The 70,600-nt window shown below is 47.4% G+C and overlaps 3 protein-coding genes across 3 annotated transcripts; 1 reads left to right on the plus strand and 2 right to left on the minus strand.

Moving 5' to 3' along the window:
• Positions 1-13,166: 13,166 nt before the first annotated feature.
• On the minus strand, positions 13,167-15,863 carry Zcchc3 (zinc finger CCHC-type containing 3). The gene has a single exon (XM_038330907.1). The coding sequence runs from the start codon at positions 15,653-15,655 to the stop codon at positions 14,459-14,461; it is 1,197 nt and encodes a 398-aa protein (XP_038186835.1). The 5' UTR covers positions 15,656-15,863; the 3' UTR covers positions 13,167-14,458.
• Positions 15,864-20,802: 4,939 nt separating this feature from the next.
• Positions 20,803-38,206, plus strand: C5H20orf96 (chromosome 5 C20orf96 homolog). The gene is made up of 12 exons (XM_042055126.1): positions 20,803-21,047; positions 23,353-23,499; positions 23,791-23,917; positions 24,077-24,176; positions 28,906-29,021; positions 32,104-32,262; positions 34,250-34,349; positions 35,378-35,535; positions 35,615-35,716; positions 35,823-35,909; positions 36,493-36,611; positions 38,146-38,206. Exons 1-12 carry the CDS (start codon positions 20,803-20,805, stop codon positions 38,204-38,206), a joined length of 1,521 nt encoding a protein of 506 aa, XP_041911060.1.
• Positions 38,207-56,567: 18,361 nt separating this feature from the next.
• On the minus strand, positions 56,568-60,528 carry Defb129 (defensin beta 129). The gene is made up of 2 exons (XM_038329300.1): positions 60,471-60,528; positions 56,568-57,007 (listed from the first exon to the last, which is right to left on the minus strand). Exons 1-2 carry the CDS (start codon positions 60,526-60,528, stop codon positions 56,568-56,570), a joined length of 498 nt encoding a protein of 165 aa, XP_038185228.1.
• Between the last annotated feature and the right edge of the window lie 10,072 nt (positions 60,529-70,600).

Genomic DNA, 70,600 nt, shown 5'->3' on the forward strand with positions numbered 1-70,600 from the left:
CGGTTTCTTTTCTTAGGATGGGGGTTGGAGTGAAGGTGGGGGGACTTGGAGCACTTCCCATCTGGCCCTCAAAGCTTTTCTTTCTCCGCCTTGCTTTTGCACGTTTAGATTACTCAGTAACACCTGCAGCCAGGTAGGACTCTCCTCCTTGTTTCTTTCTGGGACACAGATGGACTGTCACAGAGCAGCGTTGATGGGGGTAGGGGACTGAGACTCAGCAAAGCTTTTAGGGGACAGACTCACCTTGTCTTGGATAGATCCCCTCCCTGCTACACACGGTCCAGCCACAAACAGGTTTAACAAATGCTTTTGAGCCAAATAATGGTTTTTATTTTTATCCTTTGGGGAGCTAAAGGGATCCCCAAGGGACTAGAACGCCCGCTTTCCAAAGACAAGCCGCAGGATGCGCGGTGCCACTAGAGTCTGTCTGGAGGTCCCAGCGCGCTCCCTAGCGCACCAAGGGGCAGGGCCACCCTGCACCCGGAGCCGAGCGACCTCGTGCGTTTCCTTCACCCCGGGCGCGTCCTGGATCTCGCCCAGCTCGCGCTGCCAGTCCACGCGGGGCGGGTGTGCGCCTCGCCCTGCCCAGGGCGGAGCCTTCCTGGGGGCGTGACCGAACGGGCTGCAGGCGGCGCGTGGCGGGGAGGGGCCGCGCTCTCCGGGCTCACCACGTGTGAGCCAGTTGTAGCACCACCCGGCGCGTGCAGCCCTAAGGGGAGGTCACCTTCATGGCGCTTGTGCCCGGGCGATTGGAGGGGGCGCTGAGGCCTCGCCCCTGTGTGCCCGAACTGGGCGGGGTCGGGTCCGTGACTCGAAAGTGACATTTTCTGTAGGGGAATGGGCATGGTTCAGGGTTGGCAGCAAGTAGTAGACCTCTCTCAACTCTGGGCGCCGAGAAAACTGCGTGCGGGGTTGAGTGAGCTTCGGCAGAGGTTCGAGGAGCCGGGTGTTGCTCTGGGAGGCAGGCGAGCGGGTCGATGGACCGTCCCTAGAGGGAGGGGGCAACTCTAAAAGGCACAGATGCTGGGAAGGTTTTCACTCTGCTCCCGCCCAGGGCCCCTCTTCGCCTCATTGGAAGCTAGAAATCACTGGATTTTAATCTTCCCAACTGCAGCCTGGGCGGTTCTTTGTTCAATAGAGTCAGACTTCTAGCGTTCACTTCCCAGCCCCTCCTTTTGCTTATCTTGAAGTGCAGATAATGCTGTTTCTCCTTGGCTCAGTGGCCTTATGGATTAAGTGGGACAATCTGTGTAAACACGGTCTTGACGCCTAGCAGAAAGTACAAGTTATCTGGAATTAGATTTCCTAGTAGTTAACACAGGTCACCAGCAGTGCACAGAAACCAACTTCATGAGAAAAACATTTGGCGGGATTGGCATGAACTTAACCTTTCAAAAAAAAAAAAAAAAGGTATCAAAACAGTGTATCAAAACAGAGGTATCAAAACAGAGCATAGTGTGTTCATGTAAATTCCGGAGGCAGCGCCCAGCTCAATCTCTCATGCTTATAACCCCAGAAGCAGTCAGTATGAGGCAGAAGGATTACTCTTATATTTGAGGCTAGCCATGGCTAATATTCAAGACCTTTTAAAAAATAGTACTTTTGCAATTTACTAGTCAATGTAAAGCGACATATGGGGAGCCAGCAGTTAATGTCACTTGCTACCAAGCCTGACAGCTTGAGTTAACATCCAACCCCACGAGGTGGAAGTAGAAAACTGACCCCCACAAGCTGCCCAGTAACAGGTCATTCTCATTGGTTCTCTGCTTCTCTGCCTGTCTCTCCTCTACACAGACACAACGTAGGTAAGTACATCTTTTAAGGTGTCATAAAGATTGCCAGCAGAGCTTCCTTTCATTGCTTAGAACCTCTCTACAGGCATATTTTTTTTTTAACCCTGTAGTACCAACTACCTTTAGGCTAGTGTCTTAGTCTTTCCCAGCCATGCCCTTGGTCAGATTTACTTGATCCAGTTGCTTCATTGTTCTCAGGAGAAAAAAAAAAATACATCAATTATTCCACCGCCTTTCCCTTCCGTCTTCCACACATGTGCTCGTCTTCCAGTTATTAATATCACTCCATAGCTAAGTCCTCTGATGGGGGCTGCAAGGTTATAGATGACCTGGCAGAGTCTGGTCTTCTGGGGGGATATCCTGCCTTCCCTAATACAGGTGTCAAGGACAGAGAGAAATGTCATCGCTCGTTTTTTTCTCCCTCCTCAAGAGACATTTACGCAGGCAGACAGACTTTCTAAGGTCCCCCTAAAGGAGAGGACATTAAACATGCCAGGCGTTGGATCTGAAGCCAGGGCTACCGAGGTGCAGAAATGACTAAAACAGAGCCCCCCCTGTACTGTGTTCATTTCGGGGCTGAGGGGTGGCCACAGAGGGTATCTGGAGACCCAAGAACAGCTGATGGCAATCATTTCTCTCTTCCCATCATGTGCGTCTTGGGGATTCTCACCTTTACCAGCTGAGTCATCTCATTTGCTGGAGGCCTTGAGGAGCAACTGGAGGAACTGAAACAGAAGGAAGCTAGAAGCACAAGTGCCTAGCACAGAAAGGATGAGAGCAGAGGTGTTCCTACTGGTGATTAGGGAAGGGTGGCTTGTGGAGTCTGCCTTGATTTCAGTGGCTCACGGTGCTGCTCAGGCTCCCTTTAAACCTCTCGGCTCCACTGACCCTTTTCCGCCACAGCCTCCCGAGGTCCTAGAGTAACGCCACCCTACCCAAGGGGGATAGCTTGTAAGACCCTTGCCATGATGCTTTGAAGTTGTGACTAGCACCCAGGTTTGCGTATACCTTTTCCCCAGTGCCCATGGGTTTGACAGCTTTCCCATGGTAACGAAGCACACGGCTCATTGTGCTGATAGCTTCTGGAATTGGAGGCTCAACAGCAAAACTAGTATGCGGTTTTTTTCTCTCAGTTTCCATTTTTTTAAAGATTCACTTGTGTGACCGGTGTGTGCAGATAGATACGCAGCGGAGACCACAGGGTGGCTCAGTGGGTAGAGCTCTCGCAAACACTACAAGAAGCCCCGGAGTTTCAATTCCCATCCCCAGGACTACCCGGAACCAATTGTGGTGGTACACCCTTATCATGTCAGCACTCAGAAGGGGTAAGGCAGAGGGACCAGAAGTCAAAGGTCGTCATCTGCACACAAGCTGGAAGACAGCCGGGGCTGCGTGAGGTCTAGCTGGAATAACTGAGGAATGGATGAGTAAATCAATAGCGTGTTTCCCATAGTGGTGCTCTTAGAAGTTGGTGGAAGTTTCTTTAAGGGGTGCAGCCTTGGGGAAGGTCTTCAGGTCCTGGAAGAAGATATTTAAATGCCCATCCTGCTCTGTTTTCTTTGTTTTGTTGCCATACCCACCTACCATGCTGTGTTCTCTAGTTTTCTACAGCCAGTATCAATCAATCGTGAAAGGAAACCTCCCCATCTCTTCATAACTTGATTGTCTCAGGTAATTGTTACAGTGGCTGAAAGCTGACTGACTTCTCATTCACACTCCCTCCCATCTCCACCCCTGCCTGACTAACTTCTCATTCACACCCCCCCCATTCCCACCCCCGCCTGTTTCTTTAGGATAAGTTTACACAAAGAGACCCAGCTGTCTAAAGATGCATACATACATTTACTGGCGCTGGAGAGCTAGCTGCCTCAGTGCTTGAGACTGGGTACTGCTCTTCCAGAGGACCTGAGTTTGATTCCCAGAACCTTAACTGAGTGGCTACAACTACCCATTAAACTCCAGCTTCGGGGATCTTACACCTTTGGCCTCGGTGTGTGCACGTACCCATACATATAATTTAAAAGATAAACACACATTTAGGGTTGCATGTATAGCTCAGTGGTAGAGCATGCGCTTACATGTATGAGGCTCTGGGTTTAATCCCAGGCCCAAACCAAAGTAACAAAAGATACAGCTATATCATATGTTCCCTAAGCATGCAACCTTGGATTCTGGCTTGCTTTTACTTATGTATTCACTATTATACTTTATTTATTTATGTATATTATGTATATGTGTGTACACATGCATGTATTCCACGGCACGTAAAAGGTCAGAGGACAACCTCTCTTCTAGGTCTATATGAGTCCTAGGGTTTAAACTCTGGTCATTAGGTCTGGCAACAGTGTCTTAACCTGCTGAGCCATCCCGCCAAGCGCTTTATTTCTGTAGTGTACTCCGTTCATTGTCACCTGGGGCAGACGACTTGGAAACGCTTACTGTGTTCAAATGGACTTTTCAAGTAGCAGTCCTAAAATAGAATGAACAGTACTAATACAATAGTGGCCAGAAAAAATACAGAGAGTGACAATATCTCTGACTGAACTTTGTATGTAATTATTGCGGTCGAGGCAAATACTACATCCAAGCACAAGAAGTGGAACAGACGGCGGAAGAGATGGCTCTGGTGAAGGGCACTTGATGCTTCCAAAGGTCTAATTCCCAGCACCTACGTGGTGGCTACGATATCTGTAGCTCCAGTTTGAGGGACTCCAGCACTCATCTGGCCTCTGTAGACACCAGGCACACACGAGGTGCACAGGCATACATGCAGGCAAAATTCACACGTGCAGTAAGAAGAAAAGGTGGAGCTTAAGGCCAGCCTTGTCTCCCTGAGTGTCAGGCCAGTCAGGGCTACGTGTTGAGACCCTGTCTTAAAAAAACAAAATAGAGGGCTGGAGAGATGGCTCCATTGTTAAGAGCACTTGACAGCTCTTCCAGAGGTCCTGAGTTCAATTCCCAGCAACCACATGGTGGTTCACAACCATCTGCAATGGGATCAGATTCCTTATTCTGGTATTCATGAAGACAGAGCACTCATATACATAAAATACATGAATAAATAATTCTTAAAATAGAACAAAGAGCTAACTGGGACTGTGGCTCTGTAGTCTAGCATGTGCAGGTCCCGGCCTTGGCTTCCATCCCCAGCAGAAATAAACAAAAACTCAAATAAATTAAAAATAAGTACATGAAAGCCAATTTCAGTAACTGAATTAATTCAGTAACTAATTACAGAATTTATTAATATAAACAAATAATAGAATAATTAATTTAAATTAATTATTCAAACTGGATAAAATATTTTACTAAACAGTAAAAATAGAATTTTACTGATTTTTGTGTGAATGAATGTTTTGCCTGAATGTTTATATATGTGGCATTTGTCCATGCAAGTCAGAAAGTGTTTGCTTCCCTAGAACTGGATTTATAGATGGTTGTGAGCCCCCATGTAGATGCTGGATTGAACTCAGGTCCTCTCCAGGAGCCAACAGTGCTCTTAACCACTGAGCCATCTCTTCAGCCTGAGCTTTACTAAATTATAAGCTGTATAGTTACACTTTGAAGTTTATTTGCTTTTTGTTTGTTTGTTTTGTTTTGCTTTGCTTTTAGAGACAGGGTTTCTCTGTGTAGCCCTGGCTGCCCTGGAACTCAGTCTGCAGACCGAGCTGGCCTTAAATTCACAGAGATCGGCCTGCATTGAGGTGTCTTAAAATTTTAGGCAGGGGCCAGCAAGATGGCTCAGTGAGTGAAGGCCTTTGCCACCAAGTCTGAAGATCTGACTTCAGTCCCTGGGACCCACATGGTAGAAGGAGAGAACCAACTCCTACAGGTTGTCCTGTGACCTCCAGGTAGGCACAATGGCATGTACCACCTTCTTTTGGTTTGTTTTTTGTTTTTATCCAAGTCAGGGTTTCTCTGTTTAACAGCCAGGCTGTCCTGAAACTCGCTTTGTAGACCAGGCTGACCTCAAACTCACTGCCTCTGGAGTGCTACCATGGCCCAGCAGCATGTGCCTTCTTTCCTCTCCCAAAATAAATAAATGTAATAAAAAACTATTTTAAAAAATTAAAGTAAAATGTTAATGGCCACATGAAATTACAGGATGGGAATACCTTAAGCCCAGATTCTTCGGTCTTAGAGCCAGGGTGGTATCATTGTTTATCCTGAGTCTGCTGTGTAGATGCAGACTCATATAATAACGAAGGGAGACCTGTCTATACATGAATCAGATGTGTGCAGGGAGGAATTTTCCTCAAAACGAGTGCAGGCAGCTGCCTCTGGCTTCTGGGGGCAGGGATGACCGTGACTGGAGGTGCTTTGAATTAATTGGCTTGTAGAATGTTATCTGTCACAGGTGGGAAGCCATGTAGAGCTTACAGTTAAAACTCAAGCTGGAGCCAGGCGATGGTGGCGCACACTTGGGAGGCAAAGATAGGCAGAACTCTGTGAGTTCAAGGTCAGCCTGGTCTACAAGTGCTAGTTCCAGGACAGGCTCCAAAACTACAGAGAAACCCTATCTCGAAAAGCTAAACGAAACAAAACAAAACAAAAAACCCTCAAGTTGGACCATCAGTGTCACCTTGTAGGAGTGAGATTTTCTCTGGCATAGCTCAGAACTGAGGTGGCACTGTGTTAACAAAAGGCAGACTGCATTTTAACTTTTTTTTTTTTTAAGATTGATTTTTGTGTGTCTTGAATGTTTTGCATGCATATCTGTGTGCACACAACGTGTGTGCCTGATGCCCAAAGAGGCTTAAAGAACTGAAGGTAAAGACAGTTGTGAACACCATGTGGGTCCTCTGCCTCATCTGCATTTGCCTCCTGAGTGCTGGGATTGCAGGTGCGCAGGGAGCAGCCTGGTTTTCTTTTCATCTCTTTTGATGTGGTTACTGGAAACTTCCAAACCACACTGTGGCCTGCTGTGCATGTCTGCCAGGCTGCGCTGATGCAGAGAATGGAGGTTTTCCTTGTCTTTATTTGGAAAAATAAAATGCAGACAATCTCTTGCCTGTCCTGAAGTTTTAAACTGTGGGGACTTTTGGGGTGTGTGTTAACTAAAAACAAACAAACAAACAAACAAAAAACGACTTTGTGAAATTTCGAAGTATTAAAAACCCTAACAGTATAATGTGATAATCTCAGCACTTGGGAGGCTGACGAAGGAGGATTGCCTCAGATTTGAGGCTAGCCTGGGCTACAGAAGGAGATGCTATTTAAAATGATGAGGCCAAGCCTGGCAACCTGAGCTCAATCCCCAGAAGTCTGGGAAAGGCTGACCTATATGACCTCTGTACAATCACTGCTGTGTGGTATGCGTGTGCCCATATTCGCACACAGAGACACTAAATAAAATTTTTAAATGTACAGAGGCTGGAGCGATTGTTCAGTGGTTAAAGCGCCTACTGTACAAACAAGGACCGTATTCTAGATCTCCAGAGCCCACAGAAATAGAGTGGCATGGCGCCTGCCGGGGGATCCAGGGAGCAAGCTGCCCAGTGAGACTGGCATATCGGCTTGTTTTGGGTTTGATTGGGAGGCCCTGCTCCAAAGAGTAAGGTGGAAGAGCGGTAAAGGGAGATTCTTGATTGCAACCTTGGCTTCCCATACAAATGTGCACACACATGAAAAGAAAAAAAAAAACAAGTATCTAGGTTTTTAAGTGGAACTTGGTGAACTTTGTTCAGTGTCGTAAGTCTCTGGGGAGTTACTTCAGTTTGCTTCTGTTCCCTCACCTGAAAAATAAGGGCACATAATAAACACACCCCGGGATTTGTTGAGGGTTCAGTAAGTGCCGGCTACCACAACAGCAATGACAGAAATACTTGATTGTACATCTACTCTTTGTATCTATTTATTTAGTTTTGAGACCCTGCCATAAGAAACAAAACAAAAAGCACTAAGGTTAACATGGTGGCATAGACTAGCACTTACTTGAAAAGTGGAGGGACAATCAGGAGTTAAAGTCAAGTCTCTTACACGTGGATTTCAAAGCCAGCCTGAGTTACATGAGACCCTTTCTCAAAACAAAACAATCCCAATCCAAATGAAATAAAATGAAAAAGATACAGATATGGCAGTGCAGTGTTGGGGTAAGTGGTTTGAAATGAATGAATGATGGAATTTCTTTTAGGGTAGCAGGATATAAACTTCTGTGGGAGATGATCGTGGGTACGCAGCTGTGCATTAATTAGAATTCAACTTCACAGCATACAGAGTGAATCTGGAGGTAGGGAGCAGGGAGTGGATCTGGAAAGAGTTAGGAAGAGGAGTAGGAGTGAAAATGATCCAAATATATTGTATGAAATTCTCAAGAAATTAATAAAAGTGTTGAAAATGAAAGAAAAATTAGTTAATAATTTTGCAGCTAGCAAGACTGAAAAATCAAGCCGGTGTGGTGGAAACTGAACTTGGTGTCGGGCTATGTCTTTAGGTGTTAATGAGCATCTGTGAGTCATGTTCAGATCAGTGACTATAGAGGAAAAACTCTTCTTGAGTGAAGACAAATGCTTAGCAAGTATGTAGAGTCCACTCTTGGTGGAGATGAAGCCTGACTCCCCGCTGTCGTGCACAGTCGGCTGAGAATAGCGACTTCCTGCCAGAGTCCACAATGAAAGGGAGCGACCCTTCGGTCTTATTTGTGTGTGGGATGTGTGATGTGTGTGAGCCCATACCTGAGCAGAGGCCACAGAAGGATATCAGTGTCCTGCTCTATTTCCAACTTATTTCCTTTAAAATTCTCCCATTTACCCCAGGACTGGGCTGGTACATGCTGGCAGCCAGCAAACCCTAGCAATCATTGGCTCAGCACACCCCCAGCACGAGGACAGGAGGTGTGTGCGGTGATTGTGTAAGTTCTGGAGATTTGAACTCCGGTTCTCTTGCTTGCCCAGCAAGTGTTCTTCCTCACTGAGCCATCCTCCCAGCCTGAAAAGGGGTAGGGGAGGGATCATTTTATGTTGGAGAAACCTGGCAGGAACCATCTCAGCTAGGTGATCAAATTCAGCATTAACAGAGGTCAGTCACATAAGTGTCTGAGAAAATAAAATGTCATGGCCAGGAGGAGCCTAATGAGACAAGCTAAGGCCACATGGCATGCCCAGTGGATCTGGGAATAGGAAAGAACATTAGTGGCTGGGCCTGGTGGTATATGCCAGTTCCTCAGGCTGAGGCAGGAAGACCACAGGTTCAAAGGTACAGAGAGAATTCAAAGCCAGCCAGGGTATCTGAGCAAGACCCTGCCTCTTAAAAGTAAATGGGCTGGAAATGCAGCTCAGCTGTAGAGTGCTTTCCTAATATGTGTCCGGCCTGGATTCAGTAGCCAATACTGCTCTCCTTATATAAGCAAGTATCGGCTATATAAGCAAGTATCGGGCAACTACTTGAAACAAATATACCGAATTAATACATGGTGCTAATTACAGAGTTAACGGTGGGTGGTGTCGATAGGAACGTTTGTATGCACAATTTTCTTATTATTCTAAAACTGTTCCAAAAAGTTTTTCTTAAAGGTTCATTTTCCTTTTATGTGAGTGCTCTGCCTGCATGTATGTGTGCCCGCTATGTGCCTGTCCGGTGCCTGCAGAGGCCACAAGTTCGCATGACAGTCTTTTCGCCACCATGCCCAGCTTGCAATTTGTATTTAAAAAAATCAGCAAGGAAGAGGGACCAAGTGATGCTAAGCTGTAACGCAGAACTTGAGAGGCCAGGCTAAGGAGGCAGCGAATTCGTGGGCACCCTGAGCTGTATAGTGAGGTCCTGTCTCAACATGCCTAAATAAATAAACAAGAACAAAGACAGATGACTCACTTCTTCATCATTTATGAAAGAAACTGGCGTAGCCAGGGTACATAAAGCCCGTGGCCCATTATGTTCACTGCCTGAAATTACTTTAGTAGAGATCAGCATGTATTGTTTGATCTTCTAATACAGAATGAGAGCGAAGACCATTCGGGCTGCAGCTGGCAGAGGCCTGGCTCCAGTTTCTTCTAATTTGAAGAATTCTTTTTGAAAATAATAATAATAAAGTCCCGTTCCACAGAAGCCATAAGGATGTCAGTCTTGGTTCTCATTGGTGGCAGAAGGCGGGGCAGTCCGTCGGGGGAGCCTGCTTATTGGTTAGCTGCGTTACGGAGCTTGTTGTCCATTGGCCGGGTCCCTGGAGCGTGAGTTACGGACCACAGAGGCCCGCGCCGCCGTTCCCATGGCAACCAAGGCTTGGAAGAGCAACTCAGATAGGAGCCACCCCCAGCTCCTTGCGCAGGGGGCAGGGCGGCCTGTAGGGAGCACTGGGGCCCCGCGCAGGGGTTGAAGGGACACGCACCGCCACCTGGAGAGAAGCCGGACGAGCCACTCTCAAAACTTCCCGTAATTCCACCTCCTCCTGTTCTCCTCTGTCGATGGCCTTTTGAAACCAGAGCCTGGCACAGACTAGCCCCCAGTACGCTGTTTGAGAAAAAGAGGAAGGAAAGGGTGCCAGTGGACGAAGGCATGAGACCGGTACCTGCTCTCATGGAGTCCTAGAGCCAGGGTCATGATAACCTTGGACAATGCACACATCCTAAGTGTGGTACGCCACTGAGGAATGGACGATTTACTGAGGGAGTGTGAAAGTCTGAAAGTCACTGCTGTGTGGATCCTGTTTTATCTCTCAGGCTTAGAACTCTCCTGGGAGGTTGGTAGCATTCCTTCCGTTCCTGGCCACTGTAGGCTGCTTTGTCCATCCTGCCCTCTCCACCATGATGAACGGAAACTGAGCTCCAATAAATTCATTCCTTCCGTTTATGTCAGGAAGACTGTCACAGAATGCATGTTAGCTCCGGCAGTGTGCCCTCAAACTTCCTGTAGTGGCCTCCTGTTTCCCATGGGAATGGGCGGCTCAGCTCTGTAGGGATGTCAAGGCTACCACTCAGCTCAGGGCCCATCCATTTTTAATACCTACAGCGGTATGTACACACAGCAGGGCTGGAGCACTGGGGTTTCACTCAGTTTCTAGCATCTTCCCAGTGCTTATTTTAATTGCTTTTGCCTAGATCAGCACTCTTGCTTTCTCTCGATCATCTCCCTACCTTCTGGTCCATTCCGTCACTTAAGGGCTTTTTTGTTTTCTTTTGAAGACAGGGTCTCGCTGTGCAGTGCTGGCTTGTCCTGGAACTCACTATGTGTAGACCAGGCTAGCCTTTGCTTCCCCAAGTTGGGTTTAAAGGCATGGGCCACTGCACCCCGCCCACTTAAACTATTTTCTATGGGAAATTATCTGACCCCAGTCTGATCCAGCTTTCCCTGTTCAACAGGGTCTTACCCCGCCTGTGTCTATCAGTTTGTGTAACTAGGTAGCTGCTGAGTTCCAGATACTTTCAAAGGGGCTTTTAGGAACGTTTAAAAGGACAGAATGGAGGCCTGACTGGAAGCCCTGAAACGAAAAATTGACCTTAGATACAACCTACTAGCCCTGTCATCTCCAGGCCGTGTAGAGGGCCACATCTGCAGCCTTCGTTGGCCTGAATTCTGTCTGTACCTCAGGCATGGTAGGCAAGCAAGCACTCTGTCCCTGAGCTGTCCCCCGGTCCTGCGTGCTGTCTGCTCAGGCGGTGTCTGCTATTGGGTTTCTCTTCCCAAGCCCCCTGGTCTTTCTTCCTCGTGAGCGTGGGTCTCAGTCAAGACCCTGACTCATCTAGGGACATTTATTTGCTTCAGGAAGTTCTAGATAGATGGGTTTGCTTTGTTTGCCACAGCAAGTATCTTAAGATAGTGGATGTGACTTGTGAACTGAGGGCTGGGTTACCTGTCCCCATCTCCACTGTAGCCCTATCTGCTGGATGGCGGCTCAGTAGAGCGCCACGCTGGGCCTCTTTGCAGCAGGGACCGGCTCCGAAAAAATGCAAAGGCACTAGTTCGGCAGCCTCCCTGAGGAATTGCAGCTCCGGGGCTGTGCTCCAAAGGGGAGAGGAAGCTGGGGGAGGTTTTGTGTGTTCCGCCTGCAGAAGGCCCTGGCGTGCAGGCCGAGGGGGATGGGCAGGGAAGCAGTTTTTTCCTCGGGGTTCCAAAGGGTGGGGGAGGGGCGTTGAGCGAAGCCTCCTTCAAACACTGGCTCTAGGGCACACAGCCTGCTGGGAGGAAGGGGGTGGGGAGCGAGCTGAAAGCCCGCTTTCTCTTGGAGGCCGCAAGCACTGTCAAAGGGAGAAGATGGGGGGAGAAGAAGAAGGGGAGGGAGTCCTCCGGAGGGGTGAGTCTGAAGGCTTCTCTACCCCAGGAGAGGGGCTGAGCTGGTTAAGGACAATTTCCTCCTAGGTCCCAGCTTCAGATCTGTTCCCCAAATCCTCCTGTCGCCAACTCTGAGGGTCTGTAGCTGAGGACTTTATCTTGTGACCGTCAGACCTTCAGAACACTTCAAAGTTGAAAGCCCTTCACGGGGCAACAAAGTACTGGAACCAGAGATCTGGCCCCTTTCTCTCCCTCTTTTCTCTCATATGCACGCGCACGCACATGCACACATACACACAAAGAGTCCCCATAATCTCATCAAACTCGGGAGATCTAGTCAGGACTGAGAGTTCCAGGCCAGCTATAAGGTTGTCTTAGAAAACAAAATTTGGCCAGGCAGTGGTGGCACACACAATTAATCCCAGCAGAGGCAGAGATAGGCAGATCTCTGTGAGTTTGAGGCCAGCCTGGTCTACAAGAGCTAGTTCTAGGACAGGCTCCAAAGCTACAGACAAACCCTGTCTCAAAAAACCAAACCAAACTAAACCAAATCAAAAACACCTGCCAGGCATGGTGGCCTACGACCTTAATCCCAGCATTCAGGAGGTAGAGGAAGGTAGTTCAAGGCCAGCCTGGTCTACTCAGCAAATTCCAGGACAGCCAGAAACTCTGCCCCCAAAAACAAAACAACAAACTCCCCAAACCCGAAAAGCTCACACAAAATAGTCTTTGCAGTGAGCTGAGCAACCCCAATGCACTGGGCTTCAGTAAGGGCAAACTCCAGAAGGCCTGCAGGGAAGCAGGGTATACAACTTCATCTAAACAATTTGGGGGTAAAAACACACAGCTAGTAATACGAAAGATAAATATTTATTCAGAACAAATCTGAACAATTGGTTTTACATTCTAAGCCACAAGGAAATAACAAAACAGCAAAGAGAAGACAAAAACTGAAGAAAGCAGTTACTGTCTTTCACTTCGACTGGAGAACACTGAGTGGACCCAGGCCCTCCCTCTTGGCCTGTTTCCCCAAGAACACTTCGAGCTTATATCACACTCATGATTCCGGGTTAAAAACAGTTTTCTCCTGAGGGGCGAGGTCCAAGGTTTCAGATGCGCTCTCTGGCTTCTCAAGGGGTCCTAGCAGCTGAGGCAGAGGTGGGTGCAAGTGTAAACGTCTGGCAAGTTTCTTTACTGAGGGGAACCATTTCTCACTGAGGACAGTGGCAGGGGAAGGCCCTGGAACATGTAAGATGCGGTCCTCCAAGGATTGATGCATGCATGTCTGTTCGCTGGTTCTTTCCCTGCTTCCTAGTACTATGGGGTGGCAAGGCAAGCTTTCCCTTTCTGCTCTCTCAGGGGATGGCTTCTCAGCTTCTTGCTGGCACCACCCTGGAGGGAGCAGACTTCCTTGGCCCACCAGTGTCGAGGAGACTGTGGTCAGGTGTGAGAGGTAGTGGGGGATGAGCACCGGGCTGGGGGTCAGGGACTCTTACTCCGGACTGTCTGAGGCACCACACAGTTGTGTAGGTCGACACAGTCATTTAACGTCTCTGGGTTCATTTCATCTGCTGGAAAATCAAGGGGTTAGTTTTAAAACACCTTTCAGGGAGGTGGAGGTGAGAGGATCATTGTAAATCTGAAGCCAGGCTGGCCTACCAATGCAGCCAGTTCCAAGCCAGTCAGGGCTACACAGTGAGACCCCTTCTCACATCAAAGAACAAAACAAAAGCAACCTCCCCCAAAGAAAATCCAACGAAAACCACCGCTTGCTTCTTTCCCAGCAGGAATGCCTGGGCTCTGCGCTCCTGCAGAAATCGGCTTCTGAGCCACCGCAAGGAGCTGTCACAAAGTAGACACAAGAGGCCCGTGGCCACCATTCCGAGCTTACTCAGATTACACGTTTAAAACAACACTGTTTCCACGAATTCTCCTATCACAGAAGCAGCAAATGAAGAGCCCAGCGGAGAGCTGCGGAAGGTAGGCACTCTTAACCGAAGCCAGTCAACTTTTTCGAGTCTTGGTGGAGTGCCTACCTCGCGTTGGGCCCTGTACTGAGGGGCTGAGGGAGGCATAGAGATGAGCAAGGCAGCCCAAAGGGCAAAAATTTTTTAAGGAGGCAATGTATGAGGAGGGAGGTAGTAAAAAGTACAAAGGGGTCCAGGTGTTGGCAAAAGTACCAAAACAAATGCAAAACGGGAGGAAAAAGGTGGTGGTGGGGGGCAGGCGACGTATCTGAACGCTACAGTTCCTCATAGTCCTTATTGGTAAAATTCGCCGTTTCAAACAGGCTGAAAAGGAGCACACGTGATTTTAAAAAGGCATAGAGAGAATGTCTCTTTCAGGTTTTAAAAATATTTCCTTCCAAAACGATAAAAAGAAAGAAAAGGTCTTAAAAAAAAGTTTTGGCACTTAAGAAGGGTAAGCTGGCTGTGTGTTCGCCCCGGCGGGCAGACGCGCGTTCAGTGCCCCGCCACGCCGGTGAGCTGAGCTGCCACGGAATTGTGAACGGCTTTGGGACACTGGGCAAAGGCGTGTCCTCTCTTGCCACAGAGGTTGCACACGATGACTTTCCGGCAGTAAGGGCTCAGGTGCCCCTCTTCCCCGCACCGGAAACACCTGTCCTGCGTGCAGGTGCCGCTCATGTGGGTCCGGGAACCACATTTAAAGCACGTCTTGGGCTGCCCCTTGTACCAGCTGTAGCCCCTCTCCGCTCCCAAGAAGAAGGCCCCGGGCAGGTGCCTCACTCCCCCCTCCCCCTGGCGCAGCTCGACTTCGCACTTGTACTCCCCGGTCCAGATCCCAAACCTGTCGGTCACTTTCACTGGCACGGCCAGCACGTCGCAGTGGCGCTTGAGCCAGGTCACGATGTCCTCCACGTCCACGGTCTCGTTCCGGAAGAGGATGAAGAGGGTCTTCAAGCTGGACTTGGTCCGCCCCAGCACTACAAAGTTCTCCCAGCAGTCTTCCAGCTCCCGCTTTTCCTCGTAGACGCGGAGAAACAGGGCCAGCTTGTCCGCGGATCGGAAGCTCACGTCGAACTCGCGGCTGCCGGGGATCTGGATGACCGCGTAGATGTCGTCGGGGTCCATGCCGATGGAGCGCAGGATGAGCGCGCCCACCACGAAATCCCGGGTCGGACAGGCACTCTCGTCTCCCTGGAAACAGATGCGCACGAGGAAGCGGCCCTTACCCGGGCCAGCGGCCGGAGGCTCGTCCTGTAGCGGTCGCTCAGTTGCATCTTCGGTCGCCCCGGGCCTGGCGGGGGTCGCCATGGCCGCCGCCGCCACCTCGGGCTTCTTCCTTCGACTCGCGTCTCCCGTGCCCTTCTTCCTGCAGGCGTCTGCCGCCTCGCCCGCAGGGTCTCGACGGCGGCCCTTTGGGTCCCCGCGGCTGGCGGGTGGGAAGTCGCCGGGGTTCGGGGCGGCCGGGCCCGCGGGGCTGCAGAGCCCGCCACTCGCACCGCTGCCCGCGTCGTCGCGCCGCCGCGGCTCGCGGAAGTCGCCCTTCTTCTCCGCCAGGTTCTTAACTACCTGCGCCCAGCCCATCTTCTCGCGGACGCCCTCGGCTTCCTCGGCGCGGGCCGTGGGCCGCGCGGGCAGCGAGAGCTGCAGCCGGCCCCGCTGCAGATCCTCCTCCGCTCCGCCGCCGGTGGCCATGTTACCTCTTTCCCAGCATCCTCCACTCGCTCCCGCGGTCCGAGAAGCCCATGGCGCGCGCCTGCTCGGGATCAGGGCTGCGGGCGGCCGGCTGCGTGGGCGACTCCCCGCCCCGCTCTGAAATCCGACGCTTCAGGCTTCCGCCCTCCTGGAAGTCGGCTGTGCCCGAACCTCGTGCTGGCCGGAGACAGCCCTGGCCCACGCCAGCGTCCTCTCGGCGGAGGGCCGCGCCCGCCCTACCCTGGAGGCTGGGCCCGCGGCCTCGCTCTCGAGGTTTTGGCGTTTCGCAAGCAGGCCTCGATTGCATTCCAGGAGCACAGCTTTCCGTCCAGAGACCGGCGGAGTTCACCGTGACCTCGCTCGTCTTTGGAGTGCCTTCTGTGTTAAAAAGCAAAAGAAATGGCGGCCCCCAGAGCACAGCACATAATTTTTTTTCACCAGTTTTAGGTTATTCACACTTTCAAGTATATAGAAAAGTTGAAATATTTTAGTGAATACTTTACCATTAACTTTTTGATATTTTTTGAGGGCTGGAGAAAAGGGCTCACTCAGCATCAGGCGGCTTACAGCTGACTGTAACTCCAGCTTTTATGGGATCCGTGCACGAACACATATATACATGAAATTAAAAATAGAAATACATTTGTATGGTGGCACACACTTTTAATTCCAGCACTCAAAAGGTAAGAGTCAGGCAAATCTCTTGAGTTCCAGGCCCCCAGAGCTACATAATACTACTTAAAGTGTGTGTGTGTGTGTGTGTGCGCGCGCGCGCGCGCGCGCGCGCGTACAGCCATACCGAATTTCTCCAGCACCTGTATCCATTCGCTGGTGTTTATTTTATTCTGGTCCATTTGCAAGTACTGTGCATTACTTGTATTTTTCCAAACTTATATGGGTTGGGCACGATGGTGCATGTCTGTATTGAGAGGCAGAGGCAAGTTCAGCTAGATCTAGCTAGTGAGGGCTGGGCCAGTCTTAACAAGGGAAACAAAACAAGAGGATGAGAAGGCCTGGCAGATGTGTCAAGACCCTTACTGCCATGCCTGCCCTGGGTTCCATCCCTGGGACCTAAGTGGTGGGAGGAAATCACTGACTCCCCTGAAGCTGCCTCCCCTCCCAGGGGTGTGACACACACACAAAGAAGCGCTAAGAATGGAAAGATTGCTTACTAGGCTGAGGTGCTGCAAAAGCACACGCCTGGAGATCAGCGTTGGGTCCCTGGAACCTACTTGCAGGCAAAGAAATAACTACAAACTTGTCTCCTGACTTGGATTGCCATTTGAGTCCGCACATGCACAATAATAAACAATTAAAAACCATACACAGACCCTGCTCATGTGGGCAGTAATCATATGTAAAGTTTTTAAGTGCTCCATAGTGTAATAATCCCACTCTAGCCTTTATCACATAGAATCATCCTCCATAAAACCAATGCTGTAACCTCGTGTGTAGTTTATTTTCTTTATTTTTTTGTCTTTTTTTTGTTGGTGGTGTTTTGTTTTTTTTTTTTTTTTTTTTTTTTTTTTGTTTTTTTTCGAGATAGGGTTTCTCTGTGTAGTCCTGGCCATCCTCGAACTCCCATTGTAGCTCAGGCTGGCCCTGAACTCAGAGATTAGCCGTCTGTGCCTCCTGAGTGCTGGGGTTAAAAGCATGCAACGTAAAGGCATGTGACACCACCTGGCTAAAATTTTTTAAAGTTATTTTATGTGTATGTATGTGCACTACATGTATACAGGTGATCATGGAGGCAAGAAGTGGACAGCAGGTCCCCTGGAAACTCTAGTTATATAGATGGCTGTGAACCACCATGTGGGTACTGGAAATCAAACCCAGGTCCTCTGGAAGAACAGCCATCCTCTTAATCACTGAGCCATTTTTCCAGTTCCAGGACTGTATTCCGCAAAGGGTTTCCATAGTTCAGGATACAGCCCTTTATAGTGGGGAAGTCAAAGTAGCAGGATCTTGGAGCAGTCTACCACAGGGCATCCGAGAGCAGTCTACCACAGGGCATCCGCCTTCAGACAGAAGATAGAGGTGCATTCTTTTGTTCCGCTGTCTCTTGTCTAACAGTTAGGTCCCAGCCAGGGAATGCTTCTGCTCACCCTGGGTGGGCTTTCCTCAATTACCTAATCAACAAGGTAATTCCCTACAGACTACCCAGAGGCCAGTCTCAATTATCCTTCCTAGCGCTCACTAAATTGACAATTGAGTTTAACCACCCACCCATAGAAAAAACGGATCCCCAGGTGGTGTGGTGATTTAGGCCTTTAATCCCAGCACTCAGGAGGCAGAGGCAGAGGCAGAGGGATCCCTGAGTTAGAGGCCAGCTTGGTTTACAGATTGAGTTCAAGAGCAGTCAGGGCTACACAGAGAAACCCTGTCTCAAAAAAACAAACTAAAAACTAAGAAAAGAAAAGCTGGGATCAGGTAAGTTGGACCTGCTCAGATGGAAGGTACTGGGAAACTCAGTGTGTTTATTGTGCAGAGCAAAGGAGAGGAGGGGGTGTCTAATCTCTCTCTCTCTCTCTCTCTCTCTCTCTCTCTCTCTCTCTCTCTCTCTCTCTCTCTCTGTGTGTGTGTGTGTGTGTGTGTGTGTGTGTGTGTGCCTAGGCTGTAAATATCCTGGAGGACTGAGGCCAGCATGAGGAGTTGTCACTCCCCCAAGCATTACCCTGGGGAAGGCTTTGCTGTCGTGGGTCTGAGGCATGGGGTCCTAGACCTGACTGTGCTCATGTCAACACATATTCATTTGGGGCTTCCTCTTCATTTGGGGCTTCCTCTGCTCCCCACAATACAGCAATGTCTGTAGTCTTTGTTTTGTTTTTTTTTCATTTCTGTGATGCCAGGGGCTGAAACCAGGGCAGTGCTCTGCTAGTAAGCTACACCCCAGCTCTCTGCAGTGCCTTTTAAAATGTATTAATTACTTTTGGACTTTTTCTGATACAGAATCCATGAAAACCAGAGTGACCTCAAATTCACTATATAGGGCAATGAACTTCTAATCCTCTTTCCATGTTTTGGGATTATGGGCATATTCACCATGCCTGGCTATTTATTTTTATTTTATTTTTATATTTTTCAAGACAGAGGTTTCTCTGTGTAGCTTTGGCTGTCCTGGAACTTGATCTGTAGAATGGGCTGGCCTTGAACTCATAGAGATCCTTTTGTCTCTGCCCCCCCCCCCCCCCGAGTGCTGGGATTAAAGGCATGTGCCACCACTGCTGGGCTATTTTCATTTTTTGAGGCTGGCCTGAAACTCCATTCTTTTGCCTCGGCTTTCTTTTTTAAAGACATTTATTTTCATGTATATAGGTATTTTGTCTCAGTGTGTATATTTTACCATGTACATACCTAGTACTTCTGGGGATCAGAAGAGGGTATAGGATCCTCTGGAGTTACTGTGTGGATGATGGGAATCAAACCCAGGTCCTTTCCAAGAGGCATGGAGCCATCTCTCTTGTTCCCTGCATCATCTTTTATTTTTTCTTTCTTTAATTAATTTATTTATTTTAGAGACTAGAGTCTTATGTGGTCATGTAGCTTGGCTCTGTAGATGATGACCTTGAACTTCTTGATCCTCCTGCCATCTACAGAGTGCTGGGGTTGCAGGTGAGTGCCACCATGCCCTGCTAGCACCTATGGTTTTTAGAGGGCAGAAAAAGGAGCTTTTTTTTTGGTTAATTCTATATTAACATCCTGCTATTGAAATTTTGGAAATTTTAAGTCATTTGCTTTCTCAGTTGTTTTTAAATGGCAATGTTCTTATGATGGCTCCTTTTGGTTGTCAACTTGACCACATCTGAAATTAACTAAAATTAAAAAAAATGGAGGGCACACCAATGAGGTTTTTTTTTTTTTTTTAATTTGAAGTAGGAAGATCCCTTCCTTAATCTAGGCCACATCTTCTATTGGCAGCCTATATAAAGACATGGAAGAGGGAAGCTTTTGCTCTTTGCCTGCTTGCTCTGGCCTTGCTGACATTAGAACCTACTTTGGGATTCCGGTGTCTACTGAAGACCAGCTGAGACATCCAGTCCATGGACTCAGCAGCTTCTAGATTCACAGCCAACCTTTATTGCATTGTTGGATCAGTTGGGCCATAGCCCGTAAGTAATTCTAGTGAATCCCCATATTATATATATCCTATAAATTCTGTTAGAGAGCCCTAATATAGTTAGTCTTAACTATATGCTCTATTTAGCAAGCCTAGTGTGTGTAGAGAAATGAAGTAGGGCAAAGGTGGGGGTTGGCACTATAGTTCAGGGTCTTTTTGTTGTGTGTGTGTGGTTTTTTTTGTTTTCTTTTCTTTTCTTTCTTTCTTTCTTTTTTTTTTTTTTTTTTTTTTTTTTTTTTTTTTTTTTTTTTTTTTTTTTTGAGGAGGGTTTCTCTGTAGTTTTGAAGCCTGTCCTGGAACTAGCTGTTGTAGACCAGGCTGGCCTTGAACTCACAGAGATCCGCCTGCCTCTGCCTCTCAAGTGCTGGGATTAAAGGTGTATGTCACCAGCACCCGGCAATGGTTGTGAGCCACTCTGGGAGTGCTGGAAATTGAACCCGGGTCCTCTAGAAGAGCAGTCAGTGCTCTTAATCACTGAACCATCTCTCAAGCCTAGTTTAGGGTCTTGAATATGTGTGGATGTATGTGTATAGTTTGAGTGTTAAGTGATCCAGTTTTAGATGTCTTTTGAAGGTACTTCAGACATGACTTCTTGCTTTTTGTTGTTGTTTGTTTGTTCTATCTTTGAGACAGTGTTTCATGCTTCAAATTCTATGTAGTCAAAAATGTCCTTGAACTGTGAATTCTGCCTTTATACCCCGAGTGTTGGGATTATAAATGTGAGCCACCATTCCAGGTTTTGCTGATGGATTTGATGTGGGATAAGAGAAGTGATTGCTTTCATTGTTCTATTATTAAATAAAACTTGGGAGTCAGATTTTGGGGTACAAATCTGATAGATCCACAGAGTGATGGAGAAATGATCAGCTGACCCTGCCTCTCCGTGATTCCCAGATCAAAAAGGCCCTCAAATCTTTCTAAGCCCCTCCTTATTCCTTCCTGTGTCTCTCTGTCCTAATCTGGGTCCATCAAAAAATCTGCGGTTAGTTCTGTGCTGCTAATCACTAACTCCACCCCTGATTCAAGGTCAATGTCATTGGCAGTCTCGGGGTTCAGAGTGGGTTCAGAATATCTCACAAGAGATAAGAGAGAAGTCAAGGATGCCTTCGAGAAAGAAGATGCAGAGCTCAGGAAAAATGCTCCTGGGGAGAGTACAGGTTACAGACAGGTGCCTTTTAGACACCCAAGCTGCGACATTAACCTGGCAGTTGGGTGCATGCAGCTGGAATTCCGTGGGGGAGGCCTGGGCTGGAGAGAAAGCCAGGAGACTGAAGGGTAACCTTGATTGCTAGCTTGATGGGATTTAGAATTACCATGGAAACAGACTTCTGTGAGGATTTCCTACATGAGGTTAATTGAAGTAGGAAGAGAGCCCTAAATGTAGCGGCACCATCCCATGGGGGTGGGGATCCTGGACTGAATAAAAGGGAAAAAACCAACTGAGCAGTTTGCCTCATCTCTCCCCTTCCTCACAGTAGGACCTGCTGCCTCAGGATGCTGCCTTGATTGCCCTGCAGCAGAGAGACAAGGCATAGAGAGAGCTAAGGGTAAGAGTGGGCACAGAGAAGGTGAGGGCCTGACCAGAGCCTTGGGACACCCTAATAATGACAGACAGAAGAAGAAGAGCCAATGAAGGAGACTGAGGAGGAAGCAGAAAGCTGTTCAGAAGAGTAGCTTCCTTAAATCCAGGCAGTGATGGCACACACCTTTAATCCCAGCACTTGGGAAGCAGTGAGTTTGAGGCCAGCCTGGTCTACAGAGAGAGTTCCAGGATAGCCAAGACTACACAGAGAAACACTGTCTCCAAAAAAACAAAAACAAAACAAAACAACAACAACTAAGTAGCTTCCTTGCCAATGACTTAAGTAAATGCTTCAAGGCAGGAGGAGATTTGCTGTGTCCTGTGCTGGAAGAAAGCCCGATCAGGTGATGGTGAGAAGTGACTAAGGGGTTTATTAAAGGGGATGCTGATAAGGGCAGTCTTAGGGAAGAGGTAGAGTGAGAGCCTTACTGAAGTGGGGGAGGAAGGGGAAAGCTGCAGGCAGACCTCTCTGGAGTGATACCAAAGTAGGAGGAGGGACAGTGGGGAAGTGGTCACTTTTTGCACAGAAGAAATGCTGTCGAGGGCTGGAGAGATAGCTCAGAGGTTAAGAGCATTGCCTGCTCTTCCAAAGGTCCTGAGTTCAATTCCCAGCAACCACATGGTGGGTCACAACCATCTGTAATGATGTCTGGTGCCCTCTTCTGGCCTGCAGGCAGACACACAAACAGAATATTGTATACATAATAAATAAATAAATAAATATTTTAAAAAAAGAAATGCTGTTGGAAGGCTTCAAAGGAGAGGAAAGAAATGTAGGAGAAATGTGGGAGGGGACTGAGACATATAGGGAGAGCCTAGGTCAGTTGGGCATGGTGGCACTTGCCTTTAATCCAATACTTGGGAGGCAGAGGCAGGAGGATCTCCGTTAGTTCCAGGCCAGCCAAAGCTACACAGAAAAACCCTATCTTGAAAAACCAAGCTTCCCCCCAAAAAGCCTAGTTTCTCCCAGTTTATCCTTTGATAATTTTACTCGTGCATACAATATACTGAGATCATTTGCACTCCCCAGTATCCACTCCCAACCCCCCTCCCAACTTCATGTCCTCCTCCTCTTTCTTCCTTCACAACCCACTGAGTTCAGTGTGTGCTATCTGACTCTCACTCCCCTCGCAGCCATCAGCTGTCAGTAGCTCCTCTGCTAGGGATGGGGGACTCATGAACTCTTCCCCACCAATGCTGGAAAGTGGGCTGGTTCAATATCTTTGAGAAAATGGGGGCATATGAGATTTGGAGAGGAAGTGTTGGAACTGGTCTCGGATGGCGATTGACCCATGGATGCAGAACTCTCTCTCTCTCTCTCTCTCTCTCTCTCTCTCTCTCTCTCTCTCTCTCTCTCTCTCTCTCTCTCTCTCTCTCTCTGTGTGTGTGTGTGTGTGTTTGGGAGCAGGAATGTTATGCTTCCTAATCTCCACGATATTTTTATTTATTTTTTTAATGTATATAGTGCTCTGCCTGCAGGCCAGGCAGAGGGCACCATGTCTCATTACAGATGGTTGTGAGCCACCATGTGGTTGCTGGGAATTGAACTCAGGATCTTTGGAAGAGCAGTCAGTGAACTTAACTGCTGAGCCATCTCTCCAGCCCTCTCCACGATATTCTTGATGAAATAGGAAGCAAAGTCAGTAGTGAGGACGAGGAAGCAAGTTTGATGAAAGTTTGATGTTGAAGGAGGACGAAAAGGGAAAGAACCGGTTGGGAAGTGCCACCGTGCCACCGCGGTATTTTTTGTCTGACGAGGTTAGTCTCGCTCTGCTCTCCGTAGTTGCGTTTCCTTGGAGACCAGACGTTAGTGAAAGCGTCTGGTCTCCTTGGGATCCATTCTGAGACAAGAGGTGGCAGAGGCTTCCCTGGCTTCTGGAGACGATCTGAGCCTGGAGGATCTCTTCTTTTTTCCCCAATGGCAGAGAAGTAAGCAGAGCTTGGCGGGGTGGCGGAGCACGCATGCGTGAACTTTCTTCTGTAGCCTTTGCTCTCCAGGCTCCAGCTTGCTGCTGTGCTTGGTAAAGCGGGGTTAGAGGATCCCTCTTGGGCTGGGGATGATGGAACTTCCTCCCCCTTCCCCCGACTCTTTCCAGACACATCCACTCTAGGACTCATTTCACAGGGCACAAGTTGCAAGTACTGGTGAGTCCGGGAAAGGCAGGGTGCCCTGATGTGGGTGGAGGTTTGGGTAACCCTGTGTTCCACCTGCCCTCAACTCCCATGGTCGTGAGCATGATGGAGTCTGGGCCTGAATGTGAAGCCCAGCAGCGCCCTTGTAGCAAGCCTCTGAACTTCACTTAATGCGGGGGTGTGGGTGGGGTGGAGGGGCGGAGGTAGGGGGTGTGTCAATCAAGCTGCTCACTTACTGATCTCATCGCTGCTCCTGTTGCTAGAGGGTGGGTCTTGGGTATTTTCCATGCTTTGTTTCTTCAGGTTCTTAGCACCTCATGGCCTACATGTTCTTGGTGAGTCCTGGCTTCCCGCTAAAACAAAAGCGCTGGCTAACACTCACGGAACCACTGCAGGCCTTGCAATTACTTCTCAAGCTCAACTCAAGGATGTAGGCTGTGTTATTAAGTTCACTTTAAAGATAAGAAATTCGAGGCTTAGCGCTCAGGTCTCTTGCTCTGGGATGCAGGTAACCTGAAGAGGGCAAGCTGGAAGTGAACCCACTGACCCTGGAACTGTGTTATGTGTAGTGCATTGTGTTCCCTAACAGTGGTCAGAGAAGAGCCTGGAGTCATCTCCCCTACCTCCCCTCCGACATGCCAAAAGCCACAGCAAAACCAAAACGAAGACTCTGAGTAGAATCCAGCCAGGTAGGCAGAGGCTCTTGGGAGCTATTGTGGGTGTTGGGGACAAGCTAAAGTGGCTGCTTTTGGCCCTTGACACCATTTGTATTACAGTAGGCTAACAGACGTGACAAATGGCCTTCAATCTTCACATACTGATATGGAAGTTCATGCCCCAGGAATTCATTTGTGCATTTGTAGCGGTGTGGGGGAGGAGCTGGTCTGTTCCATACAGTGATTCAGGGATCTAAGCTCTTTTAGCCTCACAGATCTAACGTTTGGTAACCCCTTGAGGACCTCTGCTGGCAGAGAAGGAAGAGAGAGCAAGAACAAGGGGACTCAGACCTGAAGTGACAACATATACCATTTGTACTCCTTCCATGAACTGCCACTCTTATCACGTGACCATGTCCGACAGTTTGGGAAGCTGGGAAATGTCTGGCTCTATGTTCAGGAGGGGCACAAGCCGTGTGGGGGAATTAATAGATTCCATCACAGCATCGTTAACCTTCCCAGGGAAACTCTGAGGTCTTGGCTCAAGCAAATGTGGGTTTGCGTCTTGGCAATATTATTTACTCGCTTGGAAGAGTATTTCATCTTTCTGAGCTTTGACTCAGAAACTGTGAAAAAGAATCGTGTGGGCTAGGCATGGTGGTGCACACAGCCTTCAGGCAGTAGATCTGGAGTTCAGGGGTAGCCTGAACTGTAAAGAGCAGCCCTTCTGTTGTGTAGCTGTTTCCATCTAATACAGACACCATCCCATGGAGAAAAGTAAAGGAAAGTTACAGGGCCCAGGAAGTAAAGGAAAGTTACAGGGCCCAGGAAGGAAAGGAAAGTTACAGGGCCCAGGAAGGAAAGGAAAGTTACAGGGCCCAGGAAGGAAAGGAAAGTTACAGGGCCCAGGAAGGAAAGGAAAGTTACAGGGCCCAGGAAGGAAAGGAAAGTTACAGGGCCCAGGAAATTCCTTAAAAAGAGTTACAAGGCCCCTCCTCTAGAGTTTATGGCCAGTTCCAGCTAGAGAGCTATGGCAGAACTCCTTGTTCCCAGTAGGGAGCTCCAGGAACACAGTTTTCATGAATTTTCACCCCTGCTTGGATGGGCTTTGGGGATGCAGCTGCCTGTGAGTCATCTATACTGTGTATGGTTGTAAGCCATCCCTAATTCACACTCCTTCAGGTAGCCCAGCAAACACTGGCTCCAGTGACTAGACTCAGGGAGAACAATGTGTCTGGTCTGTTTTTGGTGTCCTGTCCAAATGTTAACACCCCCCCAAGAAAAGCCATACTGCATCCTATCTCCCCTCCAGCACCTCTTTAAATTATGTCTGTATTTGAGACAAGGGCCGTGTCAGTACGTAGAACAAGGTGGCCTTTACACTCATAGAAATCCCCCTTCCTCGGACACCAAGACCAGTCTCAAGAACAGGTATTTTGGAGCATTCCTGTTTAAAGAGGCGCTGGGGGATGGGTGAGCGAAGTGCTTGCTATGAGGCGTGAGGACCTGAGTTCACATCAGCAGCACGCCTGTGAAGATGGGCCTGCCCTCACAGGTCTAAAACCGCTGCGCTGGCCTACAAGCCATCTCTTTGATTTTTTAAAAAAATTATTATTCTTTTTAAAAATATGTACATATATAATAATTTCTCAGAATAAATGAAAAATATGGTATGTATATTTAGAAACGGTCACTTGGCCAACCTAGGCCTTGTGGCACTGTCCTGTAATCCTAACTATGTAAGAGTCTGCAGGACTGTAGTCAGTTAAAGGTTTGGCAGGGCAGCTTAGCAAGACTCAGTCTTAAAATACAAAGCAAAGAGAAGGGAGCTGGAGAGATGGCTCAGTGGTTAAGAGCATTTGCTGCTCTTCCAGAGGGCCTGGGTTTGGCTCCCACACCCACGTGGACAACTCACAACCACTTACTTGTAACTTCAGTTCCAGGGGATCTGACCACTGTCTTCTGGCCTCCGTGACACACATGTGATACACAAACAATCACAATAACAAGCACGAATAAAAACTAACTAAAAATAAAAACATAAAGTGAAAGAAAATGAAATGCAAATCTGTACAACTTTTCTAAAAAGACAAGAGAGCAATCTCTGGGGCCTAGGATTGCGGGTAGAATTTTTTAGAAGTTGCACCAACAGTTTGGTCCAGGAAAGAAAAATAGTTATAATGGAGTTCCTCAAAATAAACAAAATTGGGCTAAACAAGATGGCTCAGGCAGTTAAGGTACTCGCCAGGAAGGCTGATGACCCGAGTGTGTGGTGGAAGGAGAGAAGGGCTTCCAGAAAGCCGTCCCCTGACTTATTTTTTTTAATATTTATTTATTTATTATGTATACAATATTCTGTCTGTGTGTATGTCTGTAGGCCAGAAGAGGGCACCAGACCCCATTACAGATGGTTGTGAGCCACTATGTGGTTGCTGGGAATTGAACTCAGGACCTTTAGAAGAGCAGGCAATGCTCTTAACCTCTGAGCCATCTCTCCAGCCCCCCGTCCCCTGACTTCTACACATGTGCTGTGGCATACAGCTTTTGTGAAGTGTCACCCATGCTGGGGTGGGTTTGAGTGACCCACACTCCTGCAAGCCCATGTCCACATTCCTGTAAGTGGCTCCAGTAAACCTACTGGTTCACTAAGCTAGACTTGGTTGAGATCATTCCTCTGGTTTGTCATCAGCACCCTGTGTGGGGTGGACAGATGTTTCTTCATATCCCCCTGCGAAAAGTCATCCAACCTCCAGTGCTGGTAAAGAAGAGCTGGGTCATGCACATTGCTGGTGATTTGTAGGATGATGTAGCACTCTGAAATGATGTGTGCGAATGTATAAGCACATGTGTGGGCAGGCGCAAACCTGTGTGCACATGCAGAAGTCAGAAGTAGGTGCTGAGTGTTCTCCATCACACCCTACCTACTCCTCTGAAGGAGTTTCTCTCCCTGAGCCTGGAGATCTAGTTTCCTCGATGATGCTGGAAGCCAGCAGGCCCCAGTGATCTATCTGCTTGTCTCTATGGCTGGCTAGCTAGACTGAATTGGTGAGCTCTGGGTTCAGGTGAGAGGCTGTACCTTAATATAACAAGGTGGAGAGCTAATGAGAAAGATAATTTGACGTCAACCCTTGCCTTCACATGCATGCTCACTCAAATGCACTTGTATACACACCTGTCCCCAAACATGCAAACACACATGGACATACAAAAAAAAATTCCAACATGGTACAAACAAAAAAGGTATTAATTCTGTATATCTTAACACCAGACTTCTACATGTGGGTGATCTTATGTTCTTTTAAAGTCCCAGTAGTTCAGTTTAGCACATGCCTGTGATCCCTTCTGCAGAGGCAGGAGGATTAGGAGAAAGCTGTTTATGACTACATAGTTAGGTCTAGGCTACATGGGACCCTGTCTCAAAAAATCTAAAAAAAAAAAAAAAATTGTAGTTAACATATATGTAATAAGAGTAACTTATCATCTTAGCACTGAATATTAAAATTTCCCAGAATTAAGAATCTTAATCTGTTAACTAGTGTGGTTCTCAAGTGAACAGTTATGTATGGAATAGGGATGTCGGTGGAGACCGAGGCTGGAGACAAGCAGCCGTGTGGTGCTTCCATGTTGGTACAGAATTGTCTGATGGGAAGCAGAGTGTTTTGTCCCCCCTCCCACTTCATACCTTCTTCCTCCCTCCTTTCCCCTGCAGCCCAAGCTGTCATCCTCCCGCCTCCACCTCCTGAGTGCTGTGAGTATAGGCTGGAACCACCTTGCCCAGTTGATGCAGTACTAAGGATTAAATTCAGGGCTTTGTGCATGCTGGGCCCGCACTGCTCCAGCTGAGCTGTATCCCCAGCAGGGATCCTAGCATCTGCTCTCCCAGAGCCTTTACTCTGACTGACTGCCACTCACAGAGTTGCAGAGATGGCCGGGTGGAGTTCTGCATAGCTGCTGTGATCGCTAGAAATAATAGTTCAGCCAGCCCTGAAGATGTGACAGGTACTATGTTAAACATCTTAGGGCACAGTGACTTCTCATCCAACCTTCATGACCCACCTATGAGGCAGGCATGGCTATTCCCATCTTATAGGGGGACTGAGGGGCCAGAAACCACATGGCCTTCTGGGTAAGAGAGCTGCTAGAAAGCCCTTCCCACTCAACTGACCTTCCTACCAGCTGAGTGGGGAGAGCAGGGATTTGGGTTTGTCAGACACACGGTCCCCCACGTGCTGCCCCTTTCTGTGTCTGGGGCTGGAAGAACACAGAGGGGGTAGGTTCTTTATTTTATTTTATTGGCTTTTTGAGATATGGTCTCTCTATGTAGTTCTGGCTGGCTTCTAACTCACAAGAGATCCTCCCGTCTTTTCCTCCCAAATGTTAAAGGCGTGCACCACCATGTCTGACTGTGGTGGGGATGATGTTGGTGGTAAGTCTCAATTTTCATTCTGGTTGACAGTGGGCTTGGCTTGGTTTACCTCAATGTTTCCATTAAGTTCACCTTTCAGGGAATAAGACTGAACCTCAAAGGAAAGTGAAGGTTATAATCTGTGGGGGAAGGGTCCTGTCCTTGGTCATCCCTCTGTCATCTCCCTGTCATTGCATTCTCCTGGGCTTGTCCCTCCTATAGCAAAGCCCAGAGTAGGGGTTTCTTTGTGGGCAGCAGTTTCATTCCTTTGTGTCACTCGGTAAATCTGGGCTCAGCCGATGGCACTCTCTGGGACCTGGCCCCATCCTCTCTCTCCCCTTTCCCATCTGTCCTCAGCAGTGCAGTCCCAGAGCTCTGGAGAGATGGCAAACCAAGCAAAGACTCCGCGAGGACCGCGGAGAAGGGAGCAAGGGCACCATGGGAAGATGCAGGCCAAGCTCCGGCTGATGCGGGTAAGAGAGGCCCAGAGCAGGAGACAGTGCACAGCTCCACAGACTGCGGCAACACCCGTCAGTTTCCTCCACTCAGCAAGCCCATGGACACACTTAACTATTCTTATTTTGCAGATGGGGAAAGAAATGGCTTGTACCAGATCACACAGCCAGAAAACAGTGGCACAGGGGCCCAAACAGTTAAGATTGGGATGTTGAGCTTAGACTGAAAGAATTAAGACCAGTTCTCTGTATTAGAAATATAATCAGGCCGGGCAGTGGTGGCGTGCGCCTTTAATCCCAGCACTCGGGAGGCAGAGGCAGGAGGATCTCTGTGAGTTCGAGACCAGCCTAGTCTACAAGAGCTAGTTCCAGGACAGGCTCCAAAAGCTACAGAGAAACCTTGTTAACAAAACAACAACAACAAAACAAAACAAAAAGCAATGGGGCGGTGCTTGGAAAAGCTTATAAAAACAGAAAGTTCACCTCAGCTGCTACCCTTGTAGCTAACTCACCCACCCCTTCTCCCAGGCTGGCCTTGAACTCACAATCCTCCTGCCTCAGCCTTCAGAGTGCTGGGTTACAGGTGTGCGTTACCATGGCCACCTCTGTTATACATTGTTTTATGGCTTCTGTAATCACTTGAACCATATTTTAAAGCTTTTTTTTTGAAAGACTAGTCTCACGAAGCCTAGCTTGCCAGCTTGCCTTAACTCACTTTATAGCAGAGGGCGACCTTGAACATGGTGAGTTCCAGGCTAGTGAGGGTTAAATTATGAGACTCTGACTCAAAAATAAAAGTAAAAATACGTGGTTTTCCTGTCAGCCGTCCTTTTGCCAGATGGTTTCAATGGGTTGATCATTCGTAGGAAGGTCTGTTTCTGATGTTCTGTTTATCCTCACTGTAGGAGAGTTTGTGTGGTTTTGTGTGATCAGGGTGTGGATATGGACAGTGACCTGTGCCCCTCAGCGGTTCTTCATGCTGTGTCTTTTGTAAACATTCATTCATTCATTCTTTCAGTCTGTCAGTAGGTCCTGGTTGAACACCTGCTGTAGACCAGGCCCTGTCCTGAGCTTGGAGAGTCACCAGGGCCGGACTGATTATAAACACATATATCAAACGTGAAGTAATAAGCCAGAGGACATGTTAGTTCATGCCTGTAAGCCCAGCACTTGGGAGGCTGAGGCAGGAGGACTGCCCAGTCTGCATAGTGAGTGCAAGGCCGCCTTGGACTAAAGAATGAGAACCTGTCTCTAAGAACAAAGATAAAAATGGCACTAACAAGTACAGTGACAATATAGGTATGAGGAAGCCCAGACTGTGGTTGGAGGCTGAAGGGGTCCAGGAGAAGCACCAGAGGCCATTTTAGATGAGATGGTCAGGGAGTGAAGAGTAGAGGTAGACAGTCGGGGGAGGGCATGTTTACAGCTTGTTAGAGATGCCTGGTGAAGGGCACTGTTCCAGATGTTAGGGACACCTGGTGAAGGGTACTGTTCCAGGTGTTGGAGACGCCTGGTGAAGGGCACTGTTTCAGGTGTTGGAGACGCCTGGTGAAGGGCACTGTTCCAGGTGTTGGAGACGCCTGGTGAAGGGCACTGTTCCAGGTGTTGGAGACGCAGCTCTGTACAGGGTACTAATGCAGGGCTTGAACTTCACTTGAGAAACAGACTAATGAATTAACCCCTCCCCCACACACCCTGAAGAAGAGACACCCTCTTAGTTTAATCAGCGGCTACCTGCAGAGCTCCACGCGTTGTCCTTGCTCTGGTGATAGCATAGCCTGCTCTTCTGTTGTGACTTGCTGCTGGAAGGAGAACCAGCAAGACCATAAGGAAGGCCCTTGTGTGGGATGGGGTCCTAGAAGGAGTAGGTTCGGAGTGGAGATTGTCCTTGCGTGATTACATATCGAGGTCAAGGTCATACAGGAGACACCACCACCCCATATTAGATCTGCGATTAGACAAATAAATTTCTAGAGCAGATATCATAAATTCCCATTTCTCAGAGTCACTGGGAGAGTAGGGGTGTCGATGTGTGTCCCCAGGTTTTCATTTCACCAGCAATTGGAGCTCTCTTCTTAGGGACTTGAGAGTGGCTTTTAAAAAGCAAAACCAAAACCAAACTCAAGGCATTTCTGTATTTTGGGGTCTGGGGATGTGGGAGGAAAAGTGGAGTGGTTAGCAGCCATGGACAACAGCTCTGCTGCGTGTGACCTTGGGTAAACTATGGAGTCTGAACTTGTATAAAGTGAGACTAATTAGTTCATGTTTTGCCAGGTTGTCCTCCTGTGTCAGCCTGTGTTGGCATGACACGCTGGTGCCACCGTGCATTGGGCTCCTGAGGTGGGAGAGTGGAAGACAGCCTTTGAGACCCTAGAGTTTGGCTTCCCAGGCTCAACACTCTAATTCAGGGCGGGCTGTGTGACCGTGTCATTTAACCTCCCTAAGTCCCCACTTGTGAGCTGGAGGATGAACCGATTCTGTGTGTCATGTGTAGAGCAGGTCACAGCACTTGCCTGCCCTCGTGTCTTGTGGGCCAGTTGTTGTTAATATTATTTGTTATTAACTGCCTACATTATTGCTGTCATGTACGGCTGGGTATAAGCTTGGGCAATCACACTTCAGACTTACTTTAGACAGGGGCATTGTATGATAAGAAGAGATAAGAAAATGTGGGTGTTCTCTCCTCACCCATCCCTGTATCTAGTCCAAACCTAGCCTGCCATCTCTGCCGACTTCTTACCCAACTGGGCCATTATCATGTTCATTCTTTCTAGTTTTGATGGATTTGAAGAGGTCTTTAGTAATAGGAAGTATCCTTATCGACTGATGTTTGTTAGCTAGATGGTGATGAGACACCAACTGTAAGACAAATTCTCATTTCAGAGATGTGACAATGGGTATGTGTGTATGTGTGTTGCTTAGTGGGTGAAAGGTAACAGTGTCTCCTTTTCCAGACGCTCTGACCTGCAGGGGATGGGGAACCAACTGGGAACATTTACTACAAGAGGCCCGGAGCCGGTGGGTCTTTAGCGTGCACCCTGGCGCAAGTTAAGGCATGTGTACAGCTACTTTCCTCCCCGCCCTTGCCCTACATCCACAGTCGATGCTTCGAAATCAGCGGACCTCACTCCAGGAGCTCTACAGCCACGAGAGCTTCCTCAGCAAGCTCAACCAGGAGCTCATCAAGTCCATCCAGGACATGGAGGACAGCATGGCCGTGAGCGTGCGCGCAATGCTGCAGCAGCAGGGCATTCTCGGGGTGAGCCACCGCCTCCCCTCTGCTAGCCTCCTTCACGTGCAGGCGCGCCCTCTGCTGGCTACTCCCGACCCCTGTCTGAGAAATGCAGTGCCTCCCTTCGTCCCCACTTACCAGCCGGGAGACTTTGGGCTAACCTTTTATCTTGGAGCTTGATGGAGTGGATCCCAGTAACACCCACCGCAAACGGGAGGCTATGGCTATCACACCTGGCGCTTGTGCAGTAGAAAGTTATTTGGTGCTGCCACTACCACTGCCGTTAAAGTGTCCACAGTGAGACACCAGATGCTCGGTGTGCAATCATATATACCTCCCAGCAGCTCCCAGGTCATCCGGATAGCAAGAATCAGGGCGAGGATTTGAACCCAGGCAGTCTTACCCCAGGTCTGTGCTGTCCTTGCCCCGCTCTCTTTCTTTTTAGGGAGTACAGTTGATTGAGTTTGCTGTTATCTTGCTGGGGGAGTTACTTTGTACTATCTGGAGCCCACCCTGCTAGTAGGAAGCCCAGTGGTGGCTTGTAGGGTCCGAGAGCCGGCAAAGCATCCTCCTGGTGCTGGGGAGAGGGCAGGAAGGTCCCAGGGACGGAAGGTCTGGGCTGGGGAACAGTTAGAGAGTGGATGACTGCAGTTGGCCCGGAGCTGACCTGGTGTGTGTGAGATACAGAGAAATGTTCAGATGCTGGGGGTGGATTAATCTCTTAGGCTGAGGTAGGAAGGAAGGTACTAGGGTGGGGAGCTTCCATAGGAGTAAGGTCAGGGGTCAGCAGGGCTGGCTTCTATTGTAGCTTTTTCTTCCTATTTTGCAGATGGCCATCTTCTTACTATTGTCCTCAAGCCTTTTCTCTGTGTGTGGAGAGAGTGCTGCTGTCTTTTGGGGGACACACCGATCTTCTCTGATGAGGGCCTGTCCTTGTGATCTCGGTCACTCTTATTTACTTCCCTAGGGGTCCTGTCTCCAAAAGCAGTTATACCTAAGAAGTTTTGGTAGACACAGTCCAGTTGTAACAAAGACCAAAGCCATACAGCCCTTCTGCCCAAGCAAACTTCTTGTTCACACACACACACACACACACACACACACACACACACACACACTCTCGCACGCACGCACACACACATGCACACACACATGCATACACACACGCACACATGCACACACACGCGTGCACATGCACACATACACGCATGCACACACGCGCACCTTTGCATGTGGAGGCCATTAGGTGGTGGTGTTCCTTAGACACTGTCCCTCATCTTTATTGAGACGGGGTCTCTCCCTGGAACCTGAGGCTTGCATATTGGACTAGGTAGACTGGCTAGCATGCCTCCGGGATCTGCCTGTGTGAATACTTCCAGTACTGGGATTTATACACCCACAACATCACACCTGTGGGTACTGGGGTTCAAACATCCCTCTAGCCCCTTAGACCTATGGGCCTTGGGGAGCAGCTATCATGAGACACCGTGCCCACATAAAACTTTCCCTCTAATGGGGTTGCAGGCACTTGCAGTTAGCATTGGGTCTGTGCTGTACTGGAGTTGAGGAGACTTGGGGAGCCCCAAGGGGATCTCTGATTCAGACATTGGTGCGTCAGAAAGACTTCCTGGGGGAAGCCATACTTGAGCTGAAGTCTGCAGAGGTGTGAACTGGTAGAGATTGGACAGACGAGCGTTGCAGGCAGAGGAAACAGAGGCCTCAGATATGGGGTGAGAGGGAGCGAAGGGGAGCTCAAGGAGCTACAGTTGCTATGGGTGACTGCACAGTAAGGTGTGAGGGAGGGATGGGGGAAAGACGAGTTCACCCCAGGCCAGATAGCGCAGGCTCTTTTCAGCCATGGCCAGGAGTCCACTGAGGATTGGAGTGGGAGGCAGTGGCTCTCTGGCCTCTCAGAGGCGGGAGTGGGGCAGTGGGAGTGTGCTGTGGCCACAGCCTACTGTGAGCTGGAGAACCAGCAGAGGCTGGTGGTGAGCTGACCTCACCCCTCCTGTAGAATGTCATCGACATCTTGGAGTACTCAAACAAGAAGCGTGTGCAGCAGCTGAAGTCTGAGCTCCAGGAGTGGAAGGAAAAGGAGGAGAGCAAAACAAACAGTAAGGGGCGACCCCCTTGCCCCCCGCCCCCACCTCATCCAGGAGCTGGGGGAGGGCAGCTCCTTACCAGGCCCGTGCTGCCTTCTAGGGGGAGCATGCTGCTGCGGGCTAGAGCGAATAGCTTACAAAGTGTGAAGTGTGCTCAGTGTTTTCTAGGCCTGGGTGATTGTCAGTGGCTGCACACCCACTGTACCCTCCTGGGATGCAGGGACTTTTCTCACACCGTACCTGCCAAAGAGGAGACTGAAGTTGACGGAGAGGAAGCCCCTGCTGCAGGCCATGTGGCTAGGAGTTGGAATCCAGGCTGAGCCTGGCTAAGCCTCCTATCAAGGACCCTCTGGGAGGCAATGGCTGGGACCCAGGTCTGGCTTCTATTGCTCTGGATCTGTGATTTTTTTGTCCCTCTCTGGGAGGCTAGATGCCGAGGAGGTGTGTGTCAGGGGGCTTGTGCCAGGTGGTCTGAGACACTGGGGACCCCCACCGTGGAGGAAGGCAAGATAGCATTATCTTTCATTCATTTACTTTTTATACGATACTCTGTATAGCTCAGGCTGACTTGGAACTCACTTAGTAGCCCAGGCTGGCCTTGAATTCTCAGCAGTTCTCCCACCTTAGCCTCTCTGGTGCTGGGATTATAGGTGTGAGCCATCGCGGCTGCTAGATTTTGTCTTACTCCTGCTAAGGATCATGTCTTGGACATCAGTGTCTGCCTGTCTCTCTGGTCTTGCTTCCTCGGGGGCATGTATCTGAGGATGCTGAGATCCAGTTAGGGATAGTCTTGGTGGGGACCACTTAGCCGTCAGCAAAGCTGGACTGTCTAGGGGCCTTGTACTTTTCCATTTCTCCTTTCTGGGGCCTGAGACCCTAGCAGCTTCAGCTTCCACCACCTCCTACCTCGTGTGGGCACACCTCAGCCCAGATCCCAGTTCACTGGCCAAAGACAGCTGGACTTCCGAGGTCTCCTGGGAAGCTCTCTAAAGGAAGGCCCAGACATCTGCACCTACCTTCCCCATGCTGTCTCTCCCCAGGCCTGCAGCGGGAGGTGGAACAGCTGAATGCTGAGATCCTGAGGGCCCACGAAGAGGTGAGTTTCCTGAGCACCTACATGGATCACGAGTATCCCGTCAGGTCGGTCCAGATCGCCAATCACATGCGCCAGGTGCAGCAGGCAAAGGACAGGCAGCAGGTAAGGGAGCCCCTGGCCCTCATACCTAGACTGCGTAGAAGGTGGGGGTGGTGGTCAAACCCCTTCTGCCAACCCCCAGGATGAGCTGGACAACCTTAAGGAGATGCGTACCATGGTCCTGGGGTGTTTCTCTGACATGATTCAGAAGAAGAAGAAGAAAATCCTGAGGTCTCTGATGGTGGTGAGTAGCCGGGTGCTGTGGCTCGCCTCCAGGCCCTCCTAGCTTCCCCGTCCTCTGCCTCTGGTATCCCTGTCAGTCACCTTTGTGCTCCTGCCTTCGTCCCCAGAAAACCCAGAAACCCTATGAGGAGGTACTTAAGCTGAAGACGCGGGATAGCCAGCGCCTGCAGAGGTGCATGGTCTGGTTCAGAGAGGTGAGGGCACCAGGAGGGCCATGGTGTCCGCGCCTGCGCGGGACCTGCGGGTGGGCCTTGGCTTGCACAGACCTGGTCCTGGAGGGGCCCTGCTCTGGCGCTGGCTTCGTTGACTGCACCATCGCTGTCACTCAGCATTCCTCTCAAAGGGGATTCATGCTGGCCTGGACCTTGCCTCGCTGGCCACCATTGCAGGCCGTGACCCATTAGCTTCTTCACATGTCCCCTGCTCTACACTAGCTGCTTCCCTTCACCCACTGGGCCATGATCAAAGTGAGGGGATGAGGCCCCGCCCTCTCCGAGTGAGTGTCCTTCAGTTTTCAAGTCGAAGTCCCCATCTCCACCAGTCCCTTTTTCTCACATTGTGTGTCCCACCTCTTTGTCACCTGCCTCCATTCTTCACTGTCCCTTCACATCACTTGAAAGGCCCATTCTTGTTCCTAATCAGGGAGGTTGTCTCTCTGAAATCCAGCACACCGTAGTGACAAGGCCCATACCATCTTCCCAGACACTTTCCTTTCGTGATATTGTCCCTTTTCCCAGGCTTGGACTTCACACTTCCTTTCTGTGTCTCTCCCCTCAGCTAACTGAGCAGCTGAAGAAAGAGATACCTGTACTAACTGCGGAGGTGGAGAAAGTGTATGCAGAAATCTGGAATCCCCGAGAGGTTGTTTTTAAGGATGTTCTACTGCAGAGACCAAAGTATGTAGTCTAGGCTGCCGTGCTTGGCTGGGCAGGCCCGTTCCTAGGGAAGACAATCTGGGTAGGTGGCAAGAGCCTCGGCACAGAGGGGAGGAACCCTGGGTGTGCCTCCACTCTGCCTCTAATCTAGACACAGCTTTCTCTGCCCATCTCTGGTGTAACTGACCCAGATGGCTGGTTCCAGGGAAGACACGGGGACAAGGGTGGAAGGATATCTTTCCTGTTTGGAAGGCTTCTGTGCCCCAAGAAGAGAGTGTCTTTCCTTCCAAAATTAACCTTCGGCCTGCTTTCCCTGGGATTAGACTCTATTGTAGGGCCAGATGGTAGTGGGAACAGGCTAGACCTCTTCATGATGCTACCTCAGGACCTTGTGTGGTGGCTGAGCCCAGCGTTTGTGAATTACAAAATTTTCCCTTTTGTCTCCCGTCTCTTCCCAGGCTTCTCTTTGTGTCCTACCCCTGCCTACCTCCTACTTGGTGTTTTGAGACTGAGTCTCACTTTGTAGCTTAGCTTGGCTTTGAATATGATTCTCCTGCTCAAGCCTCCCAAATGCTAGGGTTACCATGTGTTTAGAGAATTTTCTTCTGGGAGGGGCTGTCAAGCAACATCTGCCTCCTAAGGTTCCAATGGCAAACCAAAGTTTGATTCTACCATCGTTCCTTCTGAGAGACCGATGAGTTCGTTGGGCTTATTTACAGAGTCTGGGTCATGACGGTCGCTGACAGGAGTGTGTGTGCTTCCAGCATGGGTGATGGCTCCCCGTAACTGTGTGGGTGGAACCCCCTCTTCTATCATTTTTTTTCTCAGTCTATAAACTCTAGCCTCTGTCTGAGACCCTGAAGCCACATGTCTGTTTAGGAGGAGCAGTTAGATGCTCAGCTAAGGGCTTCATGACCCTCCTGGCTACCTTCTTCTATGAGGCATTAGTCAACAGACTGAGCCCTGATGATGTTTTGCAACCGGGCACAGCCAAGCCTATGAAGATGGTGGCAGCTTGGCTTAGAGGACAGTCCTATGCAATACCATGCCTAGCTATTGTTGCTGGTTGGCTTTCTTTGTCACGCATTTTTCATCTTCCTCCTTCCTTCCTCTTGGAGTAACCCTTGGCTCTGCCCCCACAGAGCTGGGAGGGGTATAAGACATTAGGAGACACCAAGCTCTGAGCGTGGAACTGCTGAGAGCTCCACGAGCCTGGAAGAACTTGTCCCAGGGTTGTAAGCGGGGACAGTCAAGGAAGGGCTCCCTGAGGATGTGACATTGGCATGAGTTTCTGCTCCCCTCTGATCCTGGTCCTTTTTAGGGGTGCATTAATCCTTGACAACTGAGTTTTCTTCCCACTTTTGACCTGTGTGTGTAATGCACCCCACCCCTGTGCATATGTGCGTGCATGTGCAGGTGGCTGTAGTTTGAGTTTGGGGATGACGTCTCCCTAGTAACTACCAGTGTTGTAATGAAACCGGAGGTGTGTTCCCTCTGTCCCTGATCCTGGTGTCTCTGTTGACCCCTCACAGTTCTTTTCTCTGCTTCCTGCCAGGTGCACCCCAGACATGGCTGTTGAACTCAACATTCCTGTGCAAGAGCCACTCCCCTTCTAGAGGGCAATGCCTGGCCACCCCTCTTCCCCACTCTCTTCCAAACCCAGGGGTTTGGGCTAGTTTACTTGTAAAGCGGTGTCTCTATTATGAATCTAACCCACAATCCCTCCTCCACCCCTCTCCCTTGCTGCTTGAACCAGGCAGGAATTCCCAGTCCTTGCTGCCAATAAAGCTGGGTTTGTGTTTGCTTGGCGCTGGTGTATGGGGCCCCACCTAGGCTTTGCTGGACATGCCACAGCAATGGTCTTTGCCTGAAGATCAGGGTTAGGCTGCTGTTCTGATGGCATCCGGGAGGGATGCTGGAGTGCGGCCTTCCCTCATCTCCATGGTTCCTCCTGGTCCAGCGGGAGCTCAGCTTCCCTTACAGTTGGGGCCTGGAGCAGCTGAAGTCAGGGCCAACGTAGAAGAGAGACTCCTTGAGATTTATTCATGCAGGAGCCTTCTGGGTCACAGTGCTGATGGCCATCTCTCTTCTGGCCTAGCCTTGCTCCTCCCTCAAATGCATAGGGTTATGGCTTGAACTCAGGCTAGGTGCAGAGCTAGTCACCTTACCTGTTGAGAGCCAGTCCCCCAAAGAAAGCCTCCTCCAGCTCCAAGTGACCGCACAGATGTCACAGCTGCAGGCATCTTGGCTCAATTTGGAACTACTCCAAAAGGACTGTTGTTTCCTTCTCTCACTCTGCAGCAGCCCCCCGAACCCCTCTGCCCCCGCCCTAACCACACACACACAGCAGAGACAGACGTTTGTCCCAGAAAAAGCCTGTGGAGAGGAGCAGCTATGTCAGTCCTGGGCCTCTTAGGCAGACAGGGCTGTATTGCCTCGCTTTACCAGTGCTTGGGATGGCGCTCAGGTGCCACATGAAGCAAATGTGCCATCCTGAGGTATGACCACAATATTTTTTTTTTTTTTTTTGTGATGGGGACCAAACTCATGCTAAACTGTCTACCACCAAATTGCAACCCCAGCCCCAGGATAGGTAAAACCCTCCAAAGGGAACGCAGGGTGGCTACTTTGCTTTTTTTGTGTGTCCATGAGACTCTCATCTGGACACTGTTTTCCAGCTGCAGGAGATGGGTGAGGCTTTGAAAGGAAGCACCTTTGATGGATCCTGGGGTGCAGAAGCCACAGTTTAAATAAACATGCAGTGGGCTCTGTTTCTGAGAGGCGGTGGGGCCGTAAGACAGTGGCACCCACACGCTCCTTTTGACTGACTGTGTCTGTTGGCCATTGTAAACGGTGGGGCAAAGCCCGATGATCTCTACTCACTGCTGAATAATCTGGTAGTGACTGGTGCTCCTGAGTGTCCCATAAGGCAGAAGATCCTCTGAGGGAAGAAGGTTTGCATCAGGGGCGCAAAGGTCAGGGTTTCTTAGAGGGGCCCAAGAGCTGCTGTCTCGTGCAGCCTTAGAAGGGCAATGTTATCTTAGGTGAAGGCCTACGGGCATCACAGGTGAGAGGGTGCAGGTCCTCAGTCTAAGTCACTAGGATTCGGTGGGACATGGGACAGGGATTGGTTTTCTGGTTACTCTTGAGGCATAGAGGCTGGCTAGAGAAAGAGGCTCATGGACACAAATGTGTTAGCTGGGCATATGGGTGAGCTTCTCCTTTGGAGATTTTCAGCACTGTATTCAAGCTTGCTGGGAGATGTGAAGACTCACTAGTGGGGTAGCAGGATCCCAGCTGATGGCGTTGGCTCTACACTGTGCTGACCCAATGAGCCTGATGCCAGGGTGAAGATGATCCCCACCACCTTGGGGTTTGGATGGGGGGTGTCTCATGTCGGCACTAGGAACAACGAGGGTGCTCATAAAGCTGGTGGTGGGAAACGGGCGTGAGATGACATTTCCATGCTCACTACTGTAGGGTACGGAGAAAGGGGACAAGAGCACTGGGAGATAGCACTGGCTTAGGGGTGTCATCTGGGGTGTCACTCCTCTTTGGATGAGGGGCTGGGCTATCGTATTTGAGGATGTTTCTTGTGCCTGTGGCCCTAACTCTTGTTCACCACTGACTCCATCTTATGGGCAGGTACATTCACTTTCACCTTCTGGGGAAGTTCACTGTTCTCAGCTGTGTGGTGGCTCCTGTCCTGTGGAATTCCCAGAGCTTCTGTGGTTCAGGCAGTTCCAATCATGAAGCTTTCTCCATTCCCCTGCCCTCTTACAATGGAATTCCCCATCCAAAGCTGCCTAAGGGAGGCGGTGCTCATTTGAGGCGGTCCCAGGGTGTGGTTCCCCAAGGCAGGGATCACAGCAGCATGAGCTTGAGGCATCTGGCTGCATCAGCCCACAGCTGGGAAGCAGAATGGGGCATGCTTGTGCTCAGCTCACTTTGTTTTCTGCAGTTCAAGATCTCAGCCTAGGGAATGGTGCTGCTCACTTTTAGGGTGGTGTTGCAGGGTATTTGATCACACTGTGGACCCTGAGATTGAGTTAATTAAAAATAAACCTGAGGTCAGGAGGCAGAGCCAGTGGCTAGTTGACAGGAAGTAGCCATAGAGGGTAAAGAGGGAATTGGAAGACAGAGAAATGCACAGGAAGTAGTAGGGAGGGACTTTCAGTGTGGCAATCATTTTTGGTTTGGTAGTGCAGAAGGACACTCTGTCTTAATTTGTGAAGAGATAACATGACCACAACAACTTTTTTATTTTATTTTATTTTTTGAGACAGGGTTTCTCTGTAGCTTTGGAGCTTGTCCTGGCACTTGCTCTATAAACCAGGCTGGCCTTGAACTCACAGAGATCTGCCTGCCTCTGCCTCCCAAGTGCTGGGATTAAAGGCGTGTGCTACACGGCAACCACAGCAACTCTTATAAAGTAAGTAAAACATTTAATTGGCATAGCTTGCTTACAGTTTCAGAGGTTTGGCCAATTATCATCATAATGGGAAACATGGTAGCATGCAGGCAGACATGGTGCTGGATTAGTAGTTGTGAATCCTACATCTTGTAGGCAGCAGGAAGTCCACTGAGACAGTAGATGGTATCCTACTTCAAAAACCTGCCCCTCCAACAGTGACATGCTTCTCCAACAAGGCCTTACCAACTCCAACAAAGCCACACTTCCTATGAGATTATAGGGGCCAATTATATTCAAACTACCACATTCTACTCCCTGACCCTCATAAGCTCATATCAATATCATAGTGCAAAATACATTTAGTCCAACTTCAAAAGTCCCCATAGTCTATGACAGTCTCAACAGTGTTTTAAAGTCTAAAGTTCTAAGTCTCTTCTGAGATTCATGCAATCTCTTACCTGTAATCATCTGTAAAAATCAAAATAAAAAAGCATATAACATACTTCCAACATATAATGGCACAGGTTATACATTCCCATTCCAAAATGCAGGGAAGGGAGCATGTTGAGGAAGTACTGGACCTAAACAAGACAGGAAACCTGCTGGGCAGACTCCAAACTCTGCATCTCCACGTCTGACGTCAAAGCACTTTTCAGATCAACTCCTTTCAGCTTTGTTGACTGTAACACACCTCTTCCTCTTGGGTTGGTTCCATTTCCTGTGGGCAGCTCTCCTCGGCAGGTATCCCATGACTCTGGCATCTCCAATGTCTCGGGTTCTCCAAGGAAATCCAGGCTTCAACCTCATAGTTTCGCACAATGGCCTCTCTGAGCCTCCATTCAGGGACACCCCTGACACATGCCTGATCTCAGCAGCTTTTCTTAACAGCAGAGGCAAATTCTATAGGCCCTTTCTTCTATCCTCAACTCCAGGACCATGTGGCCGAAGTTGCCAAGTTATGCTGCTTACTGGGGCTAGAACATGGTCTCCTTATTCAATTACATCTTCACTAACTTTCTGTTTTTGATGGCTTCCTTCACTGCCTAAGCTTGACTGTCCTGGAACTTGCTCTGTAGACCAGGCCTGCCTCAAACTCAGAGCTCCACCAGCCTCTGCCTTCAGAATAAAGGTGTGCACCACCACACCCTGCTCTAAGCTTTTCTTTAATTCATTTTTAATAGTTGGAAATTTCACTGTGTGGGATCTTGCCCTGAGGTCCCACTCCACTCCCTTTTCTCAATTTCTTAATCCATTTATCTCCTTGAACACAGGATTTAGCTCCATTCCATTTCCTGGTTCTCTTTTTCTCCTCAAAGTTTGCATTTTGTAATTTACCCTGCTCAGCTTGCTCTTTTCATTATAAATCTTCATTAGAGTTAGCACTAATAACCACATGACAGAGTTTATACTAGGCTGTTTTGAGATTTCTTTTGTCAATGGAATTAATCCGAAACTCTTTACTCTAGTCTCAGGCAGACTCTTTGAACAAGGGCGAAAGGCAGCCACTTTCTTCACCAAAATATCATAAGAATGATCTCTAGGCAGCATACTAAAACTCTCCTCTGAAACATCTTGAGTGAACTCCTGTAGTTCAAATAACTCACAGCACCACTGTCTTCCATGCTCCTGTTAGTAGGGTCCATTAGCAGTGCTTAAAGCTTTCTGCTTTCCTGGGCTGGAGAGATGCCTCAGTGGTTAAGAGCACTGCCTGTTTTTCCAAAGATCCTGAGTTCAATTCCCAGCAACCACATGGTGGCTCACAACCATCTGTAATGTGATCTGGTGCCCTCTTCTGGCCTGCAGTTATATGTGCAGGCAGAACACTGTATATATAATAAATATTAAAAAGCATTCTGCTTTCCAAACCCAAAGTACCGAAGTCTCTATTTCTCCAAACTAAAACGTGCACACACCGCACACTCCCAGAGTTGATCTTAATAAGGATTATGGCTCGGCACACCTCAGGCACCAGATGACTAGGCATTAAGTTCTTGTTCTTTTTAAAATTAGTGCGCATTATCCAGAGCAAAGAGTGTCACCAGGGCATTTCACCCATGCAGGTCATATCCATGCCTGTTACCCACCTTGTCCCCTTTCTCCATTTCTCCTTTTAGGATTCCAGCTATGAGAGAGACACATGTAGTTGATGTCTTTCTGAGCCTGACTTTTTTCACAGAAGGACCCCCCCTTTGTTTTTCTCAGTCTTTGTACAATCTCATTCATCTTTATGGTGGAGCAAGAGCCATGTGTCTATCTATCTACAGTCCATTACAAAGTGAGTGTAGGTCCAGGCATGGTGGCACACACCTTTAATCCCAGCAATCTGGAGGCCGAGACGGGGGATGATCTCTGTGAGCTTGATCTTCCTGGTCTACATATGGAGTTCTAAGACGACCAGGGCTGCATAAAAAGACCCTGTTCAAAGCAACAAGTTAATGTATGGTATTTGTACAAAGTGGTAGGTTTCCATATGACTTTGTTTCTTTTTCACAGGACCAGGCTGGCTGGGAACTAGTGATCCTCCTGCCTCAGCTTCCAGAGTTCTGGGATTGCAGCTGTGTTACCTGCCATGCCTGCCAGGGCCCCTCCTTCCCTCCTTTCTCCTCCTTCTCCCTCTTCCCTCTCTCCCCTCCTTCTCCCACTATAGCTCCTCCTCTTCTCCCCCAGGCCCATGTTCCCCATTCAGCACACCAGATAGTATTATTTATTTTTAGCAGAAGGTTTTGGAAAGCCTCCCTGGGGTCAGTGAGGTGAACTAGTTGGGGGATTGGACTGAATTACTCTGCCTCCTTCCCCATCTTCCTTCTTTTTCCTTCTCCTTTCCCTTTTTTGAGCTTTTTTTGAGACAGGGTTTCTCTGTGTAACAGTCCTGGCTGCCCTGGAACTTGCTCTGTAGAGCGGGACTGGCTTTGAACCCACAGAAATTCTCCTGCCTCTACCTCCTGAGTGCTGGGATTAAAGGCGTGTGCCACCACTGCCCGACCCAAAACTTCCCCTTATGAGGCCAATCTCTGTGGACCTTGTGAAATAAAGTGTGACCCTCCACCTGAACCTCATGTGTCTGGGACATGGACAAGAATTGGGACCATCTTGGGTGTGCCTGAGCCGCCTTTCCAGAAGCCTTAGCCACCAAGCCTTCTTCATGCTGTGGTGATACCGGGATCCGCCAGCAGATGGCTATAAAGTCCGATCAAAATCAACCAGGGGCTGGTTTATGGAGGAATTGATGGGGAGGCTTTATAGCCATTTTCACTACGTGCATGAAGTGACTCTTATTGCTCTTGCATGGTCCCTGCTTGTGACCTGGCCTCGGTTCTGCTCTCTGGACCTGCCTTCCTCTCACCGGATGGTCTGTCTTAGTTGGTGCCCTGCTTCACACCCTGTTCTTGAGGACTTCAACTAAAATAAGAAATTAGTATACAGACAGTGGGTTTCATTAAGAGATTTGCATACTTTTCAATTTTTTTGCAGTGCAGGGAACTAAACTAAAAAGTTTTCCATATACCAGGCAAGCATTCACCAGTTGAGTGACACCCCCAGTCCCATATTGTTTTTGCTCTCCTCCTGCCCTCCCTGACTCCTTGCTGCCACTTCTTCAGTTCAGCTGGCCTTCTCTCTGCTTCTTTCAGGCCAGGGGGAGTGTGTTGGCTTAAATACACACCTTTCCGTGTGTCCACACCTTATCCTCCCTCTTTCTTGTTTTTTTTGTTCAGGTGGAAGCCCCATCTCCCCCCCTCCTCTCTCCAAACACTTCCCCCTCTCAGAAAAACAAACAAACAAAAAAAAAAGGCAGCTCCTCCCCTAGGACTCTCAAGACCACAACTACAGTATATTTAAATTGCCCCCTCTAGAGAAAGGCCATGTGGTTTTTTTGGTCTCTTCTCCATCTCCTCTCCGGGGGCTGAGAAATCATCTGGGGGCGTTTTATTAATTAAACCTGGACTTTTAATCCTTATTTTGGCTTGATTTGGTTTACTGTCTGTGGGGAGGCTTAATATCAGGGTACAGAAACCTTCATTTTTTTTCCAGACAGGTTCTTCCTTCGTCCCAGACTGACCTTCGCTCCTGATCCTTCAGCCTCATCTTCCTCACAGGCATGTGCCATCAAACTAGCTCCATTTATTTTCTTGATGTATTTCACATTAAATTCTAGAATCCAAGCAGGGTGGTGGCAGCACATGCCTTTAATTCCAGCACTCAGGAGCCAGAGGCAGGTGGATCTCTGTGAGTTTGAGGCCAGCCTGGTCTACAAGAGCTAGTTCCAGAACAGGATCCAAACCTACAAAAAAAAAAAAACAAAAAACAAAAAACAAAAAACAAAACCTGTCTTTTTTTTTTTTTTTAAAGATTTATTTATTGTGTATACAACATTCTGCCTCGATGTATGCCAGAGGAGGGCGCCAGGTCTCAGTACAGATGGTTGTGAGCCACCATGTGGTTGCTGGGAATTGAACGCTGCAGAGAAACCCTGTCTCGAAAAACCAAAAAAAAAAAGGACCTCTGGAAGAGCAGCCAGTGCTCTTAACCTCTGAGCCATCTCTCCAGCCCAAAAAAACCTGTCTTGACAAACAAACAAACAAACAAAAAACAAAGACAAAGAAAAAAGGAAAAAGAAAAAAGAAATTTTAGGTAGAATAGAGATACAAAAGAAATACAGAGACATAGGATAGTATCGGGAGGGCAACTCAGTGAATACTGAATCTGTCCTTGTTTATTTTCCATATGTTTATATACCCTAATCCAAAGGGAGGAATGAAGGCAAAATACTACTTTAACATGACGCAAGGGACAACCAGAACAGGTACTTGCTTCAATACTTGAGACACGAAGCCATGATTCCCTAAGTAAAGCATTTGAAGTTTTGGGTGGGATATGCAGCGAATACACCTTAGACCAAGTATCCTGTAGGCAGCCACTCCCTATGTCAAACCTGTTTTAAAGCGAAGGAGCAGGAATAGGCTTGAGTTCTCTGACCTTTGGTCATGGTGGAGTGGATCCACCTCTATGGGTCATCTTAATGTCTAAAATACCAAGTCACCACACCCTAGGTCAGGATATCTTTTTTGTAGCCACACCTGCTGTCAGCAACTTTGAGAGCAAAAATAAGATCAAACCTCTGACCTCAAAGTGAAACAGGACTCACAATTGTGTGCCCCCAAAATTCTGATGAAAACATTCCCCTGAACTGAATTCCCATCAAGCACCTGGTCAAGGAAGCCATGCAGACAACGGCTGGGCCCATGAACAGAGACGCCGAATGACATCATTGCCTTTTAGGGAAACACAGTTAAAACAATGATATACTGTTGTGCATTTGAGAAATGACTAAGACAAGCAAACAAAAATATAGATTCTACCAGACTCTGTGGAACATGTAAAGAAAGTTGGTTCTTACATGTGGCTGGTGGGGCTGAGTGGTCCTGCCGTCCTGTGGATACCCTTGTAGTATCTTCCAGAGTCGAACACACACGTATCACATGTCCTAGCATACACCTGTGAATGCGTCCCAGAGGAATGGAAGCTGATATTCTCACAGAAGCCTGTCAATATTCATAACAGCTCTATGTGTAATGGTCTGCATCTGGAAACATCTCCGAGGACTTTAGAAGTGATTAAACTGCCATATGACAGAGCATCACTTAGCCTAACAAGAAGAAACAAGCTGGATTTGGTAAGGCATATTTTGGGAGGCTGAGGCAGGAGTATTAAGAGTTGAGGCCTAAACCAGGCAGTGGTGGCACAGGCCTTTAATCCCAGCACTTAGGAGTTTGAGGCCAGCCTGGTCTACTTAGTGAGTTCCAGGACAGGCTCCAAAGCTACACAGAGAAACCCTGTTTCAAAAAAACAAAGAGTTGAGGCCAAGCCTAGTCTACATAGATGCTGTATCAACAAGCAAAGCAAATGAAAGAAAACACCAAAGAAGAGGAGCTGAGAATTTGGGGAGGTGGCTGAGTTGGTGATGCACTTCTGTGACAAGCACCTGGTTGTCTCAGTTGGTAAAGAGCTGGGTTCTAGGGACTGGGAGACAGGAGAATCTCAGAATCTGCTGTTCAAACAGACTAGCCAGTTGCTGAGGTTCAGGTTCGATGGGAGACCCTGTCACAAAAAAAAAGGTGACAATGGAGGAAGACACCTGGCTTCCATATACATAAGAACACACACACACACACACACACACACACACACATACACACACACACACACACACGCATCTATGCCACACACACGCATCTATGCCACACACACGCATCTATGCCACACACACGCACACATCTATGCCACACACAGAAAAGAACAGGGAGAAGAAATGAACTATTGGCAAGCACAGCTCCAGCTCAGAGGGACCATGGGCATCAGGCTGACTGAGAAAGGTCTTAGAAGGTGGCCTGCGATTCGCCTGATGAATGAGTGACTGTCAGGAACTGAAGAGCACTGGAGGTGTGGCTTTTTTTAAGATTTATTATATATGTTGAAATTACCTGGTGCGAGTGAGAAGGAAGCACGAAACACACACAAACCCGCTTAGGAGTTTATTAGAGGAGCTGTGTACACACCTGGGAATTGGCGTGCAGAAAGAACTGAAGATGGCAGTCCAGCTTTTAAAGGCCGCCTAGCGCATGCGCACAGGGGGATGACATAGCTACGTCTTACGCAGATGACAGAGCTCACACATGTGTACAAGGGCTTACAGAGCAGCGTCATACATAGGTGATACAACCATGCCGCACGTGGGTCATGCAGGGCCTTTTAAGGTCCCCGGGGCAGCTAGGTATTTTTGCCTGAAGGCTTGTCTACACATACATGGCCCTGGAACCTGGAAGTGCCAGCCATGCTGGTTGGCTAAAATCATAACATATGTAGTATTTTTTTAAGTTATTTATTCAGTGTTCTCCTTGCATGTGTCCCTGCAGGCCAGAAGAAGGCACCAGATCTCATTATAGACAGTTATGAGCCACCATGTTGTGTGCTGGGAATTGAATGCAGGACCTCTGGAAGAGCAGCCAGTGCTCTTAACCTCTTAGCCATCTCTCCAGCCCCTGCTTTTATTTATTTGCTGTTTTGAGGGGTGGGGAGCCTTGAACACACAATGAGCTCCACCCCCTGTGAACGATGAAGCCACATGCTGAGCTGCCTGAGGTGGGATGATGAGGTCGTGGGTAGACTGAGGGCTCTGGATCAGGTCCCTGATCTGGTGACTTGTGCCATTGTCAAAGTCCTGGTCCTCCTGATTTGGGGTTGGTACATAAGATGTCTATGACTCCATTGGGAGCTTGAGGAGGCCTTTCTAAAGATAAAGTTAGAAAAAGAAAATGTGTTGAAACGCTTTGGTCAGAAGAAAACCAATATGGGATAAATGAAAAATCATGTTTTCTTCTAGACTGTCTTATATTTTTCAAGGGGTTGTCTTAGGCTGGTGAGATGGCTTAGCTGTAAAAGTGCCTGCCATGCAAACCCTATGACCAGAGATGGATCCCTGGAGCCCACGGTGGAAGGAGGGATGCCTCCCGACCTGCTTGCGCACACTCATGCGCACACCGCTCATCATCATCATCACCATCATCATCACCATCCCTACTCCAGACTCAGGAGACAGTAAAACTCCACCCTTACAAATGTTCATCTGGGCAGTAAGAACCTACGTGTCGGCTGGATCGATGCTGCTTTCCTGCCCAGGCTGCAGGAAATAACTGACTACAGAAACTAACAGCTCAGTGAAGGACAAGGTCATGTTTCAGAAGTTAATGGACACACCCACAGAGTCATCTGACTGTCTCCTGTGCGTGAAACCTAGAGACGGGACGCGGCAACCAGAGCCCTCATTAGGTCTGGACTTGGTTTTTGGATTAATTTGGGCAAACTTTTCTGAAGATGACAGTGTCTTCCTTTATCACAACTCACGTGTGACCAGTCATGGTGGCTCTCATCTGTATCCCTAACTCTCTGGCGGGGAAGGCAAGAAGATTGGACCAGCCTGGGCTGTAGCAAGACCTTGTCACAGACAGACAGACACAGATGGTTCTGTTTCTTCTGAGATGATTCTGGCAGCCATTAATATTTATTGTGCACATCTAATCCATCTGAGGTAATAAAAAAGTTTTGTTTGTCTTTTTGTCTGTCTGGCTCTGAGACAGGCATAAAGATGCACTACCCCCATCCAGCTCCATACCAGGCCTTAAAGAAAAAAATTAAAAATTTATTTTAATTAAAAATTTATGTGTGGGGCTGGAGAGATGGTTCAGTGATTAAGAGCACTGACTGTTCTTCCAGGGGTCCTAGGTTCAATCCCAGCACCTACATTACAGTTCACAGCTCTAGTTCCAGCAGATCCAATGCTTTTTTCTGGCCTCCAAAGGTACCAGGCACATATGTGGTATACAGACATTCATGCAAGCAAAACACCCATACACATAATAAATTTTTTAAAAAAAATATCCAAGCACATACACAAAATTATGTGTATGAATGTTTGCCTGCATGTATGTATGTGCACCTTGCGCATGTCTGGTGCTGGGAAGCCAGAGAGGGCAATGGATCTCCTGGAACTGTAGTTGCAGACAGTTGGTAGCTATCATGTGGGTGCTGGGAATCGAACCTGGGTCTATGCAAGAGCAACAAGTGCTCTTAGCCAATGAGCCATCTCTCTGGCCTCCAGGACCTTTTTTTTTTTTTTTTTTTTTTTGGTTATTTTTTCCATTACACTTAGGCTGATTCTGTATCTTGGCTATTGTGAATAATGCATGTGGTTTTTATTTTTTTAATTTAAAATTTTTCTTTCTTTTCTGTTTCTTTTCTTTTTTTGTGAAAGGGTTTCTCTGTATAGTCCTAGTCCTGACTATCCTGGAACTCACTCGGTAGACCAGGCTGGCTTCGAACTCACAGAGATCCACCTGCCTCCACCTCCTGAATGCTGGGATTAAAGGTGTGTGCTGTCACCACCTGCCTGGTTTTTATTTTTATTGAGGCTACATTTCCCCATGTCTGCCAAGTAACCCTTCTTAAGTTGATTTTCTTGTTCTTTGAAGATTTATTTTTAAATAATGTGTGTATAGGTGTATGCGTGTATGTATGTGTGTGCATATCGTATGTCTGTTTGTATGTGCATGTATGTATGGATGCATATGTATCTATATGTGTTGGTGTGAATATGTATATGTGTGTACATGCCTATACATGAGTGCAAGTGGCCAAGGAGACAGGAAGAGGACATGGTATTCCTTGGAGCTGGAGTCGCAGGCAGTTGTGAGATGCCCAATGTGATTACTGAGAATGGAACTCTGGTCCTCTGAGAAGGCAGCAAGTGCTCATAACGGTTGAGTCATTTCTCCAGCGCCTCCTGTGTTCTTCTGATTTGAGCCTCAAAAGTAGCAAAGTATTTCAGGTATATTTTATATATTTGCTTCAGGCCAAGAAATGGTGCCTTCCACGAGACTTTGGGGAACTGGAGTTGAGGTTACAGTCGCATGGCCATTGCAATCCGTGCTTCTGGCCGCTCCATATCTCTAGGCCTGGTCACTGGACAGGGATGAAAAAATGTTTGAAGATAAAGTGTTGCTAGGTGGGGGATGGCGCCTTAGTACTCCAGAGACTGAGGCAGGAGGATCAATGCGAGTTCGAGACCACTCTGGAATACATAGTAATTTCCAGGCTAGCCTGGGTTATATATAGCATGAGACTGTCTTAAAGTCTCCCCAATGATGAGCTCAAATTGGGGTTGGAGAACTCTCTGCTGCTTTTCTCTGCCTGTGTCGTGTGACTCACGGAAGCAGTTTGCAGTGCTGTCTTCAGGCTGTTCCACAAACAGGCTGCACCAGAGCTCGCTTCCAAACCCTTGGAAAGAGTTTCCATGTGTGTGGGCGCGGCTAGTGCCTCATATGACTTGCCACCTTCATCTCACCGTGTTTCGTTTCTGTTTTTTTGGAAGTGGTTTTTATTATATAGCTCATGCTGCTCTCAAACCCACGGTCCTCCTACCCCAGCCTCTTGAGTGCTAGGATTAAAAAGGTGCCTCACTACGCTAGGCTAATTAGGGCTCTTTAATCTTTAGGGGTTGCTTTTTAAATTTTGACATATATATGTATATATATATATACATAATGTTCAGATTTATTTGAAATTGTTTATATGTGTGTATGTCTGGGGGAAGGTGTGAGCGTGTATGTGTAGGTGCCTGAGGAGGTTAGAGGTATCAAATCCTTTGGGGCCGGAGTTCCTGGCAGTTGTGAGCTGCCTGACGTTCATGCTGGGACCTGAACCTGGGTCTTCTGCAAGAGAAGTGTGCACTCTTAACCACTGAGCCATCTCTCTAGTCCCTGCTTTTTGAATTTTAGCATTTTTATGTTAGGTACAAAGATTGAAGTGGTTCCCAAATAGAACTTTCAAATTTGAGCAACACAGGAGTGGCCTCAGTTCACACCTGTCCCCTATCTCCCTACAGACGTCCATTTGAAAATTTCCACTCTTTAAAGCAGGTGTGTCCCATGGCTTCTCCCTCCGATCGCTCGGTTCTCAATAACGGGAGATTCTGGGTTACTCAAGGTCACTGCAGATAGGAACAGGAGAAGCCAGAGGCAAGAAGATCACGCCTGGGGGACGAGGACATGCCAACGGGCAGAAGCAGTGGGCAGATGGGACAGAGCCACCGAGTCACTGCCCAAAGCACCTGTCATTATTGAATTTCAAGTGTGATTAACCAGTATGGAGCAGGCACTTCCACGTTAGGGCGAGTCAATTTGGACAGAACAGTTAGCCGTGGCATCCACTGTCTGAGCACTCACAGAGTAGTTAGAAACCTGGCCCTGCATATCTCTGCAGTGCTGGAATTAAATCCAGGCTTTGACATGCCAGGCAGGTGCTTTCCCTCTGTGGTGCACCCCAGCCCTGACAGGAGAGGTGTCCCGGTGGGCCCTTCTCTTAGACGAGGGTTCTCTTGGGTGCATTCCAGGATAGCCTCTGCGGACTGCTTGGCATGACCAGTTTATGATATTTTCCCAGTAGCCATGTCTGTGACTCTGTAGACTTATTTACCAGTTGCACTTTGTTAAGGATGGCCACAGGATGTCTGTGACTAGCTGGTTTGTGGTGCAGTCTAGGGAGTCAGTCTACTTATTCTTTTCTTTCCTCCTGTGTTCTCTGGGTCGGTCATGGCAGCTGCCATCTTGAGGCAGAGCGGTTGTGACATGCAGGAAGTCTTCCCAAGTTTGGCTTATTAAAATTCTGGGTGAGCAAGGAGGTTCACTGGGGTCCTGAGGCTCCTCCCCTCCCCAGAGAGTCTGTGTGTCATTATGTCAGAGGCAAATGGGTGTCTAGGGTGACACTTCTCTTTGATGTAGCTCCCTGTGAGTGGACCGTGCGCCTGTAAATGGCTCCAGTAAGCTCACTATTTCATCAAGCTGGACCGGATGGAACCTTCCATTGGTCTGATGATGCCTTCCCTATCTGGAGCGAGTAGACATTTCTCTACTCAAGAGCCATGCAATACCCTGCTAAAGCAGAGAGAACCCTTTTCAGGACTGCTGACCTCCTTCCCGTTGCCTGACGTGAGAGACTCAGCAGGGAACAGCACTGAGTCTATGATCTACTTATTTAATAATAAATATATGTATATAAAACATATGTGTGTAGTTATAATACATATACACATACATGTTTATAAATATATGTATAACGTGTGTGTGTGTGTGTGTGTGTGTGTGTACTGTGTGCAGATGCCCACAGAGGTCAGAGGAGGGCACTCATTCCCTGGAACCAGAGGACTCTTTGTTCTGAGCTGCCTGACATGGCTGCTGGGAACAAAACTCAGGTCCTCTAGAAGGACAGAAAGGGCTCTTAACCTCTGGACCATCTCTCCAGCCCCCATCTCTACTCATCCTACTGTGCAATCGAAGCTGCTCTAGGACTTGTGGCAGTGCTCCCGCTCCCTTCTCCCTGGTGCCAGGGTTAGGGCACATGCCGCTGTGCCTGCCTCTAATTTCACTTCCCCTACTCTTAAAACTTCCCTTTTAAATTCAGTTCATTTGTTATTAATGTGAGCTTAGGACTGTGTGAGTGTGCGCAACAGTGCGTGAGGCCAGAAGACAGACTTTGGGAGCTGCTTCTCTCTACTGTGGGTTGAGGGACTGACCTGAGGCTGGAAGCCTTGCGTGACCAGTGCCTTACCCTTGGAGCCATCCTGCCAGATTCCATTTCTACATTTTCTTGGAAAAGGTCTTGGAAAAGAGGCAAATTGTGATACTAAGTTAAATAAAGCTAGACAGTGGTGGTACACACCTTCAAACCCAGAACTTGGGAGACAGAAGCAGGCAGAGCTCTGTGAGTTCGAGGCCAGCCTGGAACATAGAATAAGTTCTAGGACAGCCAGTGCTACAGAGAAACCCTGCCTTGAAAAAACAAAACAAAACAACATAGGGAAACGTGGGATGGTGTAGTGGGTCCAGGCACTTGCTGGAGACTGTGTTTCAGGAAGGAACCCCTTAAAGGCTGAGGAGAACAGACTCCACAGAGTGGTCCTCTTACCTCCCTTCATGCACCCTGGCAATGCACCTGCATCTCTGCACCAGGCATACGCGCGCACAATAACAACAAAATTTTAAAAAGAGAAAGAGTGGCTGAATGGATTTGAACAACAACAACAAAAAAAAGACCATGTTTCAGCTGTGTTTCCTGTTAGAGACTCGCTTCACCTGAACTTAAAGATTGAAAGGGAAGGGATGGGAAGAAATATACCTTACCAATGGGAACTGAAAGGGAGCAGGGCTTGGTGTATACCAGACAACGTAGGAGGTTTGGGAGGATTCTGTGAGCAGAATTCCATCATGCGGAAAGAGCAGCAGAGCTGGGCAGGTCACGCCATGGAGATCCAGGAAGCAGAGATGGGAACAAGGCCATACAAGTTCATAGTGTGTGTGTGTGTGTGTGTGTGTGTGTGTGTGCGTGCGTGTGCGCACGTGCGTGTCTCTCTCCCTCTGTGTGTATGTGTATACGTACCTTTCTCTTTGTTGTGTGCCTCTTTGGTTTGGGTGTGAGTGTAGTACTGGCTTCATAAAGTGGAGTTGGTAGCATTCTTCCCCTTACTGTCTCCTGGGGTAGTGTGATGGCATTGCTGTTAACTCTTTAAAGCTCCAGTCAGACTCATTTGGGCTCCCTTCAGGGCCCAGGATTTGTTTGCTTGAAATGATTTTTCTTGCTATTTCAGTTCAATTCCATGGTTTATTATCATCCCAGTTACACTATTTATATCTTTTTAATTTAATTTTGGTAGGTCACATGTGTCCAGAACTTTATGGATTTCTTTTAGGTTTTCCAATTTACTAGGTTATAGGTTTTCAAAGTATGCCGCTGTGGTAGTTTGAATGTTATTGGCCCTATAATTGCATAGGGAGTGGCACTATTAGGAGGTATGGCTTTGCTGGAGGAAGTGTGTCACAGTGGGGTCAGGCTTTGCGGTTTCCTATGCTCAGGATACCACCAGTATCTCTGTTGACTTTCTGTTGCCTACAAAATGTAGGACTTCCAGCTACTCCAGCACCATGTTTGCCTACAGGTTTCCATGCTCCCCGTTATGATGATAGTGGACTGAACCCCTGAAACGTAAAGAAGTGAGTCACGGGCTGGAGAGATGGCTCAGAGGTTAAGAGCATTGCCTGCTCTTTCACAGGTCCTGAGTTCAATTCCCAGCAACCACATGGTGGCTCACAGCCATCTGTAATGGGGTCTGGTGCCCTCTTCTGGCCTGCAGCTGTACACACAGACAGAATATTGTATACATAATAAATAATAAATAAAAAAAAAAGAAGTGAGTCACTCCAGTTAATTTTTTTTACAAGAGTTGCTGTGGTCATGGTGTCTCTTCACAGCAATAGAAACCCTAAGATGGACCCCGATCAATTCCCTATCTCCCCAGCTGTCTGTATGCTTACGTCACTCAGTAACTGTGTTGAGATCAGTTTGTGCCCTTCCATCCCGTAGTATTTATTTTATGAAATTTAGTACACCATTGTTTGATATATGTATGCTGAGAACTGTAGTATCTTTTAAAAAGATATTTTATTTTTAATAATGTGTGCATGTGTGTATCTGTATTTGAGTATGTACACCACGTGCATGCAGGTGCCCTTGGAAGCCAGGATTTGGAGCAGGTTGTGAGCCACCTGACATGGGTACTGGGAAGCAAACCCTGGTCCTCTGCAAGAGCCAGACAAGCTCTTAACCTCTGAGCCCTCTCTCCAGCCCCTAGAACTGCAACACCTTCCTGCTAGAATGTTCCTTTTACCAATATGTAGTGATCTTCTCCTTCTTTCCTAATTTGGGTTTGAAGTCTATTTTGTTAGCAATCAGAATTCTGTGCCTTCTTGCTGTCTGTTTCTGTCCGTCTGGATTATCTTTCTCCTCTTTCTACCCTCAGGTCCTCAGATACCCCCTCCCCGCTTCTCTTTCTGGAGCGAGGCCGATGGAAATATGAACCTATCTATAGTGTCACCTAGAACCCAGGAGCCGTGTGTGAAACAGTGAAGCCGTCTATTGGTGTCATCTTTTCTGTAGCACAGCTGTTTCTCCTCGAAGTGGCGTTGTGGTTCGGTATTTTATTAAAACATCAGAATGGAACATGAACACCCGTTCGCTTCTGTCTTCTTCTTCTTTTTTTTTTTTTTTTTTTTTTTGTTTTTCGAGACAGGGTTTCTCTGTGGCTTTGGAGCCTGTCCTGGAACTAGCTCCTGTAGACCAGGCTGGTCTCGAACTCACAGAGATCCGCCTGTTTGTTTTTGGTGGAAAACATGGGTGACAGAGCCCCCACTTCTGACAGCAACCTCACTGGGGTGTGTATGTTCCAAACTTACCCAGTAGTCCCAGCAAGAAACATGTGGGTGTTTTCTATCAATGATACTGCAATAAAGCTTTTCAAAGACTGGGACTGAGGGCCATGCTGCTGTCACGTGGACAAAGTAAGGTGGTGTAATCTGAGATTGCTGAATTCTGGTGTCTACTAAAATGCTGGCATCTTCACTAACGAATGAATAAATTGATGGTAATGTATGGATATGTGATTTGTTTTGGGCCTCACAACTGAGCAATGTCAGAGTCATTTTTGTCCTGGTCCCGCATTGATCTGGTATTATTTCAGGCTGTTACGCTAAGAAGTTCTTCAGATGAACTCTACCAGCTTCTGTTTGTGTTTTGGCTGCACAGAGGGCCCTTCCCCCAAGATTCACAATAAGAGGAAACAGGGCCTAGGCTTTCCTTCCCGTTGTCACAGAAAAAGGCCTTCAAATGAGAATCCCATAAGGAGGCCTGAGGCTCAGCATTTCCTGAGCTGGGACTTGCTCTCTCCTGGCGTCTAAACTTAAAACCCCATCCCTCTCCAGCACTGTCCTCTGGGGGACCCCTGCAAGAACGATTCCATGACACAGACTGGAAGGGACCTAACAGTGTTTATTACCCGTCTGTGGGCAGAACAGTTATGTCATATTTTAATGCCTGTGGAGGTAGAGAGGAGCCTGACACCCTAGGACAAAGACCCACTTCCCTGCTCATCTGCTTCCCTGCTGCCACGGGGGTGCTGGCCATGTCTAAGGTGGTCCAGGTAGGGACGGAGGGGCAGCATTGGCAGAATCCCTGATTGGTTCCACGTGCCTCTTGGTGGAAGCAATACCGCCCAAGCCACGTCTGCCTGGCCTGGAGGTGACAGACTTCACAGGGGAGCTTTTTGGGACAGTGGCAGAGTTGATACTGAGCAAAGGGTTGACATCTCCAATTTGGGGAAGTGTGACTAAGGCCTGTTTCCTTCGCAACTCCTCTCTGGACTTCTTCTCGCTCTTCAGCATCTCCACGATGTCGTTATCGGGGATGTGGGGAATTTCGTGTCGCAGGTAGCTTTTGATCAGCTTGGTCACTTTGGAACCAATGCAGCATTTTTTTGATTTGCAGTTCTGTATCTCGGTTTCCTCTGCGAGGCAGCTGTCTTTGCATTTCCCGAAGCCCATTATACATTTTTTCACGGCCAAAAATTCTGCATGGTGGAGAGAGAGAAACCGGTGGGTCAAGGCTAATCATTAGAGATGATATTCAGACTGCTGGCGGGAGAGTCTAGATCCAAAAGGCAGGTGTGGTTGCATGTGTGGGATGGCAGAGCCAGACAAGACTGGGGGTTCACTGGCTAGCCAGCCTAACCTGATTGGTGAGCCTATCTTTAAAAACAGGATGAACAAGTCAGGTGGTGGTGGCGCATGCCTTTAATTCCAGGGAGGTAGAGGCAGGTGGATCTCTGTGAGCTTGAGGCCAGCTGGTCTGTATAGAGAGTTGCAGGCCAGCCAGGGCTACACAGAAAAACCCTGTCTCAAAACAACAAAAACAAGGTGAATGGTACCTGAGGAAAGACACCCAAGGTTGTCTCATGGCCTACACACACATACACACGCACACGCACACGCACATGCACACACATACGCACACACCAAGGCTATAATGAGGAAGGAAAGATATGAAGCCCAAGTACTTGATTTCAGAATATTCTTCCTCCTCTCCCTCTCTTCTCCCTCCCTTCCTTCCTTCTTTCCTTTCTGTTTGGTGATACTGGGCTTTGAACCCAGGGCTTTGGGGGGCAATCACTCTCCCCCTGAGCTACATCTCCAGCCACAAGACAGCATTTTTGATTTCCAATCCTGCATCATCCACACCAGCAGAGCCTCCCACCCCCCTCTATAATCCTCTATATAAAACACCAATGTCGGTAAAACCTGCCATACGGCCAATGCAAGAAAGACTCATGATTATTATTCTAACATACGCTAGCTGTGTACATTAGTGAATTCAGTGTGTGATTTCAGCACATGCATTCAAAGTGTGCTGATCAAAGCAAGCCTGCTTTTGTCCATGCTTGGGTAGTCAATAGTGCATTCAGGTTAACTATTTCTTTCTTTTTTTTTCCTTTTTCTTTGAGACAGGGTTTTTCTGTGTAGCATTGGTGGCTGTCCTGGAACTAGCTCTTGTAGACCAGGCTGGCCTCGAACTCACAGAGATCTGCCTGTCTCTGTCTCCCGAGTGCTGGGATTAAAGGCATGAGCCACCACCGCCTGTCAGACTATTTCTTTTAACTTCCACATGAGACAGCATGTAGTACTCTTCTCTCCGTGTGGTCACAGAGAAGAATAAAATGATAAATTGAAAAATAATAAGTGGAACGGGGGACTTACATTAATTGAGATAAACCAAGAAAGAATTTTGAAACAGAATTAATAGGATTTTCAGAAGTGTTCTCTTCTTCAAAGTCCATAGCCTTTTACCTCCCTGTCAGTCACTGGACCTATGGTTTTTGGGACATGGCACTTTGTCACTTCCAATATCTGGATACTTTGTCCTTCAGAGATCTTACTTGTTACTGTGGCCTCTACTTGTCTCTATCAAGGTCACTCACATATTATTTCTAGCTTAGTTCCCCCCTGAGTTTAGTAATTTACCTGCATCTGTTGAATGTCCCATTCCAATGTCTGACTGTTTTCCCTCAATTAAGAAATCTTTTCTGGGCTGGAGAGATGGCACAGAGGTTAAGAGCACAGACTGCTCTTCCTGAGGTCCTGAGTTCAATTTCCCAGCAACCACATGGTGGCTCACAACCATCTATAATGAGGTTTGGTGCCCTCTTCTGGCATTCAGGCATACATGCAGGCAGAATGTTGTATACATAATAAATAAATCTTTAAAAAAGAGAAATCTTTTCTTTCTCTATTACCCACCTTATCAATTTTATGTAAATTAGAAGTGATTTATTTAGCATCAGATGGTTCCCAAAGATTATAGTGCCCGTGACAACCTGCATAAGATTGGGTCTGCCAACATCCTGCTGAGGGAGAGAGAGGTACACGTGGCCATGCCCCTCCCTGAGACTCTTTAGGTAGTTAAGGGTGGTTGGGGAAAGAGGAATTTTCTTCTACAGTGTAGCCACTGATAAGTTGCCCATGCTTCTATAGATAGCCCATTGCCCATGCTTCTGAAAGCAAACCTAATAAAACTCACTGGGCCACACACACACACAAAAAGACATGAAGTAGAAAAGGAACTATTTGGGAGCAGAGAGGAGTATGGGTCAGCAGGAGTGGGAGGGGGCAAGAGAGAGTGGGAGTGAATCTGATAAAATACATCCCATACATATGACGACATCATGGGATCCAATTATCACACACAATTAATGTATGTCAATAAAACATAATTTCAAAGCATATTTTCACATATGTATTTGTTATTCTCATACATCTTCACATTGTTCTCACAAGGAGTGCAAAGCAGAAACATTTTACATTGTTCTCACAAGGAGTGCAAAGCAGAAACATTTTAGAACTAGAAGCGGTCACATTGATTTTTCTATTGCGCCCACGTCACTTTTGAAGCTCGAGGTGTTTAAGTGACTTTACCCAGGGGGACATAGACTTACCTATGTTCCCAACATAAAATCATTACAGACATCTTCAGCTCTTATTTTCCTTGATTCATTATGATTATTCCAAGTGGCTTAATGGTTCCTGTTCCCAGTCCTGTCCTGTCATGTGCTATAATGTCCCCCAGACACCCTTAAGGTAGTTGGAGGGTTTCTAGGAAGACAGAGACGGGAGAAATAAGGCTCTGCTGGGAGAGCTGATATGGAGGCGTAGACCTGCCTACTAAATTCTAAAGAGGTTTTTTTGAACGCAGAGGCAAGTATTTCATCCTGTGCACAGAGGTGAATCGTCAATGGAACCTCTGCATTAGGAAATGGCTTTGGCTGGGGCTGCGGAGGAAGCTCAGTGGGTAAAGCATGTGTTGTGAAGCAGGAGGGTCCAAGCTCTGATACCCAAAGTCCATGTGAGGTCTGATGCAGTAGTGCAGGCCTCTGCAAGCCCAGTGTTCCCACAGTGCAACAGGAGGTGGAGACAGGAGACTTCCCAGAAGTCCATGGGCCAGTTAGCCTGGCGTACACAGTGACAAACAACAAAAGAGCCTGCCTCCTGACTCCGACCAGAAGGGAAGGAAGGACTGACACCTGATGTCCTCTGAGCTCTACACTCATGTGCCTGTGTGTTCTCTCTTACACACATCTCACTGTATTCTCTCTCTCTCTTTCTTTCTCTCTCTCTCTCTCTCTCTCTCTCTCTCTCTCTCTCTCTCTCTCACACACACACACACACACACACAGATTTTAAAAAATATACAAGATAGTTAACTCAGAAATAGAGCTCACCTGAAGGTGCTTTGGGCTGCGTTGTTGCAAGGAGACATACACATACTCATACTCAGAGCAGAAAAGCTGCATCGTATGTCAGACAAGCAATACGCCACTCTCCTTGTAACTCCCAGGCATCTCCATCAGACACAGTCTAGGGGCTGGGTCAGCTCTCCAGCCGCCTTTTTTGGGAATGTCATCTTTCAGCATCTTTTTGGGGTCCTAGCATCATGGGCAGCCCTGTCCCACTTCCTCACATCAACCCAGGGGCCCACATTACCTGGTTTCACCCGATACTGTAGCATGAGGCTGGCTACGAGAGGAAAAAGGAACTTCATGGCTGGGTGGCAGGAAAGACGCCTTGGGTCTGGGTGGTTGTTCTTGAGCTCCGGCCTTTATTGGCCTCCTCATGGCCTTGGGCCAAGGGCAGTGAAGTGCAGCTAAAGCAGACCTGTGTGTTGCTCAGGGGAGTCCATTTTCTCTGATTCTGCTTGATAAGTTTGTCAGCAAATTTCTATGTGTTGCTACTCCTCTTTGTTGTCTTGCGGGGAACACAATACATCGAGGACAAGAAAGAAAGGCTGCTCTTTATATTTCTTGTTCTTTTATTAGAAAGAGTTTGTTTTTATTTTTAAGCATATGTGTATGTGTGTCTGTGAGCAGGTACGAGCATGTCGGTGCTGAGTCCTCAGAGGCCAGAGAGGACACTGGACCCTCTAGGGCTGGAGTTAAAAGTGGGTTGAGTCTTGGGTGTGAGGAACCGATCTCTGGTTCTCTGCAACACAGAATGAGCTCTTAACCACTGAGCCGTCTCTCCAGCCCCACACTTCCTGTTATTAGCACTGGAGCAGGGTAAGTGTAAGCTCCAGTCAAGGCAAGCAGGCTAGGGAGGAGATGGACCCACAGAATAGGTACTTCAGAGAGAGAGCTCTGCTTTTCCAAGGCAAGGCCTGCAGACTGTTTGACTTCCTGCGTGCTGACTTGAGCATCAGGACTTCTCCTGAAGCTCCAGGCAGCCCCAAACATAAACGTGGAAGGAAACAGCCACTCTGTGTGGGAAGGCCAGGAGTTAAGTATTAGGTGATTGGTGTGATAATATTATGCATTACCCCTTTTCTAAGCATGGTATAGACAGCAGTAAATGTGAATTATTGACTTTGTAAACTTGACTGTATCTTCCACATTTAAAAGGAGCCCGATATGACTATTAGCAAGACCCAATTTTTTCCCAACACTCAATCTCATAACTTAGTTACTTCTGCATCACAATATTTACCCCAAAGTTCATTTCTTCTACAAAAGGTACATGATTGGGCTGGAGAGATGGCTCAGAGGTTAAAAATGAATACTGCTCTTCCAGAGGACCTGGATTCAGTTCCCAGCATCCACATGGCAGCTCACACCTGTCTGTAACTCCAGTTCCAGGGCATCCAACACCTTCTTCTGACCTCTGGAGCATCAGGCATACATGTGGTACACATATATACACGGAAGCAAGACATCCATACACATAAAATAAATAAATCTTAGAAAACAGTCATGGGATTATTTTTTTCTGGCATTTATTTCTTTATTTTCAAGACATGGTTTCTTTGTGCAACCCTAGCTGTCCTGGAACTGGCTTTGTAGACCAGGCCAGCCTTGAACTCACAGAGATCCACCTGCCTCTGCTTCCCAAGTGCTAGGATTAAAGATATGTGCCACCACTACCCAGCTTCTTTTTCTGGTATTTATAAAACCCAGAAAAAGGAAGGTAGCTAGAAAGCCTGGTACAGTGGTCTCCATGTTACAGACGAGGGAATGGAAACAAAGAATATTCTTGGTTTTCCTTGGGACCTGAAGACTGTAGGACTAGACCCCAGCTCAGGCTCACCTGTGCTGCGTGTTCTTGATCGAGAGTTGCTCTCTGAGGTGAGCTGACCACTCTCTCCTTTCTTTCGCTTATCATGGTGATGCTCCTGACTTAATCTATGCCTCAAACAGATCCTCAGTTGTCCACGTGAGTATTGTTCAGGGGCTGAAGGCAGCATGACGTCATGAGCTGAGTGTTCAGTGCAAGCATGTCTGAAATCCCGGAGCTTGGTAGGCTTGTCTGTGGCAATGCATCTCTCCGCTTCTTATCTTTTAAAGAGAAAAGTGTGGCTGTAACAGGGATCAAAGCTGATGCGTTATTTGTGTGGTGAGTCTAACTAATGTAGGCAAGGCAAATAGAAAAGAGTAGCTAGCTGAGGACCAAGGGACGGGGAAAGTCATTTTAGCCATGATGTCGGTTCAAAGGGCACCTTGAGAAGTTCTGTTTTCCTCACTATGCAGATGGTCAATTTGGCCATCAAAGTATGGGAGCACTCTGGCACGTTAAAGCAACGCAAGCCAGAAAATTGTCAACAACCAGGGTTATGCTTGAGCGACAAATAATTTACTTTATCTTGTAAAACTGGTACTCAGCACAGCCGTGTCCTGATTAGCTTCTGCTAATATTTTTTTTTTTTTTTTTTTTTTTTTTTTTTTTTTTTTTTTTTTTTGCTGTAATACTAGTAGTTTTGCCAAGGTTACAGGCCGTTTTTGAAATCTCTTTGTAGTCCAGTAATCACTCTTGGGACTGACTGGTAATAAAAAAGCCATTGTGGTGGCAACGGTTACAGGATCCAGCAGGGGCTCAGAATCATCACAATTTTCAGGGGGGAACTCTCCTAATTCTATCGATCAACTGCCAGGATTTACTGAGCAAAATGGTGTAATACAGCCCATCACACACAGCCTTTATAACCTGCAGGAAGGGCAGCGTAATTATTATTCTCACATAAAAATGTCCATCCAAAGGCGGTTGCTACCATGGGAAGGGCATAATTAGAAATGGAGTTGCAACAAGGAGGGATAGAAGTACATTTAAAGCATAAATAATGTCATAAAAAAAGCACCGTTGGCAGGACTGTTAGGGGAAGCCCTATGAATATGGGTGTGGGTGCACTCTATTTTGTCCCGTTATCTATGTATGACTTATATGAGTAACTTATATACCATATACCTGGTGTGGGTACAATATTTTTGTTGTGGAGGGTCTAGAATTTGTATATAAGATCTAAGCTCCTTGTCCTCTTGAAGAGCCATTTGTTAAAGCATTAAAAAGCAATCTCCATCGGATTTTTAGATACAATTTCAGGCAATACCATCTTCAAATAATCTCAGAAGGGGATATTTAGGATAATGATTGTCTACAGATCCTGAATAACATGCTAATGCTACCTGCCCGTCATTATCAGTGTGGATCAAATAATCAACCTGTCTTTTCTTTAATAGTACTATGGTGTCTGTAGTTACTACAACTTACTACGATTTCAAGAAGTTCCTTAAGACACACCCTTCCATCACTGTCTATAATTGCTTATAAATAAGGAGCTATGGATTGTTGTGGGGGATTGTGACACGCATGAGTTTCTGTAATTCCATTTTCTTGTTGATATCTAATTCCAGCAGGTGAGGAGGGGGAAGGAAGGATGGAGTAATTGATAAGGAAGTAAAGGATAAGTCCTCCGAGCCACGGCCTCAGCAGCAGCATTCTAGAAGAAACTAATGAGTTGCTCTGCTTCAAGTGTGTTTTTTATAGAGTTTAACCACGAGTCTCCAGAAAGTAAATTAAAGAGCGGGGATACATCTTTAGTAGGAATAGGCAGATAAGGATGTACCCACCTGGCATGATCCCATTTTTTTGTAAGTAATTAAAGGTATTGTTTGGGAAGGTCTAAGCAGAGAGGATGATGGCTAATTAGTTGTGTAATTATATGCATAAGAATTATATGGTGATTGCTTTTGTATTTTATCCAGATATGTCTAATTTTTTTTAGTTTATTTATCACAGAAGTAAGCACTCATTTACGTACTGATTAGATCACTAGCAGAAAAAATGCTGTTCATATAATGAATGACCAATACCTTGGGAAATTTGATGAGCACCAACTTCATGAACATCATATTGACATATAATGGGGCCTATTTTTCATCCCTCGTGGTAAAATTTTCCACTAATATTTGGTAATTTGCTGTTGATTGTTTAAAGTAGAAACAGAGATTGCAAAGCATTCCTTATCATCAGGATGTAGAATAGAGGAAATGTGCCAGTGACCACATCAGAGGAGCAGCCGTGACACTTGAGTTCAGGAGTCTGACCCCTCAGGAGGCAAAGCACTGATGGGTGGATCTCAGATAGGCAAGGCTGGGGAGACTTTGGCTCCAGAATGTCTCTTGCTACTGCTATGCCATTACATGTTTGCCACTGCCATTTTTCTCTGGCATTTGACATGGTGTGGATGGGTGTGGGGGGGAATCCCCACTACCTTTAATATAGTTTGATTTTTCTCATGGAAATACCCCATTCTACTGGACGTTTTTACTTGTGGATTATTATGAAGATGATTTCCTCCTAAGCTGTACTGTTTAATTGAAGTAATGATTTTATGCCATAATAGTGTTAATTTAAATAGAATTTTGATGATTAAGGCTTTCTAACAAATATAGTAAGGGATTATGATAGAGGTTAGTTTAGTGGGAAATTAGTACAGGTAAAGGTAAGATATAGTGTTTTTCACACCCCGGTAAAGCACGGGCTGCAGAGGGTAGACAATGGGACCAAGGGAATGTCTCACAGCTGTGACTTAGGAGTTTCTCTTGAGGAGTCGTATAGATTGTGACTTAGGCTAGTGATTCAGTAAAACAGTGGAGTCCTAGGAGTGAGTGAAGTTCTTTTTGATATTGGGAATTGTGCTCATGGGTTTCAGTGTACATCACAGCTAACACAGAGCTTTCAGTAATGACATCACGTAACTGAAAAGCAAAGAATTGGATGGACCCTAAAATATGAAAAGTGAAGCTAGTAACCTGTTTTTTTTTGGCAATTATAAAAACTACAGCTTATGTAAATAGTTATGGCTGAAAGGCTCCCAATCTATGAGAAGTCTAAGAGATAAATGTTTAACTGTATGTGGTTTGGGGGGATAATTTTGTTTTTCACCTGTAATATGTAAAATATTTAATCATGTAAGGGAAATGAAAAACATGTCATTTTTTTACTTGTATTCATTGTAATCATTCACTTAAAAAATAGAATGCAATCGCATTGTAATTTTAATATTGCTTGAAAGATCTGGGCTACATAAGCTGTAAGGGCAGAAACAAAGACTCCGTAGTGAGAAGGAAGACATCAGGGAAGACACAGAAGGGAAACATTGGGGCAGAAGAGCAGAACAAAAAGAACAACAGAAAGAGGAATAAAAAGAGGAGAAGCTTTCATCCCTCAGAAAAAAGTCTGTGTGGTTTTCTCGCTGCTTTTGCATCCTGTTCCCAGTCTCCCTGACCTGCAGAAGGCTGGTCCTTTTGCAAAGAGGAAAAAAAAAAAAAAAAAAAGAAAAACAGCAGTCTTTTAAGTCAAATATAGTATCGTAATGTTCTTGAGGAATCATAGGAGGAGCAGGGACCCCTGGGTAGAGGTCCTCCATTGGTTCATAGTGGCATTTATGCCCTTGAGATCATGTAACAACCCAAGCCTATTATTTGTCTTTTTATGGATTACAAAAACAGGGAACTCCAAGGACTTACTTATGGTTCTGCATGTCCTAGTTGCGGTTACTTCTGTACTAGAAGTTGGGCCTGTTTTAATTTTTTCTCATGAAGGGGCCATTGACCAATCCATACAGGGTCATCAGAGACCTATGGCTGTTTTTAAAGGTGTATGGCTGGCCCTCGATCAGTGACCCCAATAAGGGAGGGTGTACTCTCTTATAATTATCAGAGGATTCATTTGTTGCAGGGGCAAGTACTGCCTGCTCTTGTTGTAATATAGCTCTTCCCCACAGATTATATCAGAGTCCTGAGCCAATAGAAGGCTGAGCATTGCCAAAAAAACAATCTTTGTTAATCCAATTTAAGACGTTAGGACTTTGGAAAGAACCGTGCTGGCCTCCAGCACCTTGTAAAGGTGGGCCTCCAGACACTGGCCAGTGTGGGGCCATCTCTGTTGACTAATAACTGAACGATCTGCCCCAGTTTCTAGAAGGAATACTTCTAAATGTATAAGGTCAACGTAGGATGTCCGTCCTCTGGTAAGGGTCTTGTCCATAAAGTTAGGGGATTTAATCCCATTGCACCAGGTCCTGTTGCTCCCCATGAATGAATGAATACTATTTTTTAGTGTGGTTCATTGTTTTTGGTTGTCTGGGTTGATTTCCCTCTTTATTCTGAGGCTGGGTGTTGTCCCTGGGGAGTTTAAAGGCTTACTATCCATGTCAAATGTGGATTGACATTCCTTAACCCAAAACTTTTTGGTTTTATGTCATGGGCAAAGGCAAGGGGCCAAGTTACTAGATTAATTTTTTAAAAATATTTATTTATTTATTATGTACACAATATTCTGTCTGCATGTATGCCTACAGGCCAGAAAAGGACACCAGACCTCATTACAGATGATTGTGTGCCGCCATGTGGTTGCTGGGAATTGGAACTCAGGACCTTTGGAAGAGCAGGCAATGCTCTTAACCTCTGAGCCATCTTTCCAGCCAATTTTTGCACCAATTTTTTCCCAGTGTCCTTTTATTCCCACATCCAAAGCAAAGTCCTTTCTGGGGAGTGTTTGGAATAGCCGCTGCAGTGACTGCTGCCACCTGAGAAGAGCTGCCAATGTGCTGAGTGGCCATTACCCTGTTAGAGAAATCACCATGCCTTACTGGTGCCGTAGTAGCTCCACACTCCGGTGGCCCCACCAACCTCGAGCTGCCTGATCAGGGTATGTGCTGCTTCCCTATGAGCTACTTTCTGGTGTACTACTCTCTTAATGTGAGCAAGAAACTCAGACATGGCTCCTGGGCCTGTGTCAAAGTGGCCAGAGAATCCACAGTTTCTGCACTAATTCTCTCACTCCCTGAGCATGTCTGGGTTAATCGGGACATTGTTGTTACAGTGTAGCTCTCCCGGTTCCTCAGACTTGTCACCACATTTTGCTTTCCATGTCAGACATTGTCCTGGGGCTAAGGAAGCTTTACATACTTGCTTAAAGTCCCATGGAGTAATAATTAGATTTCCCTATACCACATCCATAAATGGAACATACATGCCATTGGCAGCAATAGATTTTTCTGAGTCCTTTAAGAACTCAAAAGTAAATGGGTGATGTTGATGCCCATGGGCTTTGAGGATGTAAAAATCACAGGTATCGTAAGAGCTGGTGCGGTGAGGGGTTCTGTCCAGTTGTTGTTGAGTAGGTCCTTCACCTTCTATAAGAAGTCTCTGAAAGTGAAGCAGTATAGACTGAATTTCCGAGTTGTATTGTAGCTATATGTTTATGGTACATAGATATAAATTTGGTGTATTTGAAAGGAGAGGTACCGTGTCTAAATCAGTGTCCCCAAATGTAAGGGGCAGTGACTCCCTTCTGAGATGTGTTTGGGGGGGGTCCTCCTCAGAGAGCTCCTCCTATTGTGGTCCTCTTGAAGAGGGTTCAGGTAATTCATTACTGCAATCCAGATTGCCAAACAATCGCCAGGGATTTCATCCCCCTTTCTTTGGGCTCCTTTGTACACCAGCGCTTACGCATTTCCAGTTGTCAACGGCAATGGCTCCTTGTTGGATTGGATTTTACAGTCGCGTGTACAAAGCCACAGTTATTGCCCTGCCTGTTCTGTTCTCCTGGATCTTAACAGACACCTCAATAACCTTATAAGATGGTTTGCTTCAAAGGAGCTGTTGAGAGTCTGACCCCTAGTGGTTTATTTTAGGTTTACTGAAGCACTGCCCAGTCTGGTGAAAACTGCTCTTGTGATGATTAATTCAGTCCCACGTGCACAGCAAAGCATGCCTGCATTTCTTTGAGGAACAAAGTAAGCTAAATGCAGATCAGATGTAACTACATCCAAACTCTTGTAAAGCACAAGAGGCACCTTCCATAAAGACAGATGGCACACGCCTTTAACTCCAGCACTTGTGAGGCGGAGCAAGTGTCAAGACACACAGGAAGGACTATTATACAGAGAAACCCTGTCTTGAAAAATCAGAAAGAAAAGAAAAAGAAAAAAGATAGGTATAGTGGTATTTTTTTTTGTTTTTTGATAAATAAAGCTTGCCTGAAGATTATAGGGTAAAGAGCTATACGAGTCAGCCATTACAGGCCAGGGAGTGGTGGCACACACCTTTAAGGCCGGGATGTGGCTGGGCAGAGAGAGGAATATAAAGGGGAAGAGACAGGAACTCACTGGAGTATGGAGTCTGAGGTTGGTGAACATTGCAGGATTGCCCCTTTGTTTGTCTGAGCCTTGGTAGAGGTAAGCTCGTTCTAGTGGTTGGCTGCTTTGCTTTTCTGATCTTCAGCTTGAACCCCAGTATCTGTCTCTGGGTTTTTATTATTTGTGCTACAGACAGTTTCTATAGATTGATTGAGAAAAGCAAGTTTACAAGAAGGGTCTGGAGGAGGTGCCAGAAAGTCTCTAGCCACACAGATTGCACAAACGTCACCAGGCTCGAAAGCACATCTGTTCCAGCCATGTGGGTGGAAACAGGTCTTGCATTCCTCCTCTTGAAGGAACAACACCGTGAGCTTAACATCCCAGGTTCCCCTGAGCATCTCTGTGAACACAATGACTTCTGTGCCCCATACCAGGCCAGTGAGAGACCTTGTCTAAGAAAATAAGGTGGGTGGCCTCTGAGGTTGACCTTCAGATCATCACGTGCCGCACACAGGTGAACATACATCGTCACATGCACACATGTGCACACACATGTGCACAGACACACATGTCTCTGCCTCCTCAGTGCTGTGGTTAAAGACACATAGCACCACCCTGGGCTAGTATCATAGGCATTACTAAGTGAAATAATATTTCAAAGCTTAGTGTTTGGTGATGTGGAGCCCAGTGTCCAGTTAGGAACATGCGTGGCTACTTAGACTTCGGGGAGGTGCTGGCCACTTCACTGCCACGGAGCCAAAGTTAACTTTGTGAAAAGACAGTCTTTTCCAAACATCTTTGGTGTCCTTTTCCCTCCTGGCTCCTTCCGTATTGACCTTCCTTCCTCCTCCCTAAAACAAGAAGAGGGCTCAGGTGGAATGCCAAATCCTTTTATCTCAGTACTTGAGGGTGAAGACAGGAGGATCAGAAACTTAGGACCCTAGGCTACACAGCGATTTCAAGGCCAGCCTAGGCTACAGAACGTCCTGCTTTAAATACAACTACAAAGAAAGAAAGAAAGAAAGAAAGAAAGAAAGAAAGAAAGAAAGAAAGAAAGAAAGAAAGGAAGAAAGGAAGGAAGGAAGGAAGAAACTAGTAAAGAAAGGGAAAAAAGGAAGCAAAGCAGTAACAAGGAATTGAAGTTCGCAAGGATGTGCAGAAAAGCCCCCTCTGCCACCCCACCCCATTGCTGGTGGCACAGTCATTATGGAAACAGTATGGAGACTTCTGGAAAAGCGAAAGTGTTGCCCTGGATCACTACAGCAGTGCCCAAAGGACGTAAAGGAGTAGCTCAAGAGCCGCCTGCGTGCCTCTGCCTGTTGCTGCCCTACTCTTAATACACAAAAACAGCAGGCAAAGCTTCAGTGATTGATTTTTTTTTCTTTTGAGACAGAATCTCACTCCGTAGCCCTGGCTGGCCTAGCACTTGCTGTGTCGACCAGGACAGCTGAGAATTCACAGAGATCTGCCTTCCTCTGCCTCCCGTCCTTAGGACCAAAGGCATGCACCACCACACCCAGCTGAAAACTTTTAAAATTTAGTTTTATGTGTATGTGTGTGTGTGCAGGAGCCCACAGAACTCAGGGGCTCAGAAAAGGCATGTGTCCCCTGAAATGGAGTTACAGATGGTTGTGAGCCGCCAGGTGGGTGCTGGGAACTGAACCAAGGCCTTCTGCAAGAACTTACTGTTCTTAACCACAACCCATTTAAAAATATTTTTTAATGCTGGGTGGTGGTGGTACACGACTTTAATCCCAGCAATTGGGTGGCAGAGGGCGGCAGATCTCTATGAGTTTGAGGCCAGCCTGGTCTACAAGAGCTAGTTCCAGGACAGGCTCCAAAGCTACAGAGAAACCCTGTCTTGAAAAACAAAACAAAAACCAATTTTTTTCTAAAGATTTAATTTAATATCATTTTATGTGTATTGGTGCTTGTTTACATTCATGTCTATGTGAGGGTGTTGGATCCCCTGGAGTTGCAGACAGTTGTTAGCTGCCATATCCTGGGAATTGAATCAGGAACCTCTGGAAGAGCAGTGTTCTTAACTGCTGAGCTGCCTCTCCAGCCCTAAAATTTTACTTTTTTTTTTTTTTTTTTTTTTTTTTTTTTTTTGGTTTTTCGAGACAGGGTTTCTCTGTAGCTTTGAAGCCTATCCTGGAACTAGCTCTTGTAGACCAGGCTGGTCTCGAACTCACAGAGATCCGCC

Source organism: Arvicola amphibius, chromosome 5, assembly GCF_903992535.2.
Source record: "Arvicola amphibius chromosome 5, mArvAmp1.2, whole genome shotgun sequence".
In the NCBI taxonomy this organism is placed as follows: Eukaryota; Metazoa; Chordata; class Mammalia; order Rodentia; family Cricetidae; genus Arvicola; species Arvicola amphibius.

Bases quoted from the DNA above. Each gene is read 5' to 3' on its own strand.
- C5H20orf96 (XM_042055126.1), top strand. From the start codon at position 20,803: ATGTCATTGGCAGTCTCGGGGTTCAGAGTGGGTTCAGAATATCTCACA. The intron at 21,048-23,352 runs GTAACCTTGATT...TTTGCTCTCCAG, and splicing joins GAAAGCCAGGAGACTGAAGG to GCTCCAGCTTGCTGCTGTGC. The intron at 29,022-32,103 runs GTAAGAGAGGCC...CTACATCCACAG, and splicing joins CCAAGCTCCGGCTGATGCGG to TCGATGCTTCGAAATCAGCG.
- Zcchc3 (XM_038330907.1), bottom strand. From the start codon at position 15,655: ATGGCCACCGGCGGCGGAGCGGAGGAGGATCTGCAGCGGGGCCGGCTG.
- Defb129 (XM_038329300.1), bottom strand. From the start codon at position 60,528: ATGAAGTTCCTTTTTCCTCTCGTAGCCAGCCTCATGCTACAGTATCGG. The intron at 57,008-60,470 runs GTAATGTGGGCC...TCCACCATGCAG, and splicing joins ACAGTATCGGGTGAAACCAG to AATTTTTGGCCGTGAAAAAA.